Source organism: Melanerpes formicivorus, unplaced genomic scaffold (genome assembly GCF_026170545.1).
Source record: "Melanerpes formicivorus ecotype bairdi unplaced genomic scaffold, bMelFor1.0.p_v2 SCAF_10, whole genome shotgun sequence".
NCBI lineage: Eukaryota > Metazoa > Chordata > Aves > Piciformes > Picidae > Melanerpes > Melanerpes formicivorus.
The window spans coordinates 8,750,951-8,822,570 of record NW_027142362.1 but is presented as its reverse complement, the minus strand read 5'-3'; the positions used below and the strand labels follow the sequence as shown (position 1 = coordinate 8,822,570).

Genomic DNA, 71,620 nt, shown 5'->3' with positions numbered 1-71,620 from the left:
ACTGTGTGCCCTCAGAGCTCAGGGGAACCTTCCTTCTAGAGAGCAGCAAGAAACCATCTCCAGCACTTTATAAAAAGTTGAACATATGATGAACCAACAGGGGTGAAAAGGAACAGGACTGTGAATAAAGTGGTGCAACAGCTCTGGAAAATAAAAAGCCCAGGCACAAATTATCCAGTTTGTCTAAGATATTCCAAACCCCAGTGTCAGTCCATCATGGTTTGTATTAAACCCAGATGTATATCATCTTCTCATCAAAGAGAAGTGGCTGTAGCTGTTGCAGTTGGCCAGCTGGTTTGAAGCTCCCCTTTTCCCCGTAGTGTAATATATCCCATCCTCCTTGGAGCTCCCATCCCATGGAATATCTTTGCAATTTGCAACCAGCACACAATAGGCTCAGCTCTAATTCCATAAATCACCCTGCAGCCTCCGTTTGATCATAAATCTTCCCATAGCTCTGGGTTGCAAGGGACCAAGCAAAGAGGCTTGAAAGTAGATTTTTTTTTCCCCCTTTTGAAGGGGGGGGGGGGGGGGAAAGAAAGAAGATGCAAAGACATTTGCAAACTCCACAAGGGGTCAGTGTCTTGGCAGAAATCCTCCTTCCACGTTCAGCGGCACAAGCGTGGTCCCACATCCAGGATGTTTGTAACGCTCCCAAAACGAGGGTAGGATTTGTGGGGGCACAGGGTTGATTTTGACGTTTCTCCCTCCCTTTTTAATCAAAAGAAACACCCAGACCAAAACTCAAGAATCAGATCTGCTGTGCTGCGCTATTTTTCTGCTTGCTTCAGCACAAAGGGCTCCTTAGGAGTGGGAGCACCCCGGCAGAGCCCTGAAGGGTGATGCTGACCTTAGACCTGAGTTGCTCGACCAGGATGGATGTTGGGGCCAGGCGGGGAGGGGGGTGTGTGTGGGGGGGGTGAGGGGGTGGGGTGTCAGCATCACCAGCCCTCCCAGAAGAACTTTTCCTTGGCAGAAACATTATTCTGGGTGGGAGAGCAATGGTACAAAGGGACAGCAGGACCAGAACCTCTTGGATTCATCTAGACCCCAATACTGGTACAAACCCATGGCAACCTCAAGGTTCTCCTCATGTGTCCTGGTGCTTCACAGTTTGGTGGTGTCACCCCCACCACACCTTGGGACATCAGCCGAGACTGAGCATAAGTGAGGATGGAGCAACATGAGGCTGCACAGCAGTCACAGTGGATCAGTGCCAACCTGTCTCTACCCAAACTGCCACCCAAACCGCTGCCCAAACCCACACCTGGCCATGGGGCCTGTGGTGCAGTGAACTGGTGTACACATGATGCCTTGCAGCATCACACAGAGCTCTCCATAACTGAGCCGTGGAAGACCACCTGCTACATCTCCCTGTAGCATTCTCCTGCCCACATGGAGGACTGCAGGATTGTTCTGCAGATGTCTTCTGTTGACTTAATGACCACAGCTCCAAGACGTGGTGTCCAGAGGCTTCGAGTCTTTGTTTCCCTTTCTGTTGCATTGAACAGAGTCAGCTCAAGCACAGAAGAGGGGCTCAGTGTGGGTTGGTGAGGGGGAGGGAGGTTTGCCCAAGTTTTATTCAAGGAGCAGCTCTGACTTTCCACTCCTCCTCCACACACCACCACTTGTCTTGAAGAAAACACACATCACCACATTAAAAAATAAAAATGGCTTCAGAGCTTTCTTTTGCATTTAATAAACCAAAGTTACTGAATGTAAAGCTGATACCAAAACCTTCTGGAAATTTCATCTCAGTTTGCCTGGTTCCATGGATGGAGGGCTGCACCCCTGCAGAGAAATCCTCTCTATGAAAGCTGCTGGAGCTTTATGTGGAGGACACTACTGGGACCTTCACACTTTGCACCCAGTACTGGGGGGGAGCACAGGGAGAGGGAATCCATGCAAGGATGCAAAACTTCAATCCCCAAATTCCAAGTGCAGAGGAGAACACTTTTGAACTCTAAAGGAGCAGAGGACAGCTCCAGCAGCTGCTGGCACAGAGTGAAGGACCTGGCAACAAGGAGCATACCCCAGCTTCAAAAGTCACTTCCAAAGCAAGGTTAGCAGCCACTGGCTGCCTGTAGTAGAAATAAAACTACTGATTTTATTAACCAGAGTCCACTGGAAGAGAAACCTCCATTTTGCTGTTATCCTGCTTCTTCTTGGGTGTTTCAAGAACTTCACATGCAAGACAGGCAAAACCAAAGGTGGTGACTATCTATGCACAGATGTTTCCCCAGAGACACAAGGGAAAGGAACAGCAAAAGTAGAGGACACTAAAACAATCACCTGAGCCAAAAGAAAAGCTCAGAGCTCTTAAAATAGAGAGAGTGCTTCTTGATCAGAAAGCTCTGCTCTGATGGAGCTGGTGCTACTTTAGATCAGTGAAGTCAAAAGTTCCAGCCACTTTCTGGAGCAGACTGTAGGCCATGTAAGGGTTTACTCTGCAAACACACAACCAAGTGGAGGAGGAGGATTAGCCCTTATGAAACACCAGAAGCAATGACCAGAGGGGAATCTTTGTGCAGTTCACAGCAGAAAGACAACTCAGCAGGGACTTCCCTGGTGGGACATGTTTGGAGTGATGCAGAACAGTCTCCCTGACCATCCATGTGCAACTGCTCCTTGAAGAGCTGCAAGTAGAGCAGCTATAAACCAGAGGAGCACAGGGAGAGAAGCATGAGGGACATTTTGGCAAGAAAAGCATCAAACCCCCAAGGTTAGAGCTCTGAAGGCATTCACACACACTCCTTTCACGAGAACAGAGGAAAAACATTTGTGGGAGGAAAAAAGCTTTTTAAAGTTTCAGTGCTGAGGGTTCAACTCCCAGAGTGTCACTTTGCAGGGGTCCTCCTCTGCTCCACACCATGGTCAGGACTGAGAGAATACTGTGAACAGCCTGAATGGCCTTGGGGTCCTCAGGACAGCTTGGAGAGGAGCATCAGAACATGAGACATAAAATAAATTGCAGAATCATTTGGGTTGGAAGGGACTTTTAAAACTCATCTAGCCCAACCCCCTGCCATCAGAAGGGAAGTCTGCAACTAGAGCAGATTGCTCAGAGCCCCAAACAACCTGAACTGCAGTGATTCCAGGGGTGGGGCATCTACCACCTCTCTATGCAACCCGGGCCAGGCTGTCACCACCCTCAGTGTGAAAAAAGTCTTCTTTGTTTTAAAACCATCACTCCTTGCCCTGTCACAACAGGCCCTGCTAAAAAGTCTGTCCCCAGATAATTTCTAAGCCATGATATGATTCAGTTTCCAGTTTAATTTCTAAGACTTCATATCAAATCACCCTCAGAGACCAGTGTTATGGACTGCTGTCTATTGACATAACTATTTAGCTCCACCACCTTTGCCATGAGGTTTAGGACTCTTGAACCCCAGCCGTGCCTGCATGGACCACAGTGTCTGCAGTGATGGAGTAAATCAAATCTCTTGAGGCACCATGGCAACTGTGCTCGCTGGGAAAAACAGAAAAGCCAGTATCCAAGAGTCCAGACACAGACCATACATGACAGAAGGGATGATTCTAAGAAGTTTCTGCCAAAATCTCTAATGTGTTTTAAATTGCCTCTTGGTCTACAAGGCTAAAACCCAGCACTCCCTAGGAAAGCAAACCCCTTCCCTGTGAAAACTGTCCCTGTGTGAATCCAAAGAATAGACAAAGACCTCTGCAGAGGTGAGCATGAACAGGGCCACTGAAAGGTCCAAGATCCATCAGAGCCAAACATATGTGGAGAGATTCTCCCACAGATCCAGAATCAAACCATTGCAAACAGCAATTCACATGTGGGAGTATTCAGAAGCAACAAAGGGTTAATCACTGACTCACTACAGCTATTTTTAAAGTGCCTCTGTGACAGAAGAACTGCAGAAGCTGCTACAGCATCAGCTCCCCTGCACTGATGGTCTCACTCAATCCTCACCATGCAATCCGGACCATCAGCTGACTTAAAAGGTCCTCAGAAGAAAGAGGAAAATACACTGAATTCTCCTGCATTGGGATCACATTAGTGTGTGCCAAGAATGGGCCTCCCTTGTTAGGGTTTCATAATTCTTCAGCCCTTCCAGACTGGCTCAGACACCATTTGGGTAATAATTAACTGTTCCCTGCGCTCAGCGCCTGCTCGGTGAAGCTCTGCGTGTTCAAGCTTGGCACGAGAGACCTTCAAAATTAAGAGCATTGCAAAGCTTATTTCTGTTAATTATGCTATTTTGGAAGCAGAAAGGGAAGGGAAGGCATTTCCAGAGACTAGTGGGGGGTGTCTTCTCACCCTTCCCCCTCAGTGTCCTGTGGGAGAAGGCACTCCACACTCATCACGTATCTTCCTCCAGAAATGGGCAGTGGTTTCAATTCTGCATCCCAAAAGTGAACATGGTGGCATATCAGATATCCCTGCTGCCATGGGAAGAGGCACAGCATGTGCTCCCCACACAGTCCTTCAGATGGTGGCTTAATCCTAGGCCAGGTTTCAGTTAGCTGCCCAGAGCAGTTTGTACAACCTGGCCAAAAAGCCTCATGTCCCAAATGCCATCCCATGCATGGCAGCAGGACCCAACTCAGACCAGTGCTGAGAGTGAGAAGTGTGATCCATCTTAAAGCATACAACCTGAGTTAGAAGATGATGAACATGGGTATTGGATTGAAGAGACCACCAGGAACAAGTTGCAGCATCTTCTTCCTGGAGTTCTTTGGGAACTCTTTTCTACCCATGTTTTCTCCCACTGCACATGCTCTTTCCTACGATGCTTTAGAAACACAGCCAAGCTGTGACCTCCTGTCACTGCAACTGAGTGACACTACCACATGGCCTCCTCCAACACAGGCAGGACATCAAAAATATTTTGTGGCCATTTCATTTGGTTCCTGCCCCACCACAGGTCCCTGGTGTGAAGGCACTGGGTACTGAGCAGTATCAATGTCTCCTGCACCATTCTCCCATACCACCCAGCAGCAGCAATGAGCATCTCCACCATGGCCATACTGTGAAGCAGACAACAGCTATGATCTCAATTTGTTATCTGGGGGGAAAAAAATAGAAAGAAAAATCAGGAAAGACATTTCTGGGAGTCTTTTATTCCTCTGTGTCTCAAGGCAATGTCCACTTTCTGCAGGAGCTATGGAGGACCAGACAGTCCCATCATATATTCCACAGGGCCATCAGCTTGTCACACAACTCAAACTGGCAGCTGAAGGCTGCTGAGCTTGTCTGAACCCACAGGCCTCTCACACCAGGGAGTGGTGGAAGGAGCTGGGAAGCACCAACACACAGATGGGGAACCTCTGAGCAGACCCTTGGCAGCAGCTGTAAAGATGTGAGGATCCTTTATCAGGCTGAGTGTGGGATGGGGAGATGCCACCAGTCCATGAGCCCTGGCAGTAGATATTCTGGCATCCCAGAGACTGGTTCCCGGTGCCAGTGCTAACCCCCTCCTGCAGCTGTGACCATGCTGAACACAATCCCATAAACAGCATCCAGATGTGATTTGGAAGGCTGAATAATAGTTCTTGATCTTCTGACAATGGTGCCCAGAAGGATTTGGAAAACTGACAAAAAGCTTTGAACTTTTATGTAATGTGCTTAGAACTTGCACAGCAATAGCTCCACCGTCCCTGTCCCACACAGCTAAGGAGCTGAGCACCCTTTCCACACCCAGAGGTGCTGCTGAGTCAAGAAATATCCTAAAATCTGGAGAAGTCTTGTTCTGTGTGTTCAGGAATTGGGCAGCTTGGATGCTGCCCTGCTGTTTGTCTCCATCTTGGTGGTCGAGAAACCACACCAATGTTACCCAAGGAGAGCTGCACTTAAGACACTTCCTCTGTTTCCTGGTTGGGGTTGAAAATATTGTGGGGAAAAATTATTCCCAGAAAAAAAATCGATTGCTCTAAAGCTGGACTGACAGCCAAGGGAAAGGAGGAGGCAGGAAAAACAGAGCAGCAACTTTTCAAAGCTGGAGACCAGGTCATGGGGTTTATCTTTCAACCAAGTTTCCTAAGGAACTATGGGAGTGAGCTGCCCTCTGAGCATCCCACAACTTCTGAACCATTTATTTGATTTTAGCTGTGTGAGGATGAGCAATCCCAAAAGGCACCTCACAGGGTCCAGCCTGCCCCCTCACACGCAGAAAAAAATCAGTTAAAGTGAATAAAAAGCTGGATGTGACCCAGCAGCGTGTGCACACAGCCCAGGGCCCTCCATGTCCTGGGCTGAACCCCAGCAGTGCGAGCAGCAGGTGGAGGGAGGGGATTCTGCCCCCTGCTCTGCTGGGTCCCCACCTGCAGAGCTAGGGCCAGTTCTGGAGTCCTGACCACAGGAGAGACATGGACCTGTTGGAGTGGGGCCAGAGGAGGCCACAGAAATGATGAGAGGGCTGGAAGCCCTCTCAAGCCAGGCTGGAGAGTTGGGCTTGCTCAGCCTGGAGAAGAGAAGGCTCCATAGAGACCTACTGGTGGCCTTTTGGTACTTAAAGGGGCTGAGAAGAAAGTTTGGGACAGAGGTTTTATCAGGGCCTGCTGTGACAGAAGAAGGACTGATGTTTTAAGGAGAGAGATGGAAGAAATTTTATATGCTGAGGATGGTGAGACACCAGTCCAGGTTGTCCAGAGAGGTGGGGGATGCCCTATCCCTGAAACCATTCCAGGTCAGGTTGTGACTCTGCAACCTGCTCTAGTTGCAGATGTCTCTGCTGACTTCAGAGTGTTGAACTAGATGAGCTTTAGAGGCTCCTTCCCACCAAGGCCATTCTAAGATTCCATACATCAGGAGTCTCCACAACCAGGATGCATTTCTCACTCCCCTCAAGCACACCCCAGGCTCCACCTCTTTTCTGAGAGGCTTGGTGTCAGTTTTGTACCTCAAGCCTCCCTGAGCTGGGGTCAGAGGGTGGCTGCAAGACTCACATTCCCCCAGGAAATTCAGGGAAAGGCACTCTGGCTTCTAACAAGGAGAAGACTTCTTTTCCGCTGACTTCCATGGCCAAGCTAATAAAAATGGAGAGCAATTAAGAAATTCCAGCAGAAGGCAGATATGGGGGGGAAGGAGGAGAGGGAAGATACCACTTATTCGAACCTCTCCTAAACTGGAGAAGATAATTAGCCCCATAGATCCCAGAAAGTCTAGCACCAGCCTATGCAGTTATTGGGAATGCACACTTTAAGAGGGCTTGCCAAAAATGCCTGCTTTTATTAAAAAGGAATGGTTTCACAAAGGCCCAACTGTAAGAAAGGTTGTAATTTGCCCAAATAAAACTTAATTTGATCCATGAAATAGCTGTGGTTTATTGTGTAATAGATGTGCTATGTGTTTTAATTTAATAGAATCCAATCGGATTGTCAAGCCAGGCGAGCTCTGCAGAGCAGTTTTTGGGTTGTTCCCACAGTGTGTACACAGCACAGATGCGACTTTGTGCATCCCACCAGCACATCCAGAACTCAGGAATACAGAAGGGATTATCCACCCAGCAGCCAGCCATGCCTCGGCACGCACTGAACGGAAAATCAGACCTCGGAGGGAAGCGCAAGTTATTTACAGGAAATAACTCTGGATGCTCCACAGTTAACCACTCAGACTCCTGGATTCAGTCTTGGGGGGCTGGGACAGGGGCTGCAGGGATCAGCTCTGGGATGCCACCCAGCACCCCACTGCTGCAATGCCAAGTTGTCACCTGAGCACACCAGGTTTATGGTTTGGGTTGGAAGAGACCTTAAAGATCCAGCTCCAACCCCACCGCTATGGGCAGGGACACCTTCCACTAGATTAGATTGCTCAAGGCCTCATCCAACCTGGCTTTGAATACCTCCAGGGAGAGGGCATCCACAACCTCCCTGGGCAGCCTGTTCCACAGTCTCACCTATGCTCCCTGGAATATTGCCAGATTCAGCATCCCAGCCCACCTCAAAGAGAGATGAAGCTGCATTATAGCCTGCTAGGAATGTTATGGTCCGTGTTGGACACCCGTCAGATCAGAACCATGTTCAGAGCAGTGGGGTCCTGCTCAGGAGCAGCCATACATTGTGCTCTTCAGGGACTTCTTTGAGATACCCTTGATGGCTGGAACGCCCTCTGCTGTGAGATCAGGCTGAGAGATTTGGGGTAGTTCAGCTTGAAGAAGGCTCCAGAGACACCTTTGGGTGGACTTTCAGGACTTACAGGGACCAAGAAAAAAACTGGGGAGAGGCTTCTTAGCAGTGCCTGTTGTGACAGGACAAGGGGTGATGTTTTGAACTAAAAGGGAGATTCAGGCTGGAGAGATGGCAGAAATTTTGTATGTTGAGAGAGGTGACACACTGGTCCAGAGGAGGCAGATGCCCCATCCCTGGACCTTTCTGGGTCTCTGAGCAATCTACTCGAGCTGCAGATGTCCCTGCTGACTGCTGGGAGGGGTGGTGGACTATATGGCCTTTGCAGGTTTCTTCCAACCCAAAGCAGCCTGATCCACCCACACAGCAGCTCTTGTTTAGTCAAGGGATGGAAGTGACACAATTAATTGAGTGCAAACACCAGGATCTCACTGGCACTGGATCACAGCCCCAGAGCCACCTCACACCCATTGATAAAAAAACTGAGCTCAAAACCCAGCCCTGGCACCCACACAGCAGATGCACCACAAACCCCACCCTGAAAGTCCAAGGAAATCCATGGAACCAGCAGTGCTGGCTCCTTCCATAGGAGCATTTATCTGGACTTTTGGTCCTGGCATTTGTCAGAGACTCATACCATAACTCTTGGAGGCACCAGAAGCAGCTCTCCACCATCAGCCACCCCAAAGGCTGCTCCAAGTGCTTTCAGTCACCAAACAGCCACCCAGGTTCAAACATGGAGCTAGAGATTGCAGCTGAGCTTTGTGAAAGTCCAGCATGGAGTTCAAGAGCTTGGAAGTCCTAAAACTTCTTTAAAGTGTCTTCTGAGTTTGAATGATTATTGTAAGGGATTAAAGGGGAGCAATGGGACAGAAAAGAGTATTTTATGTCTTGCTCCATTGCCCCACCGTCAAATCCTTTTTTATTCTCTTTAAAGCTTTGCTGTCAAGTGAAATAACCCCCCAGATTTATTCCTGGGGAAGTGCATGAGTAATAAGGAAAACTTATGTGGATTGAAGAAGGGAAACCTCAAAGTTAACCCTCAAACTTCAACCCACAAAACTCCTTTTGCTGATGCTAACCCAGAATGGAGCTGAAAGGTGCCCGACCAGCCTGGCCACACTGCAAACGGAAGGAGTTAAGGATGTGAGCAACAGCTTCTGTGAGCACCAGGACAAGGTCTTCTGTGGGTGGTATGAAAGCAGACAACATAACAACCAACGTTCTTGGCACTATTTTGTCCAAAATATGGAAGAAGCTGGCAAGAAGTGGGAAATGATGGCACTGTTGTGTCTCTGCAGCACACAAAGAGAAGGAGGAGGAAGGCAGCAGCTGGAGATGTGAATGCAAAACCCACCAGGATGGTATGGGGAAATGCCTGGAAAGCAGAGAAAAGTAAATAGGGGGAACAACTCATCTTTGGGGTGGTTCTTCCCAGTTCAAAATGAGGATGAGATTCAAAATGAGGTGCTAACAAAAATCTCTTAAAAAGAAACCCCAAAGCCTCAAAGTGGCCTCGTGACCAGGATGCTGCAGTGGATGATGGGACAGGACTCACTAGATCTAAACCAAAGGGGACAAAAGCCACGCTGTGAAGCTCTGGAGAGCTGGCTTTAAACCATGGTGACATGATGTGCACCCATTCCCTGCTAACAACGGCTGCAACACAACCAAAGCTTCATGGTGTCAAGTACTGATGCTGCAGGAACCCCACCAGTGCAGTACCAGTTAGGTCTGGTTATAATCTGACAAATGGCTGTGGAAATGTCACTGTGATATTCCCTGCTTGTGTCTCTCCCCAACAGCCACCCTGTGTCTGTGTTTCTCTGGAGGGATTCAGTTCCCTTCCCTGGAGGAATGAGGTTCCTTCCTGGAGGGATGAGGTCCCTTTTCCTGGTGGTATGGTTCCCATCCCTGGAGGGATGTGGCTCCCACTTTCCCCACCCTTGCTCATAGCTGCTGTAAAAACACCAAGTCTGGCTGCCAAAACGCACAACCCTGACCTGCATCAGGAGAGCTAATTTTTAACAGTAAGGTCTGTCCTGTTTCACCCTGAGGAGGTCTCATGATGTTTTTCTCCACAAACAGGAGTGATACAAACACATCCTCTCTAACACTGAAAGCTGAGGAGCTTCTGCAGACCCTGAGACTGCAGGAGAATCAATGCAAGGCTAGGACTTGGCAGTGCTCCTCACTGGCAGTAAATAACTTTCCTAACCAAGCAAAGCCAGACAGCGTCCAACCTGCCCATGCAGGCACGTGGCTGCCACAGCACTGACAGCAGTAAAGCTCAGGCAGAAGCTAGCAAAGGGCCTCGTTTTAGCCAAGATTTCCTAAGAGGTTTAAACAGCCAAGACAGAAAGCTTGTTTGACCAGGACTACTTCTGGCTGCAGCTGCTTCTCACTGCAAATATGTTCTTCCAAAACCAATTCTTTATCAGTTCATTGCCTGCACTGGGAGATCTACAGGACAAATCTGCAGGCAACTCATCCAAGCCACCTCTGTCATATCACAAGCTGCTGGAGAGCTTTCCAAAATTCAGGCCGTGCTATGGTGTCTACAACAGAGGATCCACCCAACCATGAATTGTCCAAACCACCGTTTGCTTCTCAACCACCAAATATGTCTGGAAGATACCAGACTCACAGACAATCCCTGTGAAAACTGGTCCTGCTGGGCAGCTTTTAGGGCCATGCTCTTCCCACCAGCACTGATACCCATCAGTTTGCAGAAGCGTGAACATAAACACTCATCTTCATGGTGTCCCCATCACACTGTATGCTATCAGAGAGATCACAGAGCCCAGAGCAAGAACAGCCATGGCAGATTTCTCTCACACTTCCTCTGTTTGCTCTCCCTGGATCTCAAATTGTCCTCACTTACCCTCCTCTTGGAGACAGCTTGCAGCGTTCCTAGTCAGAAGGAACAAATATTTTATGCTGATGATGGCTTGACCCCGGCCCAGGTTCCCAGAGAGGTGTTTCAAGCCCTGTCCCTGGAACCATTCCAGGCCAGCATGTCCAGGGCTCTGAGCAACCTGCTCCAAGTTGGGGATGTCCCTGCTAACTGCAAAGATTTTGGAGCAGGTGAGCTTTGAAGGTGCCTTCCAACCCAAACCATTCACAGAGTCACAGAACAGTAGGGGTTGGAAGGGACCTCTGAAGACCATCTAGTCCACCTCCCGTGCTAGAGCAGGATGACCAGGAACACGCATTCCCCAGGCACATGCGTTCCCCAGGCACACGCATTCCCCAGGCACACGCATTCCCCGGGAACACGCATTCCCCAGGCACACGCATTCCCCAGGCACACGCATTCCCCATGAACACGCATTCCCCAGGCACACACGTTCCCCAGGCACACGCATTCCCCAGGCACACGCATTCCCCGGGAACACGCATTCCCCAGGCACACGCACTCCCCGGGAACACGCATTCCCCAGGCACACGCATTCCCCAGGCACACGCATTCCCCATGAACACGCATTCCCCAGGCACACACGTTCCCCAGGCACACGCATTCCCCGGGAACACGCATTCCCCAGGCACATGCACTCCCCGGGAACACGCATTCCCCAGGCACACGCATTCCCCAGGCACACGCATTCCCCAGGCACACGCATTCCCCATGAACACGCATTCCCCAGGCACACACGTTCCCCAGGCACACGCATTCCCCAGGCACACACGTTCCCCAGGCACACGCATTCCCCAGGCACACGCATTCCCCAGGCACACGCATTCCCCATGAACACACATTCCCCAGGCACACACGTTCCCCAGGCACACGCATTCCCCAGGCACACGCATTCCCCGGGAACACGCATTCCCCAGGCACACGCACTCCCCAGGCACACGCATTCCCCATGAACACGCATTCCCCAGGCACACGCATTCCCCAGGCACACGCATTCCCCATGAACACGCATTCCCCAGGCACACACGTTCCCCAGGCACACGCATTCCCCAGGCACACGCATTCCCCGGGAACACGCATTCCCCAGGCACACGCACTCCCCGGGAACACGCATTCCCCAGGCACACGCATTCCCCAGGCACACGCATTCCCCATGAACACGCATTCCCCAGGCACACACGTTCCCCAGGCACACGCATTCCCCAGGCACACACGTTCCCCAGGCACACGCATTCCCCAGGCACACGCATTCCCCAGGCACACGCATTCCCCATGAACACGCATTCCCCAGGCACACACGTTCCCCAGGCACACGCATTCCCCAGGCACACGCATTCCCCGGGAACACGCATTCCCCAGGCACACGCACTCCCCAGGCACACGCATTCCCCATGAACACGCATTCCCCAGGCACACGCATTCCCCAGGCACACGCATTCCCCATGAACACGCATTCCCCAGGCACACACGTTCCCCAGGCACACGCATTCCCCAGGCACACGCATTCCCCGGGAACACGCATTCCCCAGGCACACGCACTCCCCGGGAACACGCATTCCCCAGGCACACGCATTCCCCAGGCACACGCATTCCCCAGGAACACACATTCCCCAGGCACACGCATTCCCCGGGAACACGCATTACCCATGAACACGCATTCCCCAGGCACACACATTCCCCAGGCACACGCATTCCCCAGGCACACGCATTCCCCAGGCACACACCTTACCCAGGCACACGCGTTACCCGGGCACACGCATTCCCCAGGCACACGCCTTACCCAGGCACACGCGTTACCCGGGCACACGCATTCCCCAGGCACACGCATTCCCCAGGCACACACATTCCCCAGGCACACGCATTCCCCATGCACACGCATTCCCCGGGCACACGCATTCCCCAGGCACACGCATTCCCCAGGCACACGCGTTCCCCAGGCACACGCATTCCCCAGGCACACGCGTTACCCGGGCACACGCATTCCCCAGGCACACGCCTTACCCAGGCACACGCGTTCCCCAGGCACACGCATTCCCCATGAACACGCATTCCCCAGGCACACGCGTTCCCCAGGCACACACGCAGGCAGGTTTTGAATGCCTCCAGAGCTGGAGAGTCCACAGCCTCTCTGGGCTTTACGATTCCAGCCAACTCACTCACGGCGTTTTTTCCTGTGAGTCTTGGTTGGAACGGGAGGACCACACTCACCCCTCTGGCAACCCCCTGACTGCAGAGAGCCTAAGCATCCCCTGCTGCAGCCTGCAGTCAGGGGAGCGTGGGGGGTGGTGTTAAAACCAAAAAAGACAATTAAAATCCCCCCCGATAATGCGAATACTTTATTATCAATGAGTGACTGGGAGTAGCTTTTTGGGTTGTTTTTTCTTCTTCCTTTCTGTCTGGGTATTAATAATATTTAAAAAACAAAAAAAAAAACACCCAAAAAAAGACCAAACAAAACCAAAACCAAAACCAACCCACAAAAACTATACATCAAAAAAATCAGGGCTTTTTGGTTTTTTCCTCCTATTTTTGTTTTTTGCTGTATAATTTTTTGGTGTTTTTTTTTTTTTTTTGCCTTTAAAATAATAATTAAAAAAAAAAAAGATCCCAAAAAAAACAACCAAAAAAAAAAAATCTGTATTGAAAGAATTCTCTAAAGCCAAAGTGCATTCTCTGTTCTTTGTCCATATACACATTGCACCGTACATAAATAATTACATTGTAAAAATGACTCCATAATTACAAGTATAATATATATTTTCATATAATATATAAAACTTTATATTAAATCTAGGTAGATGATATTTTGGGATAGTTTTGGTGTCTCTGGGTTGGGGGGTTGGGGTTTTTTTTTTTTGTTGGGTTTGGGGGGGGGGGCTTTTTTTTGTCTTTTTGTTTCCTTTTTGTTGTTGGTGGTGTTGTTGGTTTTGTCAGAGGCTTGAGCGTTATCGATTGTTACTGAGTAAGATCTCCAACCAACACGGGCAGGAGGTGATGAACTGCCTGGAGTAACAGGGTCCCCAGCCCTTGGCGAAGCTGATGCGGACGCTGTTGGGGTCGTAGGGCCCGTCGGTGTAATCCAGATCGGCTGTGTGCTGCAAGAGGCAGGACTTCTCGTAGTCAAACACCTTGATGGAATAGCCTGGCATCACCTTGCGCACGATCAGAGTCCTACAGTTGGGGATGTCCAGTGTCGGGGAGTTGACGAAGATGGGGTGCTCGCTGCGGTTGTAGGCCCACACGCCGTCCGGTTCTTTGCTGAGTAAAATCCCGTAGCCGATTTTACTCCGAGTCCTTCTCACAGTCTCGCTCCTGTTCTCCAGGTTTAGCTGTCCGAGGCAGAAGCCGTTTCCTTGAGGTAGGTCATAAAAGATACTGACAGACTGTTCGTACACTGTGTAGAGGCGGCCGACGCGCGTCCGGTGCTCCCAGTAGGCCACGTTGCACCAATGGCTCCTCTTCACGGCATCGGGGGACGTGCTGGCGTCTGTGGGGAAAGCAGAGGAGGAGTCAGGGTGTGCTCTGACCACCAGGGCAAGGGTGGGTATGGAGGGTAGGTACACGGCTCTTCCCACTTGGTGGCTTTGCTCAGATGGGAACAGAGCCTGTGTTCAACCCAAAAAACCATCTCCAAACCAAAGTCTAAACCAGAGACTGTCTTCAACCCAAAGCCTATCTCCAACCCAAAGCCCATCTTCAAACCAATGTTCATGCTCACTCAAAGCTAATGCTCAAAACTCAATGCTGAACTCAAAGCCTACCCTGAACCCAAAGCCCACCTCCTACCCCAAACTTGTGCTCAGTGCAAAGCTTGTCCCCAACACAGCTCATCTTCAACCATGATCAAATGCCACCAAGAAAGAAGGCTCAAGAAAAAGCTAGTGACCTAATGGGCCACCCCCCGGCTCCCAAGGAGCTAAACACCTCTTTCTCTTCTCTAATTTCATGCTCAATCCTGTGTCCAGCAGCCAAGACCCTATGTACTTAAGATGTGCATTTCTACCATCAAGAGCTGGCACCAATACTGTACCACTGCAACTCAGCCATGGTTCCCCATGCTCCTCCAGCATTGCTGTTGGTGTACCCTCATTTTCAAAGGCCAACTTGTGTCCATGAAGTGCTTGGATGACTGATCCAACAGTTATCTCTGCTATGTAATACTCTTTGACAGCAATGCTGATGTTCCCACAGGGAACATGAAATATGAGGAGGCTGCTATGAGCTATACATGTCCTCTTACAAAGCCATTGGAACAGCAAGAAATGTCTCTTCTTTCTAGGAATTAAATTGAAGGAACATGGGAGAGATACAGACTGCCAGAAAGCTGTTGAATTTATGATGCCTCCAGAATGAAGATGGAAACTCTCAGTTCTTAAAGTGCCCCAGTGAGGGCAAATTAACCTCTCCCTGAACATCATTCTACTGGTTAGCAGAAATCCACCCTGGGATTTTAAGCAAGGAGCTCTGCTCCGTGCCTGGCATTAAGCTCCCTGACAATCTATCACGCGCCTGTGGCCTGCTGACCCCTCTGCCTTCGTGCCATCAGGTCCGATTAGCTCGCACTCGAGGTGATGCCATTATTTTGCTTCACAGACCCCATTGACACACCGGATTTCGAGCGTGGCCCTGCAGCCCCCACTCCTTTTCAGGCTCAAATTACCCCAGAGGGGAAGGGGCTCTCCTCCCCATTAACGATCCTTGAGCTCAGCGGCTTTGTTAGAGTTTTACTCCAGTTGGAACCATACAAATTTGAGGGGAGGGAGATGGGGGAGGGAGGGTAACTGGGCAAGTGGGGAGACAGCAGGGCTGGTGGGATGCCTTTTGCCAGAGGCAATGCACATCATCTTGCACCCTTCACCCATCACAGGTCTAAAGTACATCACAGGTCCAAAGTACATGCCATATGAAAAAAGGCTGAGGAGATTCCCACTGGACTCCAGAAGAAAATATTTCCCCATGAGAACAGCTGGACATTGGAATCATCTCCCATGGGAAGCAGCGGATTCCTCTACACTGGATAGTTTCAGGACTCAGCTTGACAAGGTGCTGGGCCAGCTCATTTCAACTACACTATCACCTAGAAAGGTAGGAGTAGATGATCCTTGGGGTCCCTTTCAACCTGGCATTCTGTGTGAAACTCTGGGTTAGAACCGCCCCCAGCTGCCTACTGCCCATATGATGCACTAAGATCTCCACCAACATCAGAAACTTCGATGAAATTGGTGATAAGAAGTTTCAGAATCTCTTTGCAGTATTTCTGCTGCAGCTGCAAAAATGATGCTAACCAATTTTATGGCATTAATACAAGTCTAACCCAAACAGTCGTATCTAACTGAACACTACCGAAGCAAGACTGAAGCTACATTTGGACAAGCCCCTGAAATCAACAGCTTGGCTTGGACTAAACTCTTTTGCCCTTCTCCCATAACATCCCCTGGTCTGGCATCATGCAGACAGTGCACGTGCACTATGGTGAATAGTTCCAGATTTTAAGAGGTGAAACAAGATGTAGCTCATAAAGGACACAACAGCAGAAAGAAGAGGTACCAGGCAAGTGAGCTTCATCACCTTCCACAGTGCCAGTTTCTACAGTCATCCCTCCCATGGGACATCCTGCAGCTGAGATGTCCTCAACAGCTTTCCAAAATTCTTCTCCAGCTTTCAGGCTTACTGTTGTCCCACTCGAGTGATGCTGGGGGGGTTACAGGCAAGCTCAGAGCTTTTAATCTGCTGAGCCCAGGGGCTGGTAGCAATTACCAAGCTCTGCATCTGTTTAACCTCCCAACCTACACAAAGCCCTGCATGCCCATTAGCTAAGTTGGTTTTGTTATTACATTTTGTAGAAACTACCGCTCAGCCCCCGAATTTCCCTTACAGACTAGGAATGGGGTAACTTCAAACCTCAAGGCCCTTCATCAGCTGAATTAATTGGAGGAACAGCCAGCAATAAACATTTAAATGGGTGTTTCCCATGGTTTATTGCAAATTAACATACCTAGTGGAGAAAAGTAAAGTGGGAGGAAACCAGTATCTGTTCTACCAGAACATGTGTGTTAGGACCAGAACATTGTGATAGGATGAGAGGGGATGGATTTAAGCTTAAGGAGGGCAGATTTAGACTGGATATTAAGAAGAAATTCTTTACAGTGACAGTGGTGAGACAGGGGAAAAGGTTGCCCTGGGAGGCTGCAGATGCCTCCATCCTGGAGGTGGTTCAGGGTCAGGTTGGACAAGGCCTTGAGCAGTCTGATCTAGTGGGAGGTGTCACTGCCCACGGCAGGGGGGTTGGAACCAGATGATCTTTAAGGTCCCTTTCAACCTAAACCATTCCATGATCTCACTGAAGGTGCCACCATCCCTGCTTTCCAAGAACTGGCAAGTATCTCGGCACAACTATCATGCTGAAAACAGGAGAAGAGTTTTGTTACACCTCCTGCTTTCATGCATCCGAAAGGGCTCCAGTAAAAGCACTTCCATGCAATTCACGGCATGAGCTTGACACACCCACCCATCTAGAGGGGTGAAACTTCTGTTTCAAACTCTGTCACCCTGTCACAGTTCCTGCCCAGCAGCGACAGCTCTGCTAGCTCAAAGCAGTCCTGGAGATGTCAAGTTATCCTTCACATGGACATGAGTTTTAGGTAACTGCACATCAAGAAGCTAAAAGCTTCCTTCCCACCCCTCTTCCCCTGGCCAGGGGTGGAAAAAGGCTTTCAAAGCCATGCACCAGCTGCTGAATCAACCTGCCTGTGACCCACAAGCTAATAAAACACCTTAAAAGGAGACACTTAAAAGGTTCATGCAAAAAGCCTCTGGAAAGCCTTCACCAGGTCTCTCTTCTCCCCCAACCCTATCCATCGCCACCCTTGCCAGCTGCCTCACTCCCCGTGCCACAGTGGGTTCCTTTCCCTTCTTTTATCTCCCAGTGCACTCAAGCAAACCCTGCCGAGATGAACTCATTGTGCAGCCCTGACATAAAGCAAGAGCTTCAGCAAGGCCCTCAGACAGGGGGGCCTGGGCTGTATCTTATCCCCTGCCAAGGATTAGTTTTGCCTCCAGCTATTAGCCACTACCACTGGCAGAGAGCAGGGGCGGCCGGCAGTGAACCACCTCTGCCTTTTAAACACACACTCTGGTTTTACTTCCTTTTTTTTTTTCCACGCTGCCCTTTATGCACAGACAAGAAAGTCTAGTATTTTTTTGGAACTCTTTTCCCTTTTCTGTTGGAACAGAAGCAGGATTGTTAGCTTCCTGTTGGAAGAAAGGAAAACGGTTTGGTCCCACAGTGCCTCCCTCGACAGTAAGGAAGCATTTTTAACCACACCATCGTAGGCAGCTACAACTTCCAACAGCTACATTTAGGCTGGCGTCAGGGCTATCTCCTCCATCAAAGCCACCTTGATCAGATGGTCAGACTGAAACTCTGGCTCTTGTTTACTCCTTCCTCCGAGTCACCGTTTCCGACGGCTCGCAGCAGACACAGCCAAAAGGAAATTCAAACAATTTAAGATGAAAAAGAAAATAAAAAGATAGGAAAGTAAAAGGCAGAATGAAAAGCAGAACTTCAGAGAGAGAGAGGAAAAAAAAAGCCCTGCATGGCTCAGGCAAAAGGAATCTGGAAATGGGAATAAATGCAAAGAGCAAACACTGCGAATCCTCGTGGCGTTAGCAGCACTGCTGCTTTTGCTCCCTGCAGAGGGTGGAGGTAAAGAAAATAACTCAAGGTTTTGGGTTATTTGTGATTTGATGGCGTTTTATGCCAGTGAAGTTCAAAGCAGTGCCTTGGAAGAGAAAAGAAAGATGCTTTTTTCCCCAAACAAAAGGCTGCACGTTCCCACTGCTTGATGTTGCACTTAAAAGCAGGATGGAAAATATGGGCAGATCACAAAAGGCATGAAGTATCTCTGATTCACGCTTCGGCTCTTCTGAGGCCACCAGAATCTCTTCTCAGCAGGTCAAATCGCCCCCACCACACATGGCTGCAAGTCAGAGCTTGCTACAGAAGGAAAGGAGGGTAGGATAAGAGATGAAGTGGGATCTTCAGAAGTGTCCTCATGACTCAGCTCACCCCTCATTTTCACATCCCATGCCCTGGTACCCCTGCATCACAGGCAGCCTAATGCTCCTCTGGCCACGGAGGTCCATTACATCCATTCTCAGTGTCTTCCCATCCAGTTTTATTTCACTTTAGACTCTTATTAGGTACATGCTGAGTCTTTTTTCTTCTCTCTGCTGTAGGTAGCTTATATCCAACAGGCAGGAGCATGGAAGCAGGAAGGTTATAGCCTGTGAACAAAGTGCAGCTCTGGAGTCCCAAGCACAGGAGAGACATAGACCTGTTAGACTGGGGCCAGAGGAAGCCACAGCAATGATGGGTGTGAGGCCAGGCTGAGAAAGTTGGGCTTGTTCAGCCTGGAGAAGAGAAGGCTCCAGGAGACCTTCTTGGGGTGGTGAAACCCTGGCCCGGGTTGCCCAGAGAGGTGGTAGATGCCCCATGCCTGGAAGCATTGCAGGTCAGGTTGTTTGGGGCCGAGCAACCTGCTCTTGTTGCAGATGCCCCTGCTGACTGCAGGATGTTGGAATAGATGACCTTCAACAGTCCTTTCCCATCTAAACCATTCTGTGGTGGGCTGAGAAAGCCTGGCACAGAGAACACAACTTCTAACAGTTCACCAGAGAGCCCTAGGTTAAAATAATCCCCCATTGATAACCTTAGAAACAGGCTCCATGGTAAGGAAGGGCTTAAAACTTTCCATAGCAGAAATGGAATTTTTAGGGCTTTAAGTAAAAAAAATAAACTAATTGTCAATCTGCCTGAGCAAAGTTCACAACTGTTTTCTTTAAGTCAATATATTTAAAATACCTCTGCCTCACCACTTTCAGCTGGAATGCATCACTGTGGCCCCCCAAAGCCCCTGGGCTGCAACCAGCACCATGGCAGATGCCATCATCTACTCCTGCCATGAGATCCTGCCCATTTCAGCGGAGAAAAGCTGATCATTGTCCTCTGGGGACACATGACCACGAAATGGCTACCATCTGTCTGTCCATCCTCACTGGGAGCAATGGGGTGGGACTTTGAAGGCATCTTCCCACCCTTGGAGGAGCTGCAGCTTTTGGTGAGCCATGTTTCGGCCAGCAGCCACTTTGTTAACCCATGAGAAGAAGGCTCCAATCAATACTGGCTCCATTAGATTTAAGGTAACAATCCCAATCCCACCAGCAAATGAACACAGGAGGCTGGGTAGGCCCTGGGCTGCCATCCTGCAGTGACTCTGGGGACACTGGAGCACTCATGGCAGCAGGTTGTTCTCTGTGCTGACCCCAGGGAAAGATCTGATGAGGATTAGGACAGCTTAATCCCCTTTTCTATTTCTTGGTTTCACTGATGAAGCAAGAAGTTGTGCGTTACAACAGGACTATGGGTTTGTGCAAGGAGATGGCACTTGGGTGCAAGTCAGAGGCTGGAAACTCCTAGGTTTCTTCCTGGACCTATTCCTTAAGGTGCAGAATCAACTGAGGATCCTTTAATGTCCCAGCTTTTACCCAGAGAATCTTTCTCCCTAGCTCATAGAAGCCCTGAAAAGCTGTCACCAGCTCCCCAGCCAATGATTGAGGTCAGCTCTAAGGACAGCAGTTTAGAACTTCCCCATGCTGCAGAGCATCAAACTCTCTCTCAGATTTCTGTTCTGCTCTGCTGAGAGTTTCAGCCCAGCTCACACCTCAATTAGAAGAGTGTGACTTGATATTACAGTTAATCTGGTGTCACTGCACTTGTGGTAGGGTCCCAACTCCTCCAACCCCACCACATCTTGGCACTTGGTGCCATGGTCTAGTCATGGGGTCTGTGTTGATAGGTTGGACTTGATGATCCTCGAGGTCCTTTCCAACCTAAGTTATACTGTGATACTGTGATACTGTGATCTCCTGGCACATTCCTCACGTTGGATGTGGCTGTTGTGCACTTCTGGGGACTAGCTCAGTTCACTCATCCACCAAAAACCAACACCAAACCAAGAAGAGTCCTTGACGCCACCATACCCACTACAGAGGAGGCAACTTCCTCCTTCTCCTTCAGTCTCTACCTTGGAGGAGAGCTCTGGTGCTCCGCAGCCTCCTCTGTGAGCCGATTTAATTTGTTAACCCAGTAGATGATTAACTTAGAAGAACACTTGAGCTGGGCTAATTAATTCAATTAGTTCAAAAAAGGGTCTGACGGGCAACAGAGCTGGTGGAAGAGACGCATGCAGAGGTCTGGGGGGGAGAGGGGGACATTTCCATGGCAGCCCAAGAAAACAAAAGCAACACAGGACAGGAGCCAATGCCAAGAATTAAGATGAAAACAATTTTCTCTGCATAAAAGAAACCACTCTGTAAATTCACCAGCTCATGTTCACTGTTTTTTCATATCCTTCAAAGAAAAACACAGCCCCTCTTTAGTTCTGCCCGGAAATTTCAAAGTCATCATCACTTAGTTTATGTTCAAGATACACTCAAGGAGTTTGCTCCTAATGTGCCTTCTCTGGCCAGTAAATATGCAGCTCAGAACACAATTTTAAGCTATTTTAGCAGTTTGGGACTTTTTGGTTCTTTTTTTGTCAGCTCCCCTGCATGGTTTACAAAAGTCTTTTCAGCTGAGGGTGGAAAAGTCCTAGAAAGGAAAAAAACCCAAAGCCACAACTGGAAAAGCCCAGCTCAGGTATTTTTCACTGATGTTTTACTATGCTACTTCTAAAGCCAATGTTTTCAGAGATTTGGGTGAGTTTTGGGTTGGTTTGGAGTGGAAGAGTCTCCATGCAATCTCAGTCTCCTTTGCTCACGGCTTTCACAGGCACATTCATCGCTTTCAAGTTGCAGGGCTGTGCCTTGTAGCTGGTGTGTAAAAGTTAACACAACAATGTAAATACCATCTTCAAAAGGAGCCCAAAGCATAATCACCTACGGTGAGTTGCCAATTATGAAAGCACCAGACCCGTCATCAACCAGAATTTGGCTGAGACTTCTCCACTCTTGGAAACCAGCCCTGGGGAACTTCAAGCTGGGAAAAATCCTGGGGTCATGCTTGGCATCTCCATCAGTAACGACCCTACCCTGTGCCCCAACCAGCTGAAAGAGTGGGAAGAGAAACAAGCTGGTAGATGGGGGATAAAGTGGGGGGAAGGTCATAGAACCACAGAATTGTTTTGGTTGTAAAAGGCCTCTAAGATCATCAAGCACAACCATCAACCTAAGACCACCATGGCCATGAAACCATGTCTTGGAGTGCCATGTATATGTATTTCTTGAACTCCTCCAAGGATGGTTGTCTCCAGTCTCCACCCCATTTTTCTGTAAAATCAGGGGGCTGAAAATCTTCCATGCATTGTCTGGTTGGGCTTGGCTTTTTATTCTGTCAGCTGGAAAAGGTACTGTCTATGTTTGGAGGGGAGAAGGTTCACAGAATGGTAGGGGTTGGAAGGAACCTCTGGAGATCACCCAAGTCCAACCTCTTAGCCAAAACAGAATCGCCTAGGACAGGACACACAGGAACGTGTCCAAGCAGGTTTGCGATCTCTCCAGAGGAGATTCCACCACCTCCCTGGGCAGCCTGCTCCAGGGTTCCAGGACCCTTACAGCAAAGAAGTTTCTCCTCATGTTGAGGTGGAACTTCCTGTGTTCCAGTTTGTCTCTGTTGCCCATTGTCCTATCACAGGGCACCAGTGAAAAGAGACTGGCCCCATTTTCTTGGCACCCACCCTTAAGGCATTTATAATCACTGATCAGGTCTTCTCGCAGCCTTCTCTTCTCCAGTTCATTCCCTGAGTGCTTTCCACAAGGCGGAACTGCAGGGTGGGAGGTACTGGGACCAAAAAATGGGGAAAAACAATCCCTTTTCATCATTTCTAGGTGGAGAACTTGCATGTTTTCAGCTCCTCCAAACAATCACACACGCAATCTCTGCTCTTTTTTCCTGAGAGCCTGAAAAACATTGAGAATCCAGGAGAAACCACCCCATCAATCACCCAGTGGCAGGTTTCCCTTTTAGCCTCTGCATCGTCCAACGCTCCCTTCTCTGCGCTGCTCCTGCCTGGCCCTGCTCCAGCCCTGGCTATTAATTAATCCGGGGGCCGCCGGCTGTGATCCCAGCGATGCCAACCACATCCGACTTGGGCTGGGCTGGTGGGCAGGAGCTGAGCTGCCCAAATCCTGTGGGAGCTTCTGAGCTCTCTTCTGCTCTTCCAAGCTGCTTTGGCTTTGCAGAATAATTCTAGGTGCTCTTAAAAATCCTGACTGTTGCCCTCAGGGAGGGGAATAACCTGCTGAAGGACCAGAGCTGTGGCAGATCGGAGCATCCCGTGGTGGAGCAGAGGCTCTGGAAAATGGGATAAATAAATAATCATCGTTTTTGCTCACAGAGAAGTTTCGTCTGAGAGCTTCAAAGCGTTTTAAAAGCAGAAACTAATTAGTAGGTCCCTCTGAAGAGAAACAGGAATAACACCTCTTTCCACCTCCATCGTGCCTCTCAGGCAGAGCATGTTGGGTGCTGGATTCAGCTTCTCGCTGAGCCTGGGAATCATCCTACCAGAAGGTGATGGTCAAGAGGCTTGGGCTGTAACTGGTTCACAGTGGCTTTAAATGAGGGGATTTCCACCAGTGGGTTGAGAAGGGACTGGGGTGATGGAGATGTTTTAGAAAGCCAGATGCTGAGCTGGTGGAAACATCACTGAGGTGCCTGCAGAGATGCCCCCAAAGCCAGTGTGTGCCCAGGTGGCAAAAAAGGCCAACAGCATCCTGACTGGTATCAGCAATAGTCTGACCAGGTTTAGTGGTGAGCTGGCAGTGCTGGGCTGGACTTGACGATCTTAAAGGAGTTTTCCAACCAAACTGATTCAGTGAATCTAATGTTCAAGCTTCCCCATTCCCTGCTGCCATGCTTGCTAAGAGCATCAGAACGTCCCCATAGGCAGCAGGATCACTGACCCAGCACAGGATGCCTCACACACACACCCTCAAGAGACAAGCAGCAGGCTGAAAAAACAGGGTCCTTTTTCCCTCCAGTTGTTCGACAATTTGAGAGCACTGAGCTCTCCTGAACACAGAGGGCTGTGCTGCAAAGGCCACACAGCCAGGCAAGCACACTGTCACCTCCTCACACTGCTCTCTTCAACCCCAAACTGCAGTTCAGCTCCCTCCTGCAACAAGTAAAATTTGCTATTTGACAGAGGCAAATACTCAGTGGTTTCCCTACAAGGGGTCTCCTACAGGTGTCCCAGACTGGCCATACAAAACCCACTCCCAAAACAGCAGCAAAGCTGGAAGCTCTGGGCTTCAGAGCTTGCGGAAGACATGGGAAATGAAGATGGACTGTGACTGTGGTGGCTTTGCCACGCTCTTCTATTTCAACAAACCAGAGAATGAGTAGAGACACTTCCCTGGGAGGCACATCAAAGCAATACCAGCTAAAAATGTCACCGTCAGATAGATTTTGAGAGCTGCAATTGTGCTCCAGCCTCAGCTGTTCGCTCTGGAGCAAGCCTGAAGCTACCCACTACCTCAGCTCCATGGGATTTAGGGCTGAGGAGGAACCGTGGGGTCTCAGAGTAGAGGCAGATGATGGCGAGAAGCAGCAAGTGGTCTGAAAAAACCCAAGGCCACCCCATTTCTCTGCAGCAAGGATGCCACGTAGCCACGAGCAGCATCCTGGAGAAGAGCAAGGCGCTGGAGGCAGATGTCTGTTGGCTCCGTGCCAATACCACCACAAATATCAAGGGCTGTGGAAGCTTTAGGAAACTCTCACCGACCTGGAAAACAAGCTGTGATGGAGGAGTGCCGGGCTGGGGAGGCTCCCCGGGGGCCACGAGCAGGAGTTCATCAAGTGTTTTTCTCCATATGGGCTGGGAATGAGCTGGTTTGCTCCTCCCTGACTGGCTCGGCGCAGAGTCTGGCCCCAGGAAGCTCTAAGACACTGGCCAGGCACCTCTGGGAGAAAAGAAAATCTTGGGCTTCCATTCACAAAATCACAGAAGTTGGGAAAGAGCTTTAAGATCATCGAGTCCAATTGTAATGCAACTACCCAAACCACTAAACTATATCCTGAAGCACCACATTTACAGCTTCTTGAACACCTCCAGGGACAGTGACTCCATCACCTCCCTGGGCAGCCTGTTCCAATGCCTGACCATTCTTTCAGGAAAGAAATTGTTCCTAATAGCCAACCCAAACCTCCTCTGGCACAAATTAAGCCCATTTTCTCTCATCCTATTGAAACCCTGCTGGTACCTCCACTGGTTCTGGCTTCCCCAACCCAGCCTCTGCTCTCAAGGACACTGACTGATTAGCTCTGCTAAACAATTCTACCCCAGCATCCTTATAAGAGGCTTTTTTCCCAGCATGGTTATCAGTGCCCTCACACATATGGGAAGCTTACAGAGGTTGACAGTGAAATGGCAAGTCAGGCTTTGTTCTCGTTGGCCAAAGCCCAAGATCCTTCCCTGATAAAGCTCTCCCTGAGCCTCACTGTCTGAGCAAGAAGTGGAGCCACGGCTCCATGGCTGCGACCACACGTCACGCCGTTATAGTTGCTTCAGATCCTTGCTTGTGGTGGATTTGCCCAAGTTTTAGAGGGAATTAAAGGATTTTTGGTGCCAGCATGGCCTTTGTGAGGGAACAATCTCTCTAGTGCAAGCCAAGCTGGTCATGCTGAAAGGATAAACCTGTACGGAGGGGTCCTGGGGCTCTTATCTGTTGAAGAGGAATTAAAAGCTATGGGGATGGAGTCCGTACATGGTGTGAGCACCCATGGGAAGAACCCAGAGGAAGATGGCCAGCATCAGAGATCTCAGGGCTGGAACAGAGCAGAGGGATGGCTCCTGCCCTCCTGCTCACACGTCTGCAGAGCTGCAGCTAGGCCAGGAGGAACGTGCAGAGATGCGTGCATGCGTGTGCACCCACACACACCACATTTTCCGATAGCTAGTTCATCTATTTACGTGTAAACATCTTCTGGGTCTAGTCCAGCCCTCACTCTAAGCAAACAGCTTGCTCCACTTGTGGCCAGCATCCATGGGTTCTTACTGCCACTTAAAGCAAAGACTAAACAATGACTTAAGCATCTCAGGATTTAAGCCTTCTAGTTGGTCCCTCAGCTCCACCAGTGAAGCAACAAGGATGATGTGCTGGCGGTTCCTGCTTTGCAGGAGGACCTACCCCACCATGAATATGGTGGACCATAACCCTTGTGCCATCTGTGTACCATGGAGGATGCTACAGGAGGGGCCCCCTGGCCTTTTTTTTCTGAAATCCACAAATCAACAAGCCAGAGGAGCAGATGTGGCACGGGCCATGCATTTCTGCTGACCTGGGCTGTGATCACCCCCAAAGACCAAACATATCTTGCCTTGTTTTGACATTTCCTCAAATGGCACTTCAGGACATGGTTTAATGGCTGTGGTGGTCATTTGGACTTGATGATCTTAGAGGTCTTTTCCAACCAAAACAATTCTATGATTCTATGCTGTGAATCTCTTAAAGTGTGGATAAACAGCAAGAAAATTTGTGTGAGGGATCTGTGCATGAAATCCACAACATCTGCAAGCATCACTGCAGCAACATGTGGCTTCTGAAAGCCCCTGAAAGCATCTTCACAGTCATCTCCCAGATGACAAAACTCCTAACCCTGTATTTGCACATGGAGGGTGGAGGTGACTCATGCTAATTACCCTCCCTGGCCAAGAAGGAGATGTTTTCATTTCTCAAAACCACAGTTTCTTTAAAAAAAAAAACAAAAAAAAGAGGGGAGAGGATAGGAAAATATCAAAATACACAGAGAACTCCATGGGATACATCCTGTTCTGTTGCACTAATAGGAATCCCAGACACCCTGATACTCCAGCCTCACTTGGGATGATCAAAATTATTAATGAGTTATTATATATATATATATATATAGGACAGCCAGAGACACAGGACAGAGACTCAGGCTCAGGGAGATTCAGGCTGGATGTGAGGAGGAAGTTCTTCACCATGAGAGTGGTGAAGCCCTGGAATGGGTTGTCCAGGGAGGTGGTTGAGGCCCTGTCCCTGGAGGTGTTTAAGAGCAGGCTGGATGAGGCTCTGGGCAGCCTGATCTAGTGTGGGGTGTCCCTGCCCATGGCAGGGGGGTTGGAACTGGATGATCCTTGTGGTCCCTTCCAACCCTGACTGATACTATGATACTATGATACTACCAGCATAAGAATCATAGAATGCCAGGTTGGAAGGGATGCCAAGGATCATCTACTCCATGTCTCCTGTAATGCTCCTTCTGCATAACCCAGAGAAAATTCTACGTGGATGAGGGTCTTCCTTCAGATTTAAGACCCTTCCACCCTTCTTGGACAAGTTGTCATTTTTCTTAGGAGGACAGCTGAAATGTAGAGCTTAAAATAACCTTTTTAAGACTGGTCAACGTAGGGTTTGTGGTTTCGACTCCTCCATGAGGTGTTTCAAGGGAGGGAAATGCACGAGCTGCAGCCCTAAACTCTGCAAGTTAAGAACCAAAGCAAATGACCTTCCCATCAAGAGGAAAATGGGAAGGAGAGCAGGTCGGGCTCTTTGTAAGTCAAGGACAGGGAGATTAAAGAGAGCATGTGAATGCTTCGTTACGGCTAATGAGTTCAAGACTGCACACCCTCAATGCAGCCCAGCACTGAAACACCAAATTCTTCTCCCCTCAAGCGAAACCCATTTAAAAAAATAAAGGCATATTGGGGGGAAATAGGGCCTGGTATTGCACATTAAAAAGGCAGCCTGTCAGCAGCCTAAAGCAGGCTCATTTCTCTTCCCCATTCTATATATATATCACATACAAAAAATATCCACATGAATGCAAAGAACCCCCCTGCACAACCCCCAGAAAATAACTCAGTGTAAAGTCAGGGCCAGCTATTTTGCAGAAATACACTCAAACCAGCAACCCAGCTCCCACCTTGGACAACTTTTTACTCAGTATTTTCCCCATTTCTGACTATTTCTGATGTGGAGGCCTCATTGTTGCGTGGTATGAACAAACCAACGCCATCGACGTTACAAACCCTGTCGAGTTCCTGCTCCAGAATCCTTAAACTGTTAAAAATAGGAAAGAAACTGCACAGTTCACATATTTTATAAAGCTGGGTTAAATCAACATCTGCAAAAAATATCTCTGTTAAACGAAATAGCAGGATTTCATTAAGTAAATTGCAAGTTGGCAAAAATTCTGAAAGAAAGGGAAAAAGCCACAGCCAGCCCTGTAATTTAAACCTTATTTTAACTGTGACAGCATGGCTGTTAGAGGCTGCATTTCCCCACCAAAAAATAAAGTTTAGAAACCCAGTACCTGTTCCCCTTGTTCCTCACCTCAGCACACCACAGTGTCTGCAGTCATTAGGCTAATGAGCTCTCCTCCTGGGAGATGAAGAGGGTGTAGGACCTGCTCCTGGCCTCGCATCCTCCTCCTGAATCCATCAGATTCAAAATCCAGGATTTTCCACCATGGGAGCACCCAGATGCTTGGATGGTGGTGAGAGGTGATGGGTGACAATGTCCATGGAGCCCTTGCAGCCAAGTGGGCTTGCGTATACCTCTGGGAGTCTCCAAGACAGTGCTGAAAAAGCCCTTTGCCTGGAAGCTGAGCAGCTGAAAGCTGGCATTAGACATCTGTGGGTCTGAGAGACAGCTCAGTCTGGGTGACACTTCATCACTTTCTACATTTTAAGCACACCCTGCTCCTCTGCATGAGGCCAGGATCCAGCAATGGGCCAGTGCCTGCGGAAGGGTGGTGGCACCTACCACATCCTGTGTGGGTACTGTGGTCCTCACAGGTACTCATGGGGTCTGGGTGCTGTGGGGCAAGTAGTATAGCAGTAATTGGGCTCCTTAGGTAGGTATCACAGCATGGTTTGAGTGGGAAGGGACCTCTGAAGGTCATCTAGTCCAATCCCCTGTCTCCAGCTTTCTTCTTGGCTCCAAGATGGGCTCACTGGAGCCTTCTCTTCTCCAGGATGAACAAGCGCAACGCTTCTCAGCCTGGCCTCACAGCAGAGGACTTCCCGCCCTCAGAGATACCTCAAGGAGTCCCTGCAGGGTCAGAACGTATGGCTGCTACTGAGCAGGACAGTGGTGCTCACCCACAGGGAGTTGATTTGGAGATTTCCTTTGGAACTGTTTGGGGTTTTTCTTTTTTAGTGTGGTTGTGGCACCATGTGCACAAACTCAGGGTGCACCACCAGCCCCGGCTCCAGAGATTCAGGGCTAACCAGCATCTTCTGGGGAGGCAGGGAGCAGGCAGGGCATCGCCTGCCCTTCCAGCCAGTTCTCCAAACCTGCCGAGCGCCTTTCCTGCCTGGGGTGACTCAGGAGGGCTGGGCTAGGGACGCTGGGCTCTTCCCACAGTGCCTGCCAAAAGCCTCTGCAGGAGCCATTCCACAGGGAACAGGGACAGACACTGCCCAGCTGGGCAGGCTTCTGCTGCGGGGACATCCCAAACAGGCACTACCCTAAGTGGCCACTGCCTCCAGGGTAACACCCAGCACTGGGCACTTGGGGACTAAATATTATCTCCAGAATTAGAGTTTTCCACCCAAAGCCTCTACTGTCCTAAGGAAACCACCTGGAAGCAGCACTCTGAGACGAGTAAAATCTCTTCTCTGGCACAGACTGAATCTCTTTCCTTTGAAAATAATTGCAAAAACTCAATCTAAAACCTCAAGCCAACCATTCCAATATGCAAACTGATGAGCTGAAGAGGAGACCTTTAACAAAAAGAGCACTTATTTGCTTACAACGTTTTGGCTTTGCTATTTTTCCTGGCACTTACAACACCAGAGTTATTTTGAAGGGCTGTTTGCTTCAAGAGGAGCCGAGAAAACAGCAATCCTGTTTCCTTTCTGATCTAAACATCCGTTTGCCGTGCGAGCAGGAGGAACAAAAAACCAACACAAAAATCCTCCCTGCATTTCAGGAAGCACAAGGAAAGGGGTGCTGGGTGCCAGCAGGGAGGAGAGCTGGGAGCACCCACCCTTCTGCTCCCCACTCATCAAGTTTTGACTGTCCCCCTGTACCTGAGCACATTGGTAAGGATTCTCTACAAGAAGGACACAGAGGGACTGGAGCATGTCTGGTGCCCAGACAAGGGCAACAAAGCTCTTGAGGAGTCCAGAGCACAGTTCTCCTGAGCAGGGGCTGAGGGAACTGGGGTGGTTCAGCCTAGGGAAAGGGAGGCTGAGGGGAAACATTCTTGCTCTCTACAACTACCTGAAAGGAGGCTGGAGCCAGGTGGGAGTCCATCTCTTCTCCCAAATAGTAAGTAACAAGAGGAAACAGTCTCATGTTGCCCCAGGGGAGCTTCAGGTTGGACATGAGGAACAATCTCTTCATGTAAAGGACTGTCAAGGCTTGCCCCAGGCTACCCAGGAGTCTCCATCCCTAGAGGGCTTTCACAGCTGTGTAGATGTGCTGCTGAGGGGCTGGGGACATGGTTTAGTGGTGACCTGGCAGTGCTGGGTTAAGAGCTGGACTCAATGATCTTAAAGGTCTCTCCCAACTCAAACGGTTCTTTTGCCATCCAAGGGGACACCCATTCCACACCAGCCCTACATAAAAGGGAATAACCACCCCAAGGGATCTGGCCCAGGACTCCCAACCAAACACTTGCATCTTTCTTAACACCTCCATGAGGGCAAAAGGCTGCCCAGCTCAACGACACCAGCAGCTGCCTTCCCTCACAGCAGGACTGAGCAGGTCCTGTGTGTCTGAGGAACAGGCAGTCTCACAGTCTCATGCCACATGAAGCAAAAAGTAGAAGCTGCAGGAGCACCCAAGCCCTCAAAACTCCATGACAGGAGACTGCAAGGCTGCAAGTCATCAATCAAACCCTGCCTGAAGATGAGATCTTGCACATACAGTTGCTGCACCTCCAACGAGGTGCCTCCTGCCAGGGCTTAGTGGCCGTGGGCACCGCACCTCCCTGTTTGGAGACACATGTGTCACCCCAGGACCTGTGCTGTTCTCATCAGCATCTCCTCCCAGCTATAGCTTCCACCCTTCAGTGAGGGAAGGGCCAGCTTGCCGTCATGTTCCTAAATTTCCTGGCTTTTGAGGCTACAAGCCAGGTCATTAACATTATTTATAGGTTCCTGTGTGTGAGTTTCCATTTGTTTGCCTGCTTAAAAACAGTTAGGTGAAAAAAAAAAGAAGATTTCGGGAGGTCAGACAGTTATACAAACCTCCATGTCCATGCTCTGGTGGACCTAAAGGAACAGCAGCTCCTTTAGAGACAACTGCTTCCTTAAATGCTTATTGTGTAAATATTTAAGCTACTTTATAAAATTTTTACAATGTCCTTAGGAAGCATAAATCTCCCCATCCCAGCACGGCAGGCACCACCGCAGCGCACGCTCACAGCCTTCTAACAACACAAACAGGGACATTTCCAATGCTAATGCTGGACCCAAGGGGCCCTGAAGTCACAATCCTACAGGAATTATCACCAAGCTGATCCCCTTCATTCACCCCAAACCAGAGATGGGATTTGTGCTGCAGCAAGTTAGTGGAAGAAGTGTAACTCCAGTGTCGCTGGTTTTGAAAAGATCTACTCCCAGTTGCTGTGTAGTGGTTGGACTTAGGGATAAAAGGCCAGAGATTCTGCTCTTTGAAATGCAGATCTGGTGTCATACAAATGATCTAAGTCCAAAATCATCCACTAATATGCATCAATCTCAAGAATTAAATGATTATTTCTTGGGAATGCCATGTGGCAGGTTCAAAACAAAGCCCAATTCACCCCAGGCCACTTCTGCACCCCTCTCCGGTGCAGATGACAACCAAACCAGCACCAACCACCCACTGCAGCTGCTTTCACAGGTGCTACATGCGGAGATCATAGGACAGTGGGGATTGGAAGACACCTCTGGAGATCATGGAGTCCAATCCCCCTGCCAAAGCAAGATCACCTGGGGCAGGCCACACACAAGTGCATCCAGGTGGGCTTTGACAGTCTCCAGAGAAAGAGATTCCACTAACTCTCTGGGCATCCTGCTCTAGGGCTCTGACACACATCAAAAGTTTTTCCTCATGCTGAGGTGGAACTTCCTGTCTTCCAGTTTGTATCCATTGCCCCTTGTCCTGTCTCAGAGCACCACTGCCCCTTCTTCTTGACAACCACCCTTCAGATATTTGTGAACATTATTAAAGTCCCCTCTCACCCTCCTCTGAGGTGTGCTTTTCAGAGGTGAACACTCCTTTGCATCAGGGAAGAGATGGTGTTGTGCTGACTGACACGTCTGCATTCAGGGTGGTTTCCATATGGAAAACTGTCTGGCTTTATGAGATTTGCTTGGAGATGGTGTTTCCCAGCTCAAACTCTTCAAAGTACACACAGATCATCTTCTCTAACACAGGAAATAATGTTTAGCTATTTTTTCCCCCCTTGGAATGGCTTCTTTGCTCTAATTTAGGTGTGTTTGAGGCAAGGACAGCAACAAATGAGAAGGGGGAACTGGAAGTTTACTCCCTTTGCAGAGCTGAGCTCTCTGTTGTATATGATGAAGTGCATAGAAAGTCCTGAAAAAACTTGGATGGGAGTTCAAACAGCAATGTTGTAAAGATGAAAGCATGCTCCTCGATTAAATGTTTAAATAAAGTTCTCTCATACTAAATCATTTAAACATTTTCACATTCCTGGCATTTCAAGAAGTGCTGCTCACTTCTATTTATTGTCATAACCCAGAGCCCTCAGTGAGCTACCACGGCTATTTGAGGCAACCTGCTTTCTACAGGGAAAGTTCTTGCAGGACAGTAAAACTTCATGATGAGCAGGGTAGCCTTGACTCTTAATTCTCCAGCCCCCACCTACTCTCCAGCCACCATCATATTTTCCTCTTTTTCTTACAAATAAACTCTTCCACACTGTAAATGGGGACAGCCATGGTTCTGCTCTAAATATTGACTACAAATTCAAAGTAACTCAACTGACTTGACCATGGTTGTATTTAGACAGCTGTAAGTCAGGGCAGAAATTGGCCTGGGTGTTCAAATTGTCTTTTTAGGAAGCACTCAGGCTGTTCCAGTCTGCTGTCAGTGATGAGGTCAGCCTCACTTATCCAAACAGGGACTATGGTGCTGCCACCAGCACCATGAAACAGCCACAAAAGCTTAAAATGTGCATGTGATCCCTTCTTTTAACGGTGCAACTGCAGCCAGTGGAAGTGCCTGCCCACAGATAGCCTGGCCATCCCCTGCTTCCCAGTGAGTGTCTCACCCAGGTAATTTCAATGTTTGAAGGCAGCAGCAATGGCCAAGAAATGAGTGCCCTGCTGCCACCATGATGTAAGATGCTGGGAAAGCTTTAAAGTGACTATGGGGCCATGCTCAGACCATGCAGATCTGTGATGTCTCATTCACTGAGGTGCCCATCTCAAGTCCTTGATTTTGTGGAGAAAGTAGAACTTCTGCAACCATGAAGCACACTGTTCAAGCACTGTGATGCAGTGAATCTGCCCTCTCCTAGCCTCTGCTACAAACCTTAAAAGAATGAGTAACTATAGAGATCCAGAATAAATGGGGATGAACATGCAGTGAGGCAATTCAGAGCAGAGACACCAGGAAGGCTTTTATGGCAGGACAAGGGGGCAGTTGCAGAGGAATGGAAATCTGAATTTCTTTCAAGACTTCTTGATAAACATTAATGTGGTTTCCAAAGACAGAAGGTAACAGGGCTAAGTCATCCAGCATGCTGTTACCAAGCCTCGTGTTCTTACTTCCTTCTAAATCCATCATTAAAGAAAAAAAACAACAACCTAGACCCAAGGGGACATTAGTCTTCATGACTCCCACGTCCCACTCAACACTCGGGGTGCTCTGATGATTTCATCCCCGCTGTACTCCACTGAACCTCTCCCCACGAGCTCACAGGGCTGTTTAGTTAGCGTGTCCCAGTATAAAACTCCCTATTTGTTTTGGCACTGGTCATTTAGAAGGCCCTAAAACCCAAATAAAGTCCATTCCCCTTTCTGTGTATCTCCAGCTATTGACACTGCTCATGACCAATTTGCAAAACCAAACAACGGCGCGTTGTGTAATGGGGCTGGAAAAACAATCAGGAAGGGGCTGGAGATCTGCTCGCAGGTTCCCGCGGGGAGGGCTGGAAGGGGCGGCAGCCCAGCAGAGGATGACAAGAAATTAAACTTTTACTCTGATAACAACAGGAGCTATTTTCTGCCCATGACATCACGCTCCCGACCGCTACTCAACAATGGAGGTAGCCCAGCGCTGGTTGAAGTGGTGGAGAGCTCTGCTGCTGGCTGCAGCACCCAGCCTGGGTCATTTCCCTCTTTCAAAAAGAGATTATTTTTTTCCCTTTTGCCTTCCACACGCCTCACAACCTTCCACATACTCTCAGATGACACAACAACAAATCAAGGTGAGCCAGGTCCACGTAGGCAAGCGCAGACCAACATGGCTGCACTCCCAAGCAGCAAATCATAGAATTTTTGTGGTTGGAAAAGTTGACTCCAACCGTCAGCTGAAGACCACCAGGGCCATTAAACCGTGTCCCAGCCTACCAGGTCCATATGGTTTTTGAGTGCCGCCAGGGAGGGATGGTGACTCCACCACCTCCCTGGGCAGCCTGTTCCAATGCCTGTGTCTCCTAATACCCAACCTAAACCTTCCCTGGCACAGTTTCAAGCCATTTCCTTTTGTTCTATCACTTGACACTAGGTAGAAGAGACCAACTTCCACCTGACTACAATCTCCTTTCAAGTAAATGATGAGAGAGAAACCCTTTGGGGGCACAACTCATCTGACTTTTAGACTTCTCCCATACAAAGACGAATTGTGCCCTCCTCCCTGCTGACTGCAGTTAAGTATCTAGAAGAACAGCTCAGACATGGACATCTCTACTAATCTAAAGTGAAGTGTGAGGACTCTTGCTACCCAGACAGCATTCAAATGGCACGCAAAAAATCTCAGCTCTTAAATTATATCCCCAAAGCAACACCTCACTAGGAGAATACAAACGTTATGGGTAACGTGTCCTCCTCCTACATTACTCTGGCTATGAGATAGAGCTGGAAATGGACTATGAATGTAAGTACATTAGTGGATCCTTCTACCTGCAGACACAAAATTGAAGTGTAATGGGTGGCATTTAGCTACACCTACATAACTAAAGGATGTCTTCTGCATTTTCCGGTGCTGCTAAAAGCAAAGCACATTCCTACGCTTTAAAGGTGGTAAATGAGATCTCCCTGATGGTCTTTTACAGCTACAAACTGCATGCTCCAGCTTGGCAAAAAACAGAGGCTGATATTAAGATTAAATGGACAATTAGGAGGAACATGAGGCTGAAAAAGCACAGTGCTGGAAATGGTAAAGGTAGAACTCTCATTCATGCATCCCTTCTCAGAATCAATTTTTAGACATCAGAGCTGCTGCTAACTTCTCTTGTGGTTTGAAGGACCCAGTAATGGCCAAGCCCAGGCTGCTGTTGGAGAGAAACCCATCTCAACCATGAAAGGGTCTCTGTAACAGCAGAAAAGAGTTTCCTCTCATGTACACAATGCAAATGGCAGAGCTTTAAGCATTTTTTGGCCCTGTTGCTCATACAGACATCTACAAAAATAAGTCCTGCTTGTACCTTTCCTTAGGCACATCCACATTCCACTGCACAGCATGGAGATCTGGTAGAAGATAGGGTGAAGAGTGACACAGCCCCAGACACCTTCCCTGGCCTCAGCCAAACTCACCTAGTTTCAGGTTTCCTTACAAACCCTGAAACACAAATACAATCCAAAATCTGCTGGTGGAGCTAAGCCAAGTTTCTGGTAGGGCTGCTCTTGGGATAGAAGTAAGGGGGGGAAACCACAGTGTTTTTGACCCAAACCCAAGGTCTCCCCTGCAAAACTTGGCAGTTCCCACTGCCTTTCGTCTCAAAAATCAAGGCTCCAACACCCTACTACTTTGGGGAAGGGTGGGATTTTCAGAGCTCTGAAAGACACCCAGCTCCCTGCCTGACACAGGACATCTTGGTGGAGGTGTGCTGCAACAGCCAGCGCAAAGATGAGGCAATCTCAGCTTTTAATGCAGCAGAAACTCCAAAAGGATGGGAGCCCCTTGCTAAGCCCTCAGTGCAATCCCATCCGTGCCCAGAGCCCAACTCTGCAGCAGTCAGAGGCTGCACACAAATTTAGCTGCAGGCATCGTTCCGACTGCTGCAAAGACGAGTTTAAAAGCAGGATGTTTGGCTGAGCTGCTCTTCCCTCAAATAAACACCCACAACCTTACTCAAAACAGAGAGGCACCGCTCTGGGAGTACTCGAGCACTCATATTCCCAAAAACTCAGCCTTGAGTTTTCCCCTCTTTGCTGCAGGAATGCCACAGGGCTGGCTAAAACCTTCGGAAGGGAGCAATTGTGGGAACGCTCCAAGGGACACAAACAGCATCCCAGTAACATATAGACAAGAGTTTTCTCAACAGTCCTTTTGCAGTGAGCTGCTGGAACTAGCTAGAAAAATCACGTTTCTGAAGCTCTGGAACATTGAGTTGCTGAGAATTTCTCACTGCATCATCCCTTCCACCATGATCTCCTTCATTGCACCACAGGAAAGTAATTCAAGGTATCAGAGTGACCCAATGCCTCAACTCTGGGAGTTCATTTGCATTTAACACTCACTGTTGCCTTTGCAGCACCAATTTAAGCCAGTTTGGAGACCACGAAAATCTCTGGTCTTGCAGAGTTCCACAATGCTCACAGCACCAGCACAAAAGCATTGCACCAAAGAGTTGCAGTCCCATCTCTGTACCATCACTTGAGATGGAACAAAGCTGCAGCATTTTGGAAAACCATTTCTGCTTCCTGCATGTTACACACCTTGCAGAGTGTTTCAGCTTCCTCACATGAGACAAGCATAAATGCAACTTTAAAGGAGAAATAAGTAACAAAAGCCTGAAGATAAACCCCTGCTGCTTACTGCGGATGAAGGCACTTAGGCACTGGAGAAATGCTCATTCCCTCTGTCAGGGCAGTAATTTGCAGTTCCTTTGCCACATGAAGGGCTCAACTGGAGCCAGCAAAGATCCCTAACTGGGTGAGGAGTCCAAGATGTTAATCCTCACCTGTGTTCCAGCTATACTCTCTGGTTCTCTAGTTCATGCTGCCTGCACCATTCTGGGGCACTGAAGGCTGGACCTGAGCAGGCATTTTGGTACACAATGAAGCACAGTGAGGTGTGAGTCACTAATGCTTTAACCAACTTTGCTTGCTGCTAAATCCTCCGCTCGCACACCTGCTTTGAAAGCAGCCTCCAAATGCCCAAGTCCTTCATGGAAAACATGGCTCAAAGTCCCAGTGGATGGCTTCTGAGCTCAACACACCAGAAGCACTCACACCCAGGGATCTGCAGAAAGCAGCCTCACCAGATAGCTTGAGGAACATGACTTAACAACCTGCTAATCAAAGCAAGCTTTTGCTGTGATGGCCACGGCACATCCTGCTTCCCAGTCCTCCCTCCACATGGGCAGCCTGGAAATGCTGTGACACGGGGTGGCTCAGAAGCCAACCCAAGATGCCACGCATAAAGCCACTATGCATTTCGAAGAGGAGAGAGACAGGAGAAAAGGCCTTTTGGATGCTAAGGAGGAGAGCCAGGCAGCAGCGAGGAGCAGGGGCTCAACACGCCCCAGCACTGCACGGTGCCAGCTTCGCCCTCGGCTGGCCCCTCTGCGCAGCTTGCTCCTGCTCCGAGGGGAAACTCGCTTCTCCAGCCAGATGTTTCTCATTGTGTGCCTCTTGCAGCCGGCATGGGGGGAAGACAGCCTGCAGGGAAGGGGAGAGGGAAAAGGAGGGGCCGGAGTGTGGGATTAAAATAATATTGTGTAGAAATCTCAATGAGAGGGAGAAAAGGAGGGGGGAGAGGAACAAATGTTTTCTGCAAGGCAGCGATGGAGTGGCGGCAACTGGAGCCATGGCTGATCTGGGATTATCTTCTGGCTCTCAGAACATGCTGGTCTTGGATAGCTTGTCCTCATTTCAACCCTGATTGATCACATCACATACTTCCAGCCAGGGCAGTTCCTTCCCATCAGAGCAAGTGGGCAGCCCAAAAGCATCATCAGGAATGAATCCCCTGTGTTCATAGAGCCATAGAACTGTTGAGTTTGGAAGAGACCTCTGAGATCATCAAGTCCAACAGCTCAGCCAGAATTCCAAATCCCACCACTATCAACACCAAATCATGTCCCTCCACACCACATCCCCAGTCTTATAAATCCCTCCAGGGATACTGACCCCACCACCTCCCTGGGCAGCCTGTTCCAGAGCTTGACAACCCCCATTTTTATCATGGGCCACACACTCCCTGCTCACATCAGGCAGCTCTCTTCACAGCCCAGGACTTTGGGAAGTGACAGCACTTCCATCAGCACCTTTTTTTTTGTTGTTGTTGCTGCTGCTGCTCATATATTTTCAAATGAACAATTAAGGTTTGCAGCACACTGGGATGAGCATGCTCATGTCAAGGCTGGAGGGGAAAGGGCTTCCTGCCCCACCATGAACAGAACCTGTTTGGTGACAGATGTGATCCAAACATGCAAAACACCCCAACGTTAGACAGGTTCTCGCAGTTTGACTTTTGAGATTACTTCTGGGAAAAAAATTTACTTTCAGCCAAGAATCTGGAAACTCTCCTGAATTGTTTTTACTGTTTACCTTTTTTAATAGCTATGGTGCAACTGCATCTTTTAGGTTGCTTCAGGCAGCAAAGATCTCAGCTGAACTGTGTACTACCAACTTCTCCTAAATCTCCAGATGCCATGCAGGTCACCCACAGGCTCCTTTCGTCTGCTGCCAAAGCAAGCAGGAAAGGGGTGGGGAGGGAACCACGTTTAGAGCTCCATCAATCACAGAGACCAAACCCAAGGTGACAGCAACCACCCAAAGATCTGACTACACACTACAGCAAAGAAAGCTCCAGTGACCCCTCCAAACCTCCTGGCACTAAAATGCCCATCTCCTCAGCCCCGAACACCTCCTGGCTCAGATGGCCAAACTGCCACAGGTCTGCATGCAAGCCTCGTTTAGGAGAGTTAAAGAGGCAGCTATAGCCCCACTGCATCTGCACACATGTATGTAAGTATCTCTTGTCTCCATGCAGCCAGCACATGGGAAGGCTGATGTGCATTGCTGGAGCAGGGCCAGAGGAGGCCACAACAATGATAGGAGGGCTGGAAGCCCTCTCCTATGAGGCCAGGGGTTGTTCAGCCTGAAGAAAAGAAAGCTCCCATGCAACCTTCTGGTGGCCTTTCAGGACTTAAAAGGGGCTGAGAAAAGAGATAGGGACAGACTGTTGAGCAGGGGCTGTTGTGACAGGACAAGGGGTGGTGGTTTGAACTAAAAAGGGCAATTCAGACTAGAGAGAAAAGGAAGAACATTTTGATGCTGAGGGTAGTGAGACACCCACAGAAGTGGCACCCCTGGAACCACAGCAAGTGAGACTGTTCAGGGCTCTGAGGAACTTGCTCTAGTTGAAAATGTCCTGGCTGACTGCAGGGGGCTTGGACTAAGTGACCTTTACAGGTCTCTTCCAACCCAAACCATTCTACGATCCTCATGTGTGTGTGCACTACAGGGCAGGGGGAGAGAATGCACACCAGCACATGTGGGTCCCTGACAGAGCTCCAGCACCAGTTTCCTATCAGGAATGAGCTCTGGGCATCCAGTTTCCTTGATGGCTTCCAACAGCTACACTCTGCTCTTCCTTCCTGCACTTTTTAGCGAAGCCATTAGAGTCATTAGCTGACGCTGCCCCACAATGAAGCAGAGCTTCACAGACAGTAGAGCTCAGCCTATGAAACACCCAGAGCAAGCAGCCTTTGAAGCCAAGCCCTTCAAAGACAGACACGTCCCAAATCCACAGAGGTGTGTTTTTTTTCAACACAAACAAATTCAGCATAGCAAGAGCAAAACTAATTTGCAAAGATCTCCAATGCTGAGCGTCTCAAATGACCAACCCTTTCAAGTACAGCTGAATTCAATCCAGCTCTGAAGGTCTGCAATGATGATTCAACATGGAAAAGTCCATGGATATTTCCAAATACCTGGCTGGGATTAAGTGGAATTGAACAAACTCCTCAGATTTTCTTGTCTCAGAACTGCAGGAGCTGCCCAGAGCTCTGAAGTCGGTGATGTGAATGACTTTTTTTTTTTTTAAACATACTTTTGCTGACATTTCCCTTTCATTAAAATAGCTCACAACAATGGGGGGAAGAGCAACTCACCCAGCACATAGGATCTTTACCTTACTTTGTGCTCGCAAAGGAATTTCCTCACTCTCCTCTGGGCTGGAAGCTTCCACAGTCACACGCAAGTGGCTTTAACTGAGTGACCCATGGCATCCCAGGCACTGGTCACTCCCCTTTTCCAGGAGATGGCCACATATCTTTCAAGGCTGCATATGAATCAGCTCAGCTAAGAGAAGTCTGGGCTCTCCTCTGAACAAGCCATTACCCAACTCACTGGGAAACAGCTTTGGGTTTTAGTGGGGCCGGGATGTCTCCACCAGAGAGTACACGGTATATCAACAGCTCACCGAGGAACACAAAACAGCCTGTGTTTGTTATCTCTTGTCCACCCCTCATCCCAGGATCACCTCAACACCACAGCCACACTGGTATCTCTGGTTGAACTAGGACAGGGATCTAATGACAGATTAAGATCCAGACCCTGTGCTGAGGACCCAGAATCAGAACAGTCCTGTGGCTCGGACCCCCTGGGTGCTTCCTGAACAGCTTAACACGGACCTGTAGTTTCCTACTACATGAGGCCATCAAAATGTCAAAATCTTGGATCAGGTTCTTACCAAGTGCTGTTGAACCACTCAATACACCTAACTCTCCTTGCAACATGCCTGCATCAGCATGGCCACCACAACCCAGCTCTTCTGCTTGCATTGGGTCCGGAGAGCAGACTGAATGTGCCGTGGATGTAACTCATCCTCACCTGCCCTATGGAAACCCAGCAGAAACCCACCTGAGATGGAGCAGAAAGCCCCCAACTAGGTTTTGCAAACTCTGGAGCTAGCTAGAGCTGTCCCCCTTGCCCAACTCAGGCCCCAACCACAAAGCAAGCTCCACAATAGTGTTATTTATTTTTTTTGAGTCACAAATTATTTCCAGCAGCAGGAGGGTGGAAGGATGCAGCGTGCTGGACCCTGCAGCCGGCACCCAGCCAGTCTCATAAATGGTTGGCAGCCAGCAGAGCAGCAAACCCATTTCTATTGAAATGAGCTTGTTACTACTAATTTTTACTGGCTTCCCAGTTGATTCATAAAGTTTTGGTGGAGTGGTTTTTTTTGGTATTCAGTTGGGTTTTTTGCAGATCTCAGAAAGGAATTCCTGAGACACCTGGGGAAAAGCAAGGCCTGACCTCCCTATGAATGGCTGCTCCTGCACCTTGGCAGAGGTATCTATATGCCCCTCAAAACTATAGCATCATGTTTTCAGGGCTTCACAAAAAATATCACTAGAAAGAGTTCTCCAGATTGGGCCAAAATCAAAACCTTGTGGATTGAGTTTTACCATTACCAGCCCTGCAGCAGAACCAGTTCAAGAGTCCAATGGCAGCTGCAGACACACATTTCATTGGGACTGTCTGGGGCTAAGACATTTAAACTCCTCATCTTTCCATCTGCTCCCTCTCTCCAGAGCTGAAGGCACCAAGATACTGCACTAGACAAACCCAAACAGACTGAATCTTGGAGACCAAGCTTTTTGAAGCACCAGTGACCATTAACAGTAAGACTCAGCATAGGGCTGCTCACTGACCTCATCTCAACATCTGCATGGACAAAAGCTCCTCATTTTGAATGCTCAAGGACAGCCACAGTGATATGGCCTGCAAGCATGAGAAGAGCCACAACAGCTTTCCTCCATCCAAAACCCCAGCACAGCCTATATAATAACACAACACACACCCACTTAGCACAGGGATGGGCCCCTAAACATTAGCTGAGAGCCTGACCTGGAATGGTTCAAGGGATGGGGCATCTACCACTCCTCTGGCCAACCTGGGACAGTATTTTACCACCTTCAATGTCAAAAGCTTCCCTCTCTCCAGTCTAAACTCCCTTCTTTAGTTTAAACCATTGCCCCTTGACCTCTCACAACAGGCCCTGATAAAAAGGTTGTCTCCATCATTCTTACTGGCCCCTTTCAGTACTGGTGGGTCACAAAATCATGTTCTGATATGGCTTGTCTGGTTTTAAGAAGGGGGAAAAAACATGGTCTTATCACTCATTTTCAGATACAGCTCAAAGAGTAACAAAGGTCAAAGTCACAGGATGAACTCAGGGCACAACTGTGTGAGTCTACAGAGCTGAGGGGAAGGTGTGACGGTGCTGTCCAAGGCATCATGGAGACCAGTGGAACCCTATCTTTAATTCCAAAGCAAGGGAAAGCAAAATCAAGGGAGCTCCCAGACACCCCTGTCCAAGTCTGCCTTCCCTGTTGTTGGTGGGAGGCAGGGATGCTCCCAAGATCCCACAGCCCTTCCTTGAGGAGACGAATCAACCACCTCATTCTTCCAAGTGGACAAACCCTCATTTTGCCACCAGGGCTCCCACAAGCAGATCGTTGTCTGAGTGCAGAGCCAGCAGCTCACCCTCGAATAGGCCAGGCTTTTAACAGCCAGAAGCACAAATATTAAGAAAGGAAACAAAAGTGATGTGCTCTAAGCAGCACATCCAGCCCTCCAGGCCCCTCTGGAGACAGGTGGACCAAATCTACAGACAACGCAGCATTATCATCACCCCCCAGCCAGACACCCAAGTGCTGTATCTGTCTGCACAGATCTACAGGGCTTTTTCCAAACCCTTCACTCAGAGCTTTTTCCTCTTTATTAACTAGACAACAGTGGTTTACATCACTATGTGAAAGCACAAAGCAGCTGGCATTTTTTTTTAAAAGTCTTTAACATTCTTTGGCTCCTTGAATGGAAAAATCTTAGCAAATGAGCCCTTAATAAATGGAAAAGAGCTGAAAAATAGCCTTTCTGCTGGCACATTTCACTCCTGCTAATGGAGTATGTAGATAAAACTGACACATTGTGTCTCAAACCCTTCCGCAGTGCTGCTGTGAGAAATCCAGCCCAGGTATCGCCAGTGTGGTCCTTGCATGAAGAGGTGCCCCAGCAGCAGGGTAATGCCTCCCAGCTCCTCCTCTAGTCTCTAAACCACAGGCAAAACAAGGAAAGGGCAAAGTGATCCTCTTCAGATGAGGAACAATGAAGAGGAGAAACACCTCTGAACCCATAAAACTCAAATGCAGTCAGAGGAAGGGGAGAGCAGCAACCAGCTCTCCAAAGTCTGGGGAGGGAGATGACCAAGCTGCATCAGGTCCAGCTGAGCATCATTGTCCAGCTGGGAGCGCAAATGTGGCATGAGGGCACTTGCATGAATTGCCATTTTGGGAAAGAAAGGCAGCTTTGGTCTGGGGTTTGCTCTGGGAATGATGTGGAGCAGGATGGGGTGGGCTAGAGCACAAGTCTTTCGAGTCATAGCTGAAGGAACTCAACCAACCATATGGCAGGAGCTGCCTGCCTTGAAACGTCTGAAAAAAGGCTGATGAAAGAGACACTCAGCTGGGAACAGGGCCTTGGTTTTAACTGTATTTATCTTCTGGTGCTTTCCCATAAGCAAAGCCAGGGATGAGGAACTGAAGCAATGCTCAGCTTTTCACCAAAGGAAAGGCACCTCTGGGAAGGGGGCAGCAGGGTAGCAACGTGCTCCAGAGCTTCAAGGCTGGAGACCATTTAATCCCTGCTCCAGCCCCAGGAGCTGCAAAGGCCATTACAAGTCAGTGTTTAGCAGCTCTGAAGAGGTCAGCCAAGACAGGCATTTCCATGTGAAATGTTTTTGTTCTTACAGAAAAAAAAACAACCCAAGCAAACAGGAATTCCAACAGTTCTCAGCATCCAGAGCCCAGACCCCAGCGCTCTGCAGTGCGTTGTACAATTCCTCGTCAGCCTCTCTGTGCTCAGTCCCCACAGTAATGCTTTTTCCAGGCTGAACACCCAATTTCTGGTGGAATTAACAAAGGGAACAGTGTAAAACAGGAGGGAATGAGTACACCCTGCTACTGGGACAAGCACCATCCAAACCCCACGAGCAGGTGGGACTTTGATGACCCGGCATCCCTCCTCATCCTCAATGACCAAACACCTCAATCCCCCGAGGACAGGGAGGCAGCAGGCTCTGCTCCTCCCTCCCAGAGTCCACAGCATGGCACGACACACGGCAGGGCTGGGAATCACGGCAGCCGCATGCCTAATCCCCTTCAATCCCAAGCACTTTGGAAGGACAAAGAGCTGAGTCTCCTTTGCCAGTAAATTGAACCTGTGGTTCCAGGGGCTCAAAGCACTTCAAAGCCCACAGCAGCCTGGCCAGCAGCAGTAAAGGGATGTACTTTTCAGCTGTCGAGCAGCAAAGTCAAATCCACACAAATAAGCAGTGTTCCAGAAAACCAGGTTTAACCATCAGCAGCTCTGAACCACAGGGGATGTTTTTCCTGAAGGGCTTTTTTTTCGCCCCCCAACTCTTCCTCCTCTTTTCCAGTTTGTCTTGTGTGTTTTTTTATTTGTTTTATTATTCCTCACTCCAAACACGTCCCAGGCTTCCACACCACCCAGCCCTTTCAGGTCTAAGCGTTCTCCAGAGGTAAAATGCTGAGTTGGGTACTGGAAGGCTGGGAAAGGAGGTGCCTTTGATGAACAGCAACATCTACAGACTTCAATCGCTTCAGCGAGCGCCACGGATTTAATAAGTTATTTCCGTGGAAAACCTTAGTAACTCAGTTATGAATCAAGCCTATAAACACCTCTGGCTCATCAAAGTGCCACCAAGAAAAAAAATAATCTCCTACTGTAACTGTGAATATAAGCCTCTCTCTACAGGTCCCTATAAGAAGCCAAAATTCTTCCTTCAAAACATTCACCATTTTCAAAGGTCATAAATACACTGCATCCAGTATTCAGCAAAGCTGGAGAAAAAGCAAAACACAGGCACAGAGAGGAAAAAAAAGGTGAAGTTCAAACAAAGAAGTACCCTCAGATACACACTGTTCAAAAGACAGAGTGACATCAAAAGAACTTTTTACTACCTAGAAAGCCATTTCCAACTCCTAATAGGGTGCAAGAATGTAATGGTTTGGCTACAAAGATTAAACTAATTTACTTCTAAGTAACTTGCTTACTTCCTGATGTTTCTCTTTTTTTTTCCCCTTTCCCTTTTTTCTCTCTAAAGTGTGATGCTTAGGTGCTTGGAGAAGTGAGGGATGTGCTTATTCTGTGATTCAAGGCCAAACATCATAACTACTCAATGAACCACAGACAAAAACATATTCTATCTGGGTGTTGCACTTACTCCAAGAACTTCTAGGCTGAAAATAGCCTGGTTAGATGCTAAAAGGCATCCCAGTTCCAGGAGAGGGAAGAAGAGAAAGAGCAACTCTTTCTCCTTCTCTACAGGACATACTGAGAAAGTCAGTGTATTGCCTACAAAGAAATGGTGCTCCCCAAACACCACCCCTGCTACCTTCATTTCAGGTCCTCATCCTACCTGGCTCCAAAGCTGAAATACCTTCTAAGCCGGGGAGCTGCGTGCCCATGCACAAAGGGATCTTTTCTAAAGGAGCTTTAATCCCTGCAATAGGCACAGGGTCAAGTATTGGTAAGACCAACCCTCTTCTACCCCTTGTACATCAGCCCATCTGTTACTCCAGACATGATCCTAAGGTTCCAACAGTTAGTTTTGCTCTTTTATTTCCTTCTGGATTTAAGGACAGCTCTGACTGTACACACCCTGTGTTTGAGGGTTAAAGCAGTAGTATCCTAATAATGAAACAGGAAAGATACTCTTGGATGTGAAGCAATGCGAGCAATGGATGGTGACAGGGAAGATTTCAGCTCCATTCACAGCTCTGCAACATCCTCCCTGGGAAAATCACTGACTCCCAGGGGTCAGGGAAGAAAAAGACACAGGAGGAAGAAGGTTGACCATTGTTTCATTAGTTCAGATGATGAACATCACTGGAACTGTCTCAGTTAAAGATGCTCCTTGGGGCTGGCAGGTTCCTGGGACACAGCAGCCCCAGCTGAACACAGGATGCCATGGGAGCACCCTCCTGTCCTCCCTCTCAGCATCATCAATGCACATGAGAACCTTGTTGCCCTCACAAACCGCTTTTGCAGCTAGTACCGAAGGGACACATCTCCATCTCCCAGTCTAGAAGACATCTTCCCTCTTGGAAGTTTGTATTTTGGGAGGGTGGTGATGCTGCCACTGCATGAGATGCAAAGCCTCAGAAGAAACTTTATTTCTGTCCTGCAGAGACTTTCAGCACACACCACCTCTTTCCCAGCTCCAGCCAATTCCCCAGGGGCCACTCATCCTTCACAAATTGATTTCTCCTCCTCATTTTATTATCCTGGCTCAGCCCAGCATTAATTTCGAGACCAAAAGGTTTCCACTGCAAGCTCATAACCTGCAGGGTATTTTTAATGACCAAGTGTCACTTGCTTTAGAAACCCTTCCACAGCTGCATGGCTGCTGCTGAAACATCCTCCTCCTTCCCATGTTCCCCACTCTGCACAGATTGGGTCACCAGCACTTCTCCTGCTCCTCCAAACAGGATGAATAAAGGTTTATCATCACCCAACCATGGTCATCCACAAGCTCTGAAACTGCAAGCTCTTGAAGACCTCAGCACTACAGCTGTTGGCTTTGGTGGTCCAACAAGAGCTGCCCTGTAGGGTTTTAATGAAGAAACAACCACATGCAGAGAGTAACTTCCTCAATTTTGATGTAAGGTGCTCTTTCTTTAATAATTATGGGTGCACTTGCTCAGCTTCAATGCTCTGGGCAGCAAAGAACCATTTTGGTTGAAGACCTTTGAGATAGAGTCCCATCACTAATCCAGCACTGCATGGTCACCACTCTGAAAGCCCTCCAAGGCTGGGGAATCCACCAGTGCCCTGGGGAGCCTGGGACAGGCCTTGACAGCCCTCAAGGGGAAAAAAACCACTGCTCCTCATGTGCAACCTAAACCTCCCCTGGGGCAACATGAGGCCATTTCCTCTTGTCCTATCACTTACTACTTGGAAAAGACACAACTTCCACCTGGCTTCAATCTCCTTTCAGAGAGTTGTAGAGAGCCAGAAGGTCTCCCCTCAGCCTCCTTTCCTCCAGGCTGAACAACCTCAGTTCCCTCTGCCCCTGCTCAGAAGAACTGTGCTCTAGACCCCTCAACAACTCTGTTGCCCTTCTTTGGGTATGCTTCTGCATCTTCAACTGCACACTTACAACTCAAGAGTAGTCTCTGCTGGGTTATGTTGCTGGTGAAGCCATCAACAGGCTTGGGGCAAAACATAGAGCCCACCAGGCTGCAGGATCAATGATCCCTTCCCCTTCAGCTCCAAAGAGAGGGAAAAAAAAAGTGCTGGAACTTCAGGAGCTGCCACCTGAGTCACCGGCTGTGCTAAGCACAAATATAATGAAAAAAACCTGCAGCCCTCCTGTAAATCACCAAGCCAGTCCAACAGCTGCTGAGGAGTGGAACAGCACACCTGCACCTCTCTGAAAAAGAAAGGCACTGAAAGCCCACAGATGCTGTCTCCAAGAGCTTCCTCATGTTCCCTTTCAGGGATTAATTCTGTGATTCACTCTAATTTCCAAAGCTGCCTTTGGTGTCAACCCCAGGCAGGGCCAGAAGCTGCACATGGACAAACCCAAAACAAAGGTAGGTTATCGTTCTGAAGTTCAACCCCTGGGAAGGATGCTGCTCTCTGTAGGAGATGACAACCTTTGTGGCCATCCATGGTCATGTGGGGAAAACCTTCACACCAAGCACAGAGCTGTGCACGCTGGAAAATAGATGCACTTTATTTCCCATTGGCAAACTAAAACTATGGAGGAAAAATGTTTAATATAAAAACATCTGACAAAGCCCCTCCAGGATGTAGTTTTTTGCATCAAAGAAGTAGCTCTTGGCAATGGACTCTCTGCTCCAACAAGAAAAGTTTTTAGCCAAACCCTGATTGTTCTAGACTGTGCTGAGGTAAGACATGCCAGAGAAAGAATTTAAAGTTAAATAGGGAAGAAAAAGGAAACCAAAACCATTACTGGCCCAAACAAACATCTGTCTGTGATTAAACTGGATGGACAGATATGGTCTGCTTGGGTTTTTTGGGTAGGGTTTTTTTCCCCCCTTTTAAATAGATTTATGTTCCTGCAATAAGATGGGGAGAAGAAAGGGCCAAAAGGCTCCATGGTGCTGTTGGATCAGACAAAACATGCAGCCCCCAGACCATGGTTCTGCCACCTCAGACCAGCATCTGCACCCAGTGCTGTGACGAGTGCCCAAGCACTGAGACACACTGAAGCCAGAAGAGATCACAGAATCTTTTTGGTTGGGAAAGAACTCTTAAGATCATCAAGTCCAACCATTAAACTAAGACCACCAAGGCCATTAAACCATGTTCCCATGTGCCATGTCCATGCATTTCTTGAATGCCTGCAGGGATGGTGACTCCACCGCCTCCCCTGGGCAGCCTGTTCCAATGCCTGACCATTCTTGCAGGAAAGAAGTTTTTCCAAATACCCAACCTAAGCCTTCCCTGGCACAATTTCAGGCTATTTCTTCTCATCCTATCACCTGATATCAGGGAGAAGAGACAGACTCCCACCTTCCTCCAACCCACTTTCAGGGAGTCGGAGAGAGCAATGAGATCTTCCCTCAGCCTCCTCACACCCAGGAGAAATTGCTGCCCTATTAACAAGGGTGGTGGGGAATTAAAATCCTCTTTTTTTCCCCTCTATTAACAGGTCATTTCCCCATCCCTGCTCTGATCTGGAAAGGCTGATGTTTGATGTTTGCCCAGTTTCCACACATATCTGCCTTAAATATTTAATGGACTTTTTTTTTCCTACTCCAAGCACACAGGATCTTCATAAATTTCCTTGTTAGCATAAATCCGTGCAGCCTTGTTATTTCTGGGGGGGAGAGGAAGACAGACCTTCACTTTCTCCATTCAGTGGGTTTTAAAATATGCTTCCTCAAGTTCATCCTAAATATTGCTGAAAGCAGAAAAAAACAACCTCCGGCTCTCCTGTTGGAGATGTGGCATCACTCCAGCAGGACTGAGTCATCAGCCAGGATGGATGGAAACGCTCTTCCTTTTCAGGGTATGGGGACCCTGCTCCCAAATCTAACACTCCCAGCACCATCACTGCCCCACAAGCAATTTCTCCACCCTCCCAGGCCTTGAAAAAAAATTCCAAAATGAGTAAAATAAGCTCCAGGCCATTCAGACTGCTTCTCCTCTATTAATTCACAGTTATCCTCCACCAGCTTTGGAGTGGATAACAGAGTAAGCCATGAAGCAAACCCCATCACTTCATGGAGCACATCACCTTCTAGGCTTCAGAACTGCTGCTCAAAGCAGGCTCCTGTGTGCTTCCACTTTTGGGAACAGCTCCCCACAGCTCTGGAGTGCAAAGGAGATAATCACTGCCCCAGCAAACCATCAATGCATGTTCCCAGCTACAGATGGGTTCACCAGAGCTGAAACTCTCAAACAATCTGAGCACACAGGAAGTCAATTGATTTCAAGGTCTGAAAAAGAGTTAGTAATTCTGGAAAAGTCAAAAGCACCTTCCCTTGCTTCCTGCAAAGCTGCTGATGCAAACCCCACTGCTGGCCCCTCCTGCCTCTCTCCTGTTCCCAGCTCTCACCTCTCCCCAGCAGCACTTATTTCTCCTTCTCTCTCTCCTGGGTGCCCTGCTCAGCACCAATCTACCCTCATTTCTCCTATCTGAATCTGCCTGGTGCAAATCATCCCCTACCACTGGGTGCCAGCCCAGCCAGTCAGATGCAGGATGTGGTTGGAGGCAGGTTGGACACCCACACTCAGCAAGGAGCCCTTTCCCTCTGGAAAGCCCTGCCAGACAGCAGCACTTCACAAAGCCATAGGGGCACAGCATCATAGAATCACAATCCCATCACTATTGCTAAGCTGCTACCACTAGAACATGCACCTCAGTGTCTTTTAAATCCTCCCAGGGATGGTGACTCTATCACCTTCCTGGGCAGCCTGTTCCAGAACCCCTCCTGGGAAGAAATTTTTCTTAATGTCCACCTTGAACCTCCCCTGGCACAACTGGAGGCTATTTCCCCTTGTCCTATCACTTTTTCCTTGGAAGAGACCAAGCCCCAGCTAGCTCCAATCTCCTTTCAGGAAGCTGCAGGGTGAGAATGCCTCCCCTCAGCCTCCATTTCTTCAGGCTAAACAACCCCAGTTCCCTCAGCTGCTCCTCACGAGACTTGTGCTCTAGACCCTTCACCAGCTTCTTTGCTCTTCTCTGGACCTACTCCAGCACCTCAACACCCTTCTTGTAGTGAGGGGCTCAAACACAGGATTCAAGGTGTGGCTTCACCAGTGCTGAACAGAAGGGGAATTTCCACACCAAGAAAGGCATTTCTATACCAACAAAGGGACTTTCTACACTAGCACTGGTATGAGTTCCAAAGAGTAATGAGCAGGCGTGTAGGGACACATGAGGCAGGCTCCAGTGACAAGTGGCTGGCTCATTTTGAGGAAAAAAGAGCTCTCACTAGAGTTTGGCACTGATTGCTGCAGGCACAGTCATCGTTAAGGATCTTCAGTAAACACCCAACTAGCGTGGGACCTCTGCATCATGGCTGGAGACCTTGCTGCAAGGCAGTGGTGAACTGCACCCATCATGACCTGTCAGCTCCTACAGCTTATTACTCAACCCCAGTTATTATTGCTCCAAAGAAAACCCATGCCCCAACATTTCTGCACTCACTAGAGGATGGACAAGTTGCTCCAGATCTGCAGCAGCCATGAGTGATGGTCAAGTCAACACCTAACAAAGGCTTCCAAGCAGCACCACCACCTTTTGGCCTCCCATCTGTGCTTAAGTTTCTCCAGATCCGCAGCAGCCATGAGTGATGGTCAAGTCAACACCTAACAAAGGCTTCCAAGCAGTACCACCACCTTTTGGCCTCCCATCTGTGCTTAAGCCTTCCTCTCCTTAAGACCTCTATTTCTTGAAAAACTCCTGGTTTTAAACCACAGCAGGGTAGATTTAGACTGGACATTAGGAGGAAGTTCTTCACAATGAGGACAGTGAAATACTGGAACAGGTTGCCCAAAGAGGCGGTAGACACTCTCCCCCTGGACAAGATGACCTTCCAGGGTCCCTTCCAACCTGATACATTCTGAGATTCTGCTTTAACACCATCACTAAGGAGAACTCTGGTTGCTACTTACAGGAATTCATGGAGCTTTTTCAGCCAGAAAAACAAACTGACACAGTGTGCCATGCAAGGGGAGCACCAAGGAGTGGGGTTCATGGTCCCTCCCAGGGAAGGTGAGGGATAACCCTGTGGAATTTAGGGAAAGGCAGGGAATCCCAAAGCCCATGGCCCCACACCATCTGCTCCAGCATGTCCCTACTGTACTGAACCAGTTCCTGCAGCAGCAGAGCCCTCTACAAGCCTGGCAAGTCTAACGGGTACAGCAGCTTCTTGGCATGTGGTGGAGGAGCCAAGTCTGAGAAGGGGAAAAAAAATTACTACAAATGTTCCACCAATTATGAGTCACAGGGCTGAGCTTTTGTTTTTGCCTTGCTGGATTTTGTCCTGTCCCTGGTATTTCCCCAGCTCTGGCTGGAGCAGCGGTAGGGATGTTGACACTGGCCAAGGCTCTGCTGGTACTGGGGGGACAGACACAAGCCCAAGGAGAGAAACCACCTGGGCTCAAAACACAACTCCCAAAGCAGCAAGTTTGCTTCACTCCCACTCTCTAGTTCAGAAATACATCTAATGAGGAAAAGATGGAGGACCTCTTTGTACTCCTACAAGCCTGAATGTGAACACTGCTTGTACTCAGAAGATGGAAACTTTGGGATCAAACATCTCCAAGGGCCTTTCCCACCAACCCAGGCATTCCCAAGCCACTGCAGCTCACCGGGAAATCAGGAGCATCCTCAATCCAACTACGTGTGCTACTAAAACCTCCTCTCTAGGGAAATGCTGTGGGTAGACACTGGTCTATGGACAGACAGCTTCATTTTGTGACTCAAACACTGAACCTCAGAGGGATAGGACTCTGGGGTGCCACCCATCAATCCATCTTACATTAAAGAAGGTTGCATCTACACAACCGCTCACAACTTGTGCTTCCAGTTAGCAGTGACTGTTACAGTGAATTTTATAGCAAGCTGCCAGCTCATTGAAGACTTGATCGTGTTTTTCAGAGCAGCATTATAGCCATGAAAAAGTTTACTTCCAAAAATAAAAAGAGGAGAGGAGGTTGGGGGTTTTTAAACTTCTACCCAGGACAGAGATGATCTTTGACTTCATGCTAAAGGTTCCTGTTTAGAAGTTCATCAAGTAAAGGAGTAACAGCAGAAGAACGGTTCTCTGTTATCCAAAATTGAATTTTGTGGTTTTAGTAGGAAAAGCCTTTTTGATGATCAAAGCTGAAGCAATAAATAGTCATGGCCTGATGCTGGATTCAAAATGTACTGATTTTTGGAACAGGAGGTCAACACACATTGAGCCCTTTGGTGTACAGAAAAGGCAGGGCAGACCATGTGCTTGTGTATCACTTACACAGCCCTACCTCTCCAGCAGATCTATTCAATCACTCGAAACGGAGAATAAACAAAGCAAAACAGGGCAGAGAGACTACAGCCTAAGTGCTTTCCCTCCTTTTACTTCCCCGTGATGACAAGTATGGGTTAACTTCAGCTAAGCTCTTATCCTCTTTCAGCAATCATGAGCACTGGGGAAAAATAAATCAGAGAGCCCCAGACTCTTATTAAAAGTTACACCATTGGAAACTGCACGGGGGGAGAGAAGGTGTCCGATTGCAGCACAAGCTTGGTCACGTGCTGCCCTTATATTGTTCAAGGAAAAGTTAAAGATCTCTTTTCTATTGCAGAAAACCCACCAGATGTCCCCTACAGGGCTCTGCTGTGAGAGAAGCTAAACCATTATATCCTCAGGACCCCCAGTTTTACAGCTGGGCTGCTGTAATTAATGGCAATTATCAGTGACAACAAAAGCCATGGGTATGGGGAGTGTTATGGATTCACACCTAGCCCCAGGAATGTTTGTTGGGAATTGCAAAGTTGTATTTATTATAGCACAGCCCCATCCAACTCCTGGCTATCAATTGCTATGTTCCCCAGCTACGGACACTTGGCAGCACCACAAAAGCAAGGCGGGCTGGCGTGTTGCATTCAGTACGCGGCAGCACTGACCTGGCCATAGCAGGACAGCCTTAAAGGAGGAAGAGGCCGCAGAGGAACGTGTCACCATGCCATGACACCACAGTACCATGCTGTTTAAATGCTCTTTAAAGTGCTGCAGAGTCATGGTGGGCTTCAACACCCCAAGGAAGCCACTGGTCTCACCAAACCAGCAGAGAGTAAGAGAAAAGCCAGGGCTAACAGACCACCTGAGAGTCATCTCCACCCCCATCAACTTACAGCATCCCTCAGAGAAGGCAGCAAACCTATCAGCAAGTTCAGTATCCAACAACTCAGCTCCAAGATGCCCAGATCCTACCCTGCCACAAAACTGAAGGTGGCATTCGGGGCTTCACTGAGATAAAGGTTTGTCTATCTCCATCTTATCTCTTAGACCACTAACCAGGTAGTTTCTTCCATAGAAATTAAACCCGATCTTACAGATAGGTCCCTCCACCCCTCCATGCACTCAGTCCCTGGTCTGGGACAGGACACCAGAAGAGAAAGGATGTGAAACCATCACTAAGAGCCGAATGCCAAGCAAATCAAAGTCTCAACTCTGCCTGCTTGAAGGTAAAGCCTTACAGAACACCATTAAATGAAAGAAAGGTTGTAGGGGTGGGGCAGAGCAAAACCCAGGACCTAATTAAGCAAAGCTTTGTTCGGGAGCTTCAATGGCATCATAGCTGGGAACTCTGCTCGTGAAAGCACGTTTTGTACCACAATGCCAGGACCTGCCAGGTAGCACAAGTTGGAGGGACTCAGCAAGAAGCACCAGAAAGCAGCATTGTTTGAAATTACCTCACTGCCATGAAGCAGTAATGGCTACAGCTCAGTCCTACACCAGAACACAATCCCAGGGCTCAGGCAAGGTCTAGGTGACTTCAAGAGAGGACACAAGTGGCCTCATGGCCACCTCCCTGCTTGTCCCAACGCATTCATCCCTCAACCAGCGCCATATCACAACAAGTGGAGTGCAGACTGAACAATCAACTCAAATAACTGCTCCTTTTCACACTAAGATAAATCAACAGCAGGACCACAGCTCCCCATCTCTGCCTGCCTTCCTGCCCAGCTACCAGCTCCACGGCGCAGATGATGTGTATGGGTAGGCGCAAGCATCTGCCAACCTGAGAAGTCTCCGGGCGTGATGTTGGGAGAGTTTGTAGCCTCTGTTTCAGTGTAAGACAACGTGGAATCTGATAGATCTGGAAGGAAGGGGGAAAAAAAAGAAGATTAAAAAGTGCTTTTAGTCCTCCTGAGTTTGCAAAGTGCTACATAAGCACCCGTGGCTCTTCAGCTTCCCATCACCTGCCCAAGAGAAGCTCACCACTGGGCCCAAAAGCAAAGATTAACTTTGTACCTCTACCATACAAATGCAAAGTCTGAATTACTCCAACCACAAAAATAACTGCAGTTAAGTTGATCAAACAAGTAGGAACTTGGTGCTTACTGGATAAAGTTACATCAAGCTTCTAAACAACTCATAGTTACTATACTTAATTATCACCATTAAAATTCTTGAAGCTGTTTATTCTTGCTTCCTTCCTTCCTCTTTGCTGAAGCGAAGGAAACTTTGTTTTAACAAGTTAAGAGTCTTTGTTATTCTCCCTTGCTTACACCCCTCTAATTAAGTGCTCAACTGTTTGCTCACAGATTAACTATTATTTTTCCAATCAAACGAGCCAGTGAGGCAAATTTCAATCCCTGGCTGTTGTTTCCATAAAGTCACGTGTGTCACTATCATCTCTCCCTGCAGCACAGTTTCTGGAGGGAATTAACTCAGAAGAGGGGACACAGGGAGAGACAACTCCTTTTTTTCCTTCACACCTAAGAAAAATATAAAAGCAAAAATGGAAATACTCCATGACCAGCCAATTTTGCTTTGCAGGACACTCCAGCCACCACATGGCTTGAGTGATGGAGCCAATCCCTTCAGCAGGCACTGGGTGCAGGAGCAACCGCATTGCATCCAGAGCTGGCAGGGCAGGGACTCACCTTTGGCACAGGGCAGCTCCTGCCTTCCCTGCAGGCTGGGTGGGACAGGCAGGCACTGCTGTCCTGTGCCTATCGCCCTGGAAAATCCTGCCTGGCTCCTCCCTGGCTCGCCGTGGTCACTGCCCTCTGCAAATTAGAGCCACTGACTACGGGACAAAGGGCAGAATCCCACGCTCTGTGCCCACAGTTAAAGCAAGCCCAGCAAGAAACCCAGGATGGAAGTGGGATTCCTCCCTTCCCTCTCGTGCCTTTTGCTTCTTTACTTGAGCAAGAGGAGGGTGCTGAGAGAAGACCATCAGGGTGCAGTGATGCTAATTCAAAACACCTCCAAGACAACGTGCACCATGCAAGATGAGAATCCACAGTTATCCAGCAACCTTCACCTCATACCCAGCCTCCCCAAGGAGGTTCTGCTTTCACAGAATGATAGAATGGTTTGGATGGGAAGGGACCTTTAAAGGTCATCTAGTCCAAGCCCCCTGCAGCCAGGAGGGACATCTGCAACTACAGCAGGTTGCTCAGAATCACAAACAACCTGACCTGCAATGGGTCCAGGGATGAGGCATCTCCCACCTCTCTGGGCAACCTGGGACAGGGTGTCACCACCTTCATAGTGAAAAATTTCTTTCTTATATCCACTCTAAACCACCTCTCTTTTAGTTTAAAATGATTACTCCTTGTCCTGTCACAACAGGCCCTAATAAAAATTCCATCCCCAACTTTCTGATCTGCCCCTCTAAGTCCTGAAAGGCCACCATAAGGTTTCCCTGGAGTCTTCTCTTCTCCAGGCTGAACAAGCCCAACTCTCTCAGCCTGGCCTCACAGTAGAGGGCTTCCAGTCCTTCCACCATTGCTGTGGCCTCCTCTGGCCCCAAGCCAAGAGGTTCACATCTCTCCTGCGCTCAATACTCCATAGCTAAACTTCATTTTAAAACACCTTTTAGAATCCACAAGGAAAAGTGAAAGGCCATTCAGCTGCATTTCAAAGGGTTTATGTCTCATTGTAATGAGCACCTATTGGTGGCTCCTGCAGCATGGTGCAGCCAGGGCCCTATGGAAATGGCACCCAAGAGCTCCCACTCCCTCTTGGCTCTGACATCCCGCACATTACTCACACAGACAAAACGTGAAGGGTCTGGAAACCCTTCATTAAAAATAGTGCTTCATATTATTTAGTTAAACCTGCATGTGTCTACAGGATCATTTGGGATTAAACAGCCATCAGCTGCTTCTGAAAGTCCATCAGCTGACACCTGCTCAGAAATAATGAGCAGCCACAAAATCCCAACTTGCTGGCTTCTGCCCGACATGCCACCTGGGGATGTGTCTTAAAACCAGCACCAAAACTGCACCATGAACAAGCTGCTGGAAGACCAAAAGAGAGAAAACACATACCCAGTGGCTTTTGCTCATCATTAGGAGACAGCCGAGAGTAGGGAGGTGGTGGAGACTCTGCAAGAAATGAAACTTTGTATTAGTGCAGTGTTTACCAACTAAAGTAGAAACTCTTCCATGGTTACAAACATCCACTGGAAGAAAACTCACTTGGAAACCACTCAAGACCAGAGTTTTACAATCTTTGAAGGACGGGGGTTCCACTTTGACCTATCAAAGTGCTGTAAGTCCCTCCACGTCCCTGCACCCATGACAAATTCATTCATCATCTGTGCTGAAGACAACCATGGCTCGAACAGACATCATGTAAGCTCCCCACATGCTCCATTAGACTGAAAAGGGTGATAGGTGATCAAAAGATGCTCCACTCTCAGCACATGAAACGGGCCAGACCAGCTTCAGCCAACCAAAACTAACTCTGGTGTATTCCAACAAGCATCCCATGATCCTGCAGCAGAGCCCAGCCTCTCCTGCCCTGCTCACCCTGACTTCCATCCAGCAAAGCTCCCAGGCACATGCTGGGTTTTAAGCAGCAGCACATCATCAGTCATGCGGCTGAAGTTAAGAAAGCCCTCAGCAGTGCTTTGCTCAATCAGGTAACTGGCTTCTGCTGCCCTTCTCAGAGTCAAGACCATGTCAAAGGCTCCCAGAGGTCCTCCATCCACTTTGTGCACTGGTTATAGGATTTTTTTCCCCTCTGAATTATGCCAGTGATGTGTTTCTTGACTTGTAACTCGCTAAAACTGAGGAGTGTGCAGCCAGCTGGCCTCTGTCATGGCACCAGCACTACACAGACACTGAACTTCAGTGAGAAACTGTCCTGAGAAGTGAACGGCATAACACTGAATCCTGGACCACTGACACAAGGGCGTGCTCCTCTGTTCACACCCATATGCAAAGACAAGGCACTTGGCCCAAAAAAATGCAACTCAGCTTGGGCTAGTACATCAAGAACAACTTCAGCATCCAGTACGAGATTATTCTGGGACAGCCTATGGTCATTGATTGCTTCTAAGAAAAGGCCCCTCATCTCCCCTGAGCAAGCAGCAAGATGCACTTCTACAGGGTGCTTAAGAGCCTGCAAATAAAAAATACTGGTGCCAATGTCCCAGCCTAGATGTCATGGCCCAGCCTGAGCCATGCACAGCAGACTGGTCCCACACTAGAGGCAGACCTGCTGCGACAGGGAACTTCTTAGAAGCTCTTGCACAGTACTCACAGTGAAGTGGGTGACAAACACGGATGGTCTCTGCAGCGAGCTGCACAAACTCTTGTAGTAAAGGGCATCAAGGCCTTTCCCAGGCTCCTACTACCATCTCCAGCGCCCAGTTGGAACGGGTGGGGCCCTGGCACAGACACCCACTATCAAAATAAGAAGCCACTCGAAAAACGCTCTTCTCTCTACTACTGCCTATGCAGGGCTTGTAGGGATACATGGCTGGGAATCAGCCACCGCCGCAAGAAAGCCAGTTGGAAACTTTGCCCCTTTCTCAAATAAATGTCCTACGGATTTCTAGAATAAGTTCCCTACAAAAGCACATCTGCTGCAAGGGAGGTGGGAAAAAACTGCTCCCAGCCTCTAGCGATCTTCGAGGGAAGCACGCCCAGCAACGAAGTTTCTTTCAAAGAAGTGATGCAAAGCGAGGCAGGATCCCGGATTGCAAAATAAACACAAAAAACTCCAAGCTCCTGCCAAGACAAGGACCGTCAGGAGGAGGTTGTGTCCTCCGGGATCCCTCTGCCCACGGTAACAGACTAAAAAACCCCGAGGAATGCATGAGCTGGATTTCCTCCGCTTCCACGCGGGTTCCACGGTCCCCCGTGGCCAGGGCATCCCCAGCAGCCCCTCCCGGCCCCGGTGCCGGTGCGACCGGCGGGGCCCTGCGGCTTTAAGCCGGCAGCGGTAATTGCCCGGCCCCGCGGCCGCTCCGATAACCGCCGAGCCAGGCTGGCGCCAGCAGGATGCAAACCGCATATTATCGCCCCTTCTGCACCTAAATAGCAGGGGAACCTCCGCGGCAAGAGGGGGTTGGGGAGGAACCAGAAAAGGTTTTTAAAGCACAACTGGAAACCGCTCTGGGATGAAGAGGGGAGATGTGCCAGCCTGGGGGATCCCGGGGCCAGGCGCTTCCCGGTACTTCACGGGGTCAAGCCAACGCTGCCCAAGAGGGATCAAATAAATAGAGAAAGAGACCGAACCCCCAAATCCCCAGATCGAAGGGAGGGAAAGGATCCTGACCTTCGCCCCCAACACCCCCTCTCCGCTCCTCACCTGGCCCACAGAGACGGCTGAAGTGGTAGGGGTTGCAGCACACAGTGGGTCCGTCGGAGACACCAAAGCTCTGGCACTCGCAGAGGGGTTTCAGCTCGGCCGGGTGCTGCAGGTCGGGCCAGCGGAAGAGCTTGCCCAGGAGAAGGTGTGGGGGTGCCGTCTGGCCGCCCAAACGAACCTCTGTGCGGGCCACCAGCACGCAGCCGCTGGGCATGCCCCCGCGGGACTCCACCGCCTCCAGCAGGCTGTCCAGCGAGCGCTCCTTCAACCGCTTCAGCAGCGAGTAGGTGACGGCCTTCAGCTCCTGCTCCAGCAGCAGCAACCGCGACCGCGCCTCCCGGCCGCGCCGCTCCGGGGAGCCGCCGTCGGACGCGCCGTCGGGGCTGGAGGAATCGAGGAGGACGGCGGCGGGGGAGAGCTGGGGGCCGCCCGCTTCTCGCTCCTTGAAGAGGCAGCAGGTCACCGTCCTCCCGTCGCTCTCTTGTGCCCGCCGCGGGCTCGCCCCTTCGGCTCCCTCCCGCCGCGGCGGGGCACGGAGCCGGGCCCCGCGTCGTTCCTCCGCCATGGGGTCCCCGCGGGCCGCCGCCTCGCCCGCCGCCTCCCGCAGCAGGCTGCGCGCTACCGCGCGGATCTCCGCCGAAGGGTTTTTCTCCGCGATCTTGAAAGTACCGGTGGCTCCGAGGTCGTGGCCGCTCCTGGCGCTCCCATCTCCGCCGTCCCTGTCCGGTATGACGCGGCTCCTCCAAAGTCGCCGCACCAGCCCTGAGCGTTTGGACCTGAACATACGACAGGCGGGCGGCCGGGGGTCGCGTCGCTCTCCGCCGCCAACCCCCGGCCCCGCTCCTCCGCGGGGCTCCTGGCTCCGCCGCCGCTTTTATCTCATCTCAGACCCGCCGCCTTCGCGGCTTGCCCGCAGCACCGGCGGTTTCTCCGCGGCCCTGCCCAGCGACTCGCCAACGGCCCGCGGCGGGGCCGCACCATGGGGGAGGCGGCGGGGAGGGAGCGCGGCTCGGGCATAGACGGCGCCGCGGGGGCTGTGGGGCCGCTCCCGTGGCGGCGCTGGGGCTCGGGCGCGCCGCGCCGTGCCCTACATCGGCTGCCAATGCGGGGCCAGGCGGGGAGCGGCAGAGGAGCGGGACGGGGAGAGCCCGGGGCAGCGCTCGGCTGCGCCTCTCGCTGGTCCCACCATACAAGGTGGGAGGGCGGCGGGAGCGCCCCGGTGGAGGGGGGGTGCAGCCCTGTGGGGAATCAGCGCTCGGGAGGTATCCGGTTTGGAAAGAAAAAAACGGAAAAAAAACCCGCTTAAAAATTGGTAAAATGCAAATAGGAAAAAAAATCACCAAAACCAATCAAAAAATCGCAAAACCCAGCAGCAGAAGGCAGAGCGAAGGCCGGTGTCAGCACACGTGAGTTGTACGTATCCCAGCGGCGCGGGGGACCGGTGTGGCGGGGGTGCAGAGCGCAAAGCAGCGCGGTTCTGCTACGGTTCTGCTCCGGTTCGGTTCGGCCCGGTCCGATCCGGTTGGCTCCGGTTCTGTCCGGCTCGGTTCGGCACCGCTCGACTGTCCCCGGCGGTGTCCCCCCGCGCTCCCCTCCGCGCGGCTGGCTCGCGCCCGGCCCTCCGCTGGCTTTTGTGTGGCTGGGGGGCGCGCGCGCAGGGGCCACCTCGCGAGCGGCGGCGCGATTGGCTGGCGCCCATCATGTGCCAGTCTAGACACTTTGGCGGCTCCGCGCGGCACCGGGCGTTGCGCAAACACCGGCTCCGGTTTCCCAACTCTTAAAGGGACACGCACACCGCTGACACCCCCGCCCCCCTCCCATCACTACCCCTCACCACTACCCCGCCTCGCCTTCCCACCGCTTTACCCCTCCCCACACCGTGCTTCCAGCCGCCTGATCGCCAAAGGGAGGGGAGGCTACGCCGACCTGCACCGCAATGAAAGGGGAGGTTTGCCCGCCCGGGGGAAAGTAGGTCATGGCGGCGGAAGGGTTAAGACCGCTTTCCCCCACCGGAGCCGCCGCGGCGGGACACACCCCCGCGATGTATCAACTTGTCCGCCGTGGCAAAAGTTCAGGCCCGACGCACGCTCATTGGCTCGCCGCCGCGTGACGCGCGGCAGAGCTGCTGCTGATTGGCTAGAGATCCTCGCCGGTACCGCCCACTGTTCCCCTCCCCGCCCTAGCGCGGCGTGCCCGTGAATGAAAGACATTCCGCGGGCGCCGCCAGCCGCGCCGCGCTGGGTCCTTGTGCCCACTGCTGCCGCCGCTGCCGCCGCGGGGGTTAAGGGCGGCTGGGAGCGGCGTGCCACGGCCGGGGACCCGCGGGCGAGCACTGGAAGCGGAGCCCCGTGGAAGAAGGGGTGGGTGAGAATGGTGGAGGAAGCGTGGCGGTGGGGAGCTGCGGGTGGGAGTGCACCCCTCAAAAAGAAGTTGAAAATGAAGTAAGTTCGCCTAAAATGTGGCATTTTTAAATCCATGAGCAGGGACCTTGTGTGAATTGCAGGAACCTGCTGCCGAGTACAAAGGAACTTTGAAGGATCAGCCCAAGAACATGCTGAAGAATTTCAGTTGTGACTCGATGATCCTGAAGGTCGTGTGCAACTTAAATGATTTTCTGATTCACTATTAAGCAAAAACCAATAGTGGCCATTATTTCCCAGGACTTGAAAGAAAAACTCCAAAACACAACAATAAAAGTATTTCAGCCAACATATTGTAGACAACTTGAATGTTCCACGTTTTTCTGTTGGTGTCTTTGGGTGGCTCTTGCCATCCCCATTTCCCCAAACCTGCATTAACACACCCCAGAACATCATTTAAATACACTCGGCTAATTAGCACCATTTTTCAAAGACAAATTGGAGTTGTGCATAAAAGGGATTCCAAAATATTCCGTTTAAAATCAAGACCACTGAGGTTTGCACTAACATGATCAGAACATGCAGATGTGGTACTGAGCGACGCGGTTCAAGAAACGTGTGGACATGGCACTTTGGGACATTGTTTAATGGTCATAGTGGTATTGGGTTGACTGCGGGACTTGATCTTAGAGGTCTTTTCCAACCAAAACAATTCCATGTTTCTAGGATTCTGTGCTACTTGACTCAACTTGTATGGAAACATTCTGTGATGGCCCTGCTGAAACCCAGCAACATTTTATGCCTAGGTCACAGTTTAGAGCTCTACAAAAGTCAGCCAACATCCCACTGGGGTTGGAAGATGCTCTTTAGTATTTTCTCTTTTTTTCCATGTTAAAAAGCATGGAAGGGCTACAAAAATCATTCATCTTTCAGAAGCAGCAATCAGCATTTCCTGAATCTCAGAGCCATGCAGGATCCCTGCCCATCCCCAGGCTGCTCCATTCAGCTAAACATTCATCTAGACATTCATCTGAAATCCACATGGATCACCCTATCCTGCTTGACCCCAAACTTTACCTCTCTAAATGCAGCTGATGCTTTTCTTTCCTGTATGATATTTACAAACTGCCATCGAAATTGTGTCACCAATGTGCCATTACCAGCATTTAAATATAAATATAACTTAAGGAGAGTACTGCTGGGACTAAGGACAGGTTATTACTTCAGCAAGCAGCATCTGCCTGTCTACCCCACGCTATATAATCATGGCGTGTGCACTATGGCAGGAAGAACAATGGAGCTTTCATGGGCCCATCTCTGCGGGCACAGGTATGTGATGGAGAGGTCCCAGTTTCACCCACAGTGCCATCCATTTCAGCTCCTGCAACAAGAGGACATTGTTCCGTGCTCTAACGTGGGCAAGAAAAACAGAGCCCTCAATTGTACTTGTCATAATGCACGTATAATTTATAGTAATGTTGGCTATTAAAGGATTTCTAGTAGTTAACAGCAATGTGCTCTTTCCCTGCCCTTTTTGCCCCCTCCCTCCTTTATTTTTTTTTTAAACCTTTTTCTGCCTGTCATTAAAGCAAACATTCCTGGGAGATGCTCTGGAAAGCATTCTATAGGTCTTGGCACAAAAGCTGGAGAGAAGGTTTTGAAAGCCTGCCAGGCTTATCTGACATGGATCTCTCAGGTACTCTATAAAGCCAAATCCTCTTGGGCCCAGGAGAACTGTGGGTGGCCAGGAGGGCACTGGCACTGACCTCTTCCCAAAGCCCAGCTGCAGTTGGGGTGGTGGGGAGAGGGGCCAGAGCTACCAGCATGGTTGCTACAACTACCTGAAAGGAGGCTGGAGTGAGGTGGGGGTTGGTCTCTTCTCCATAGTAACAAGTTGTTTGGACTTGCTGATTTTAGAGGTCTTTCCCAGCCATGGTGATTCTGCAGTTCTGTGAAGGCATCTGCAGAGCCCAGACCTGCAGGCATGGATTACTGTGCTCCAGGTTTTCAGTCAGGAAAAATAATCTCATAATTTTCTGCCCTTTTAAAATCTCTAGTATGTTATGTTTCTGGTCAAGAAGAATGATGCAAAGATTAAAACACAAAAAGAATAATTGCCACTTATATAATGTTTTGTACAGTTGGATGGTTTAGACTGGTAGATGTTGGGAGAGACCTCTGGAGATCATCCAGTCCAACCCCTCTGCTAAAGCAGGGTTGCCAAGAGCAACTTGCCCAGAATCACAATGTCCAGGTGGGTTTGGAATCTCTCCAGAGAAGGAGACTCCATAACCTCTCTGGGCAACCTGTTACAGGGCTTCAGTATCCTCACAACGAAGAATTTTCTCCTCCTGTTCAGGTGGAACCTCCTGCATTCCAGTGTATGCCCATTGCCCCTTGTCCTATCACTGGACACCACTGAGAAGAGTCTGGCCCCATCCTCTTGCCCCCCACCCTTTAGGTCTTGACAAAGTCTTCTTCAGGCTGCTCTTCTCCCGGCTCAAGAGTCCCAGGTCTCGTAACCCTTCCTCAGCATTTTCATAGCCTCCACTGGACTCTGTCCAGTAGTGTCTTCTCTCTCTTGAACTGTGAAGCCCAGAACTGTGCAGAATGCTCCAGATGTAGCCTCAATAGGGCAGAGGAAGAGAAGAACCTCTCTTGATTTGCTGGCCCTCATTTTCTTCATGCACCTCAGGAGGCCATTGGCCATCTTGGCCACAAGGGCTCATGGGGAACTTGTTACCAACTCCTTGGTGCCCTGCAATAATTTGTAGATTATTTTAATGCCTCCAAAGTAGGGCTGAGATGAGGACCTCACTGCCTTGCTGCTGAGGGTCGGCGAAGGCTGTGGGACACATTCCTCCCTCATTTCACCCCCAAGCAATGGGAGCACAAATCATATGAGCCTGGCCGGAGAAACCACCACAAAACTGCTGCGCCAGAGCAAGGAGCTCTGCCAAAGAACTAAAAAGCCTCATAAAATCAGGCTGGCTTTGCTGGAAGCTGATTTTTGAAAGGAACCAGAGGAAAAAAAGAAAGAAGTTTTGACAACATCAGAATGCCCCGTTTCCTTTGTTTTAATGACAGGGCTGTGATTTTCCAGTTCAGACTGACTTTTCATTTTACTCTTGCAAATGTTATCCTCTGTGCAGTAACACACTCTCACAGGACTTTGGATCATCTTCAAACTGAAGGGAAAAAAAAAAAGAAGAAAGGTAAAATATGGCATGTTGATTATTCTACAGTTAAAAATAATAAATGCTTGAAGAATTTTCCTTAATGGATCATTTCTCAGCTGCTGGGCTCCCTGCTCCTAGACCCTGGCATCTCAAATGCCTTTGTGCAGAAGGTGTGATCTCACCCCATCACCTTGGTGAATGTGCCCCTGCAGAGCCCATCCCAGCTCCTCCAGGCTCAGGTGGTGGCCATCTTTGGCCATAGCTCCTGGGCCATCTGTGAGGCTGTGTGCCAGGGGAACGCAGGGCTTGTTTCTCAGCACAGTATGCTGAGTTAAGACCTGGGGTTTGCCACTTCATGTGTTCTGGTTCGCCTTAGATGCAGTTTGCACGTGGCTCTGAGACAGCCTGAGTACAGCTCATGTGCTGACAACCTCACACCCCAAAAGTGGCCACCACAGCAGGGCTTGGACAAGGAATCTGAATGCATCACACCCAGACCCTAAGCCACTCGAGGAAGCCCCAGTGTGTGTGACAACACACCATGGCCACCTCTAGTGTGGGCAGACAGGATACTGGCAGGGATGGCCAGCACACATAGGACCTTTGCCTGCATGCCCATGGGAAACAGAGCCATCATTGCATGCCCCTCCTCCTTGCCAGGAATGCCCAACACATTCATATCCCAGCGCAGCGATACAGTCAGGAGGGTTTGCACCAGCAACGTTTGTGTTGGGATCTTGCCTCCAACATGGGATGGCAGTTTTGCCATCTAGTGCCTCCATCCAAATCCCCACTGGATCTGGTGACACCATGGCAGGTGCTGCATTTGCTGCCCACGTTCAGCCTGTCCCATGGGACTCAGAGGGGTGATCTGGGTCCATGCAGCTGAATTGCTTAGGGATGAGTTGAAAATAAATACCCTCCAAAACTGATCAGAATCAGGAAGAGGATGGAGGGAGAAGGGACAAAATCTGAGGTAAATTCACCAAATACAGCATTTCACCAGACCTGAAATTAAAGTTAATGGGTTAATGGAAACTGCACAAGGCAAGAGCTGCTGAGTTTCCAGACTTTTCAAGGCCCTTCCCACGAGTATCTGCTGTGGGTGGGGACAAGCTGACTCACAGTTTCCAGGGCTGTAGTAACATTTCAACACCCCAGCGCTCCAGCCTTGGGGACTGATGGCAAAGAGCACATTCCCAGCAGAGCGGTTGGGAAGTTTTTCTGACAACATGTTTTCTTGTGTCAGAAAATGTCAGTTTGGCAAAACCAAAAAAATGGTTGTTGGTGAGGCTTTTTGGTAGCAAACTACCACTTCCCATGAGGTGCTGCCTGGAAAGGATGCCTGGGCTCAAGCCCGGATTTCTAGTCAAACCCACAGAGGTAAAATCATCTCCCAACGGGGCTTTGTTGGTGGGTGATGGCATCCATCCATGTGTTCACTGCTTCAGGAGAGGTCCCTTGCACTGAGCAGGGATGTGGACTCACATTCCAGGAGATGACCCAGCTCTATGGGTGTTTGTAGCTCCACTTCTTTAAATTTCTCCTGGATGGAGCGGGGTCAATTTGTGTAAATCATTCAGGGAGAAAGTTAAACTTTAACACTGGACATGACACCACTCATCTGAGATATATGAGGTTCAGTTCCCTGGTTTGGGTCAGCAGGAGCAGGGCCTGAACCACAAATCAGACAAGTACAGGATCATCCCATGCTGCTGCTTTCATTCCATAGGAAAGCAAACTCCAGCCATCCCAGTAAAGTGCTGCTGCAATCCAAGGAAAGCACTGGTGTCTCAGGTGCTGTAGGACAGGACACCTGCCTTCACCCAAGCCCAATTCCAGGCTCCACAGCACGGAAAGGTGGTGGTGGGGGGGGTTTCCCCTCAAAAAAAGCTGTGTTTCCATCTATCTCAAGTTGCATTGCTCTCCAAACACAGCCAGAGGGACTTTGTTTAGTCCCACTACCACATGGGGTCATTTCACACTCGGCCAGAGACAAATATTCACATACATGATCCGTCTGGCACATACAGAACAACAAGATTGTGTACTTGCTGTGAAGTTTCGTTGTTATACATCCCAGGCAGGGCAAAGTGAAATGAGAAATTTTGGGGAGTACTGCAGAAGGTGCATCTCACTCACAGGGAGAAGCTGGCTGGGCTGGACCAGTGGTGGCTTCTTGACTGAAGTCATTCTCTGCCAGCCTTAATGAGGGCCAAGGATGCTGAAGCACAGAGAGCTGCAGGGTGCAGCTTCCCCTGGGATCCTTGGCCAGCAGCATGTATCCCAGCAATGAACACAGACCTTACAGCTTCCAAGCCACTTGCACCTGATAAACTGCAATTCTTCCAGTGGGAGAACATGGCAAAGGTACACCTTGGCTCTTGGGTCAGTACTAGGGCACATGGTGAGACATGGAGGAGCAGCAGCAGCACCTCCTGTCTTTTGCAATGGTGCTGAAAAGCCCTTCACAGAGGACCACTTGTCTCTATACATCCTCAAACAGATACCTTCAAAACCCCTCAGCAAAGCAGAGCTAGCTGCACACTGAAACAAGAGCTCATGAAGTGTGCCAAGACCTCCCCTCACTGGCATGGTGGGGAAGGAGATGGGTGAGGGCATGCTGCTGTAGCCCATCCAGATTTCTGCTGGCCAGGATGCCTTTCAGAGTCTGTCCTGATGCCATTGATGTGATTTTTGATGTCTTTTTGGACTGGTGATCTAAAAAAATGAGGCATGTGGGTGGAGAGGATGAAGACATTGACTCCTGAGCCTTGATCTAGAGCTCTAGCCAGGAGGACATTCCACCCTTTGGTCAATTATGAGTGACCGCCCTCCAATGGATGCTGCAGCAGTATGAGTACAGTCATTGGCTACCAGGACTCACATAAGGAGAGGAGGTACCAGTGCAAGATGGAGAAGTGGATGGGGAGGAGAACTCACATTCAGCCAGTCCAAGGATGGTGCAGCCTCTGAGACCCCTGTGGGAGGGAGATGGATTTGGTGAGTCCAGCCATCTGTCACCATGAATAGACTGGAATAGAATAGAATTAACCAGGTTGGAAAAGACCTTCGATATCATCAATATCATCAAGTCCAGCCTATCACCCAACTCCATCTAATCAACTAAACCATGACACCAAGTGCCTCAGACAGTCTCTTCTTAAACACCTCCAGTGATGGTGACTCCACCACCTCCCTGGGCAGCACATTCCAATGGCCAATCTCTCTTCCTGGGAAGAAATTCTTCCTAGCATCCAGCCTAAACCTCCCTTGGCACAGCTTGAGACTGTATCCTCTTGTTCTGGTGCTGGTTGCCTGGGAGAAGAGACCAAGCCCCACCTGGCTACTACCTCCCTTCAGGTAGTTGTAGAGAGCAAGAAGGTCTCCCCTGAGCCTCCTCTTCTCCAGGCTAAGCAACCCCAGCTCCCTCAGCCTCTCCTCACAGGGCTGTGCTCCAAACCCCTCCCCAGCTGTGTTGCCCTTCTCTGGACTCATTCCAGCAAGTCAATATCTTTCCTAAACTGAGGGGCCCAGAACTGGACACAGGACTCAAGGTGTGGCCTGACCAGTGCTGAGTACAGGGGCACAATGACTTCCCTGCTCCTGCTGGCCACACTATTTCTGATGCAGGCCAGGATGCCATTGGCCTTCTTGGCCACCTGGGCACACTGCTGGCTCATGTTCAGCCTATTATCAACCAGTACCCCCAGGTCCCTTTCTGCCTGGCCACTCTCCAGCCACTCTGACCCCAGCCTGTAGCATTGCATGGGGTTGTTTTGTGGCCAATGTGTAGAACCTGGCACTTGGATTTGTTCAATCTCATGCCCTTGGACTCTGCCCATCTGTCCAGCCTGTCAAGGTCCCTCTGCAGAGCTCTCCTACCCTCTAACAGATCACCAACTGCTCCCAGCTTGGTGTCATCTGCAAATTTCCTGATGATGGACTCAATCCCCTTGTCCAGACCATCAATCAATGAAGAGCAGTTTGAGGATTTCTAGGCCCACAGAAATCCATAGCATCTACCTTTGCCTCATTCTTCCCTTCTCCCATTGCAGGCAGAACAGCAGGGCCTGGCCATTACAATACTCCTGTCCTGCTCTGGCTACAAGAGTTGAGGGATATCACATAAACCATATGCTCTGCTCAAATAGGAAGGGAATTAAACCACCCATGTCCACCAGAGGATACTCCTCAAAACCACACCACCCATAACAAACACGCAGGAGTTTGTCCTTTTTATCAGCATTTATTCAGCAGCCTGTGGAGACAGTCTGCCTTTCTGGAGCCTTTTCCAGGCTGATAACACCTATTTCTGAAACTGCCCTTTGCTTTTGCCTTTTTTTTTTCCCCCTTGGTTTTGGTGAATTGTCATTTTTGAGCTAGAAAGGGTCTGTCAGAGTAAGAAAAGCAGCCCAGCACTATGTGGGGCCACCACACTGATCAAGGAACAAAGTGCATCATGTGCCAAGCCCAGTGTCCTTAAAACAAAATAACATTTACCTCTGTCCATATCACAGAATCATGGAATGGTTTCAGTGGAAAGGAATCTTTAAAGGTGAACCAGTCTACCCCCTGAACAGTGAGCAGGGATATCTGCAACTAGAGCAGGTTGCTCAGAGCCCCAAACAACCTGGCCTAGAATGGTTCTAGGGATGGGGCATCTACCACCTGTCTGGGAAACCTGGGCCAGGGTCTCACCACCCTCACAGTGATGAATTTCTTCCTCATACCTAACCTAAATCTCCCCTTTTTCAGTTTGAAACCTTTGTCCTATCACTACATGTCCTTGTAAAATATTCCTCTTCATCTTTTTTCTCAGCCCCTTTAAGCACTGAAAGGTCACCAGAAGGTCTCCCTGGAGCCTTCTCCAGACTGAACAACCCCAACTCTCTCAGCCTGGCCTCAGAGCAGAGGGCTTCCAGCCCTCCCAGCATTGCTGTGGCCCCCTCTGGCCCTGCTCCAACAGGTCCATATCTCTTTTGTGCTGAGGACTCCAGAGTTGGCTCCAGCACTGCAGGTGGGGTCTCAGCAGATCAGAGCAGAGGAGCAGAACTCCCTCCCTCCACCTGCTGCCAACACTGCTGGGGATCAGCCCAGGATAGATTAATACATACAATCTGCAAACACAAACCTGAGAGGATTACAGAAAGGATGATTCTGCTTGGAGCAGGTCCAGAGCACAGAGGGAGTCTACATATATGTCAAAAATGGATTTTAACTGAGGTTTGCTGTGTCCAGTGGTGCTCTCCCAGAAGCAGGAGCTAAAACCATGGAGAAGAAGGACGCAGAGTTTGATGAAGACATCAAAGCAGCTCTGAGAAAGGTCAGATATAAATGGCAACCTGTCCATTTATGCAATAGTTTGCTCTTCTATTTACGATGGTATTTTCTGGGAAGAGCTGGTCAGAGCCAACTAGGGCAGGCTTGTAAAAAGATAATTTTTCTCCCTTAGAAAACACAAAGACAGACAGACTGGGCTGCTGGCTTTTCTCCCTTCCCAAGATCTGCTGCCCTGGGCAATTTGTTCTGTTGCAGCAGCTCTTTGCTGAAGTGACTGGCGTCTGGTGCGCTTCAGAGCAGACGCCAGTCACTCCAGCAAAGAGCTGCTTACCACATCTTGGGTAAATATTTTCTGCAGTGGTGCAGCAGTGTCTTAAAGAGCAGCACTGTTATTTCGTAGGCCCCTCCAATAATACCCCGGAGAGAAGCAGCCACAAGACATTAGCAAAAGCTGCTGCCACTGACCAAAACTTTAGAGAATAGAAATAGGGACTGAGTCATTGGCTGGGGAGGCTGAGTGTAGCATGGGCATACACAAAAAACCCCAAGCAGACTTCAAAAGCTGGTCCCAGGACGTGTCTGTGGGATCAGCACTCACTGGTCTGATGCTTCCTCTAATTTTGTGCAACCTCAAAATGGGGATATGAAAATCATTAGGGGAAAAAGAGAATATTGTCTTCTCTCTTTTCAGCCTGGACCAAAGGTAGCCAGAGGCAATCAGTGCTAAAGTACCAAAACTGCAGCTCTTTTTGTGTTGAAATTTTGAGTATCTCTTCTGGCAGCTGGCTGCAGGATCCCCTGGGCTTGCTCGTCCAGAAGTACGTGAAAATAGAAAGCAGGGTTAGGGAGGAAAGGAGCTGACCCTAAAGTCATTGGCACTGCTAGTGAGAGCAAATCAACTTCAACAGACACCAGGACGCAGAAGTTTGCAGTCTGACCCGGCAGCAGCACAGCCACTTCTTAGACACCCAGCACATGGAGCAGGCTTTGCTGAGAAAGGAGATGCTGATTGGAAGCCAATTGGTTCTCCAGCAGATCTTCTCCATCCCATTGCCACATCATGGAATGAGAAACCGCCTCTCTGAGCAGGCAGCCCTCAGGTCCTACTTTACCTTAAACTGTGCTGAGAAGTTATCTCTGTCCAGGAAACTGCTGTCCCCAACAGAATGTTGTGAGATGATCAGAAGCAGCCCCTTCTCCCCTTGGGTGCCAGCAGCACATCTCCCTGCTGGCCAACTGTCCCAGTCACCACCTTGGCCACGCGTGGGCACAGACCTGTTCTTTTCTGCCTGGAGGAAACAACTCCTGAGTCAGGCAGCTCTGGAGATACAGGTCTCCTCTGCAGGCCTTTTATCACCCCTTTGGAGCCATGACTGGGGTTTTCCAGAGTTCAGCATGGATTTATGGCACTAAACCCTTGCTCTGGTACTTTGGTGCCAGCTGCCTCTAGCAGCCAGCTCCACAGAGGGTGTAAACTGGTGTCAAGGGTCCTCAAACCAGGACAACTGGCATAGCTCCTATCAGCCTCAGTGGACAGATTCCAGCCAAAATTTGACCATTTATTTACCTTCTCACAATTCTCACCTGGGACCATGCCCGACTGCCAGCCTGACCCTGCACACTGGCTCTTCCCCACCTGACCCAAGTCCAGCCCACACCTGAGCCAACCTGGCACAGGGATGCAAAACTGTCCTGCTGTCTGTAAACGATGGAAGACTGTCCCAGCATGATTTGGGATGAAAGCAAGAGGATGGAGCACTGACTGGAGAAGACAGCTGGTGACAACATCTGAAAGAAAAGA

At 49.5% G+C, this 71,620-nt stretch overlaps 1 protein-coding gene across 1 annotated transcript; it reads right to left on the bottom strand.

The window, feature by feature from the left end:
• Positions 1–13,620: 13,620 nt before the first annotated feature.
• SMAD6 (SMAD family member 6) lies at positions 13,621–60,653 on the bottom strand. The gene is made up of 4 exons (XM_068143540.1): positions 58,998–60,653; positions 56,726–56,782; positions 54,463–54,540; positions 13,621–14,492 (listed from the first exon to the last, which is right to left on the bottom strand). The coding sequence occupies exons 1-4, from the start codon at positions 59,779–59,781 to the stop codon at positions 13,951–13,953; spliced, it is 1,461 nt and encodes a 486-aa protein (XP_067999641.1). The 5' UTR covers positions 59,782–60,653; the 3' UTR covers positions 13,621–13,950.
• Positions 60,654–71,620: the final 10,967 nt, after the last annotated feature.

Bases quoted from the DNA above. Each gene is read 5' to 3' on its own strand.
- SMAD6 (XM_068143540.1), bottom strand. From the start codon at position 59,781: ATGTTCAGGTCCAAACGCTCAGGGCTGGTGCGGCGACTTTGGAGGAGC. The intron at 56,783-58,997 runs GTGAGGAGCGGA...CATTTCTTGCAG, and splicing joins CAGCCGTCTCTGTGGGCCAG to AGTCTCCACCACCTCCCTAC. The intron at 14,493-54,462 runs GTTGGCAGATGC...CTTTCCCCACAG, and splicing joins CACGCCCGGAGACTTCTCAG to ACGCCAGCACGTCCCCCGAT.